Source organism: Hylobates moloch, unplaced genomic scaffold (assembly GCF_009828535.3).
Source record: "Hylobates moloch isolate HMO894 unplaced genomic scaffold, HMol_V3 SCAFFOLD_2, whole genome shotgun sequence".
Taxonomy (NCBI): domain Eukaryota; kingdom Metazoa; phylum Chordata; class Mammalia; order Primates; family Hylobatidae; genus Hylobates; species Hylobates moloch.
The window spans coordinates 151,315,517-151,387,605 of record NW_026652277.1 but is presented as its reverse complement, the minus strand read 5'-3'; the positions used below and the strand labels follow the sequence as shown (position 1 = coordinate 151,387,605).

Sequence of the window (72,089 nt, the reverse complement as noted above, 5' to 3'; positions counted from 1 at the left end):
ATGTGAAATCTAACATGATGTATTAGACCTATAAGTAATCAGGGAAGAATTTAGTTAAGCTGATGGATTCTTTGGAAATATGCATAAATATTTACGAATTATAGAGTTAAATCCAACTTTTTTTTTTTGCTAAATGAAATATATCCCATTTTTTTTGTAAATGAGAAACATCAAACTCTGGAAGGCAGTAAGAAAGCAAAGAATAGAACACTGGGAAAATTGATTCATAATCCCAGTTACAAGATAATTGCATGTAATTTTCATAACTCTGTCTAACAGCTTTATAGGTTTACATATCTAAAATGTGTATGTGTGTGTTTTTTACAGTTGTGAGTAATTTTGGTAGGAATTTTGATGATTAGCTCTGCATCTGGACAAGGAGATTTAAAGTCAATTCTTTCTTAAATGTTTAAGACACTATTCATCGTATTTCTGGCTTTTTGCATTTGCGATTCATGGCTCATAATACAAAATTTTCAAACAGTTGAATTCATAACCTATTTTCTTTCTCATCCGAGAGTTTGCCTCAATGCAAAGAAATGAAATCAGAGACTATATGTTGGCAGTATGAGCAGTGACTAACCAGTAGAAGTGATCACCTTTAGACTAGTCCACAGACCAGAACGCTCATTATTCAGTGCTTGTGTGGTTTGGTTAAACAGCAAATTCTACTTGGAAGAGATACTTTTAATTTAGAAGAGATTATTTCAAATAGTTATCTTTGTTTACTATATAAGCTTTAGCTAGTGTTTTACATTCACTGATCAAGCATCAAAACACTAGAGAAAATGACACAAAAGGTGAGTCAGTTAAGTTTGGAGAATGTTGGAAGAAGAAACATTATTTCAAGAGTATGGAGGATGACCTAAACAAGTGATAAAAAATGATTTTCTGGAATTATTTCTAGAAGTTAAAGGTGAAGCATCATTGATAATGGTGTTTTTCATTTTATCAGTGGAAATACAGTAATTATTTGGGGGGATTCATCTCTACTCCTGAGTGTCGGTTACCTGGGAGTACACATGGAGCATTAAATGGTGTCCTATGTAGTCATCACAAGCCACAGTGCCTGTCCTGTCACACAGAGGGATCTGTAAAGGGGTGAGAACACAGAGGTTTCCCTTGAAGAATGATGAAGAATCCTTTCTAAAGATAGGTACAAATTAGTTGGACCCAATTGATTGAATCAGTTGGTTTTATAAAATTGGGTGGACACTAGGTATCATTCTATTCTCAAAAGCAATTGGCTGGGCACGGTGGCTCACGCCTGTAATCCCAGCACTTTGTGAGGTGGAGGTGGGTGAATCACGAGGTCAAGCGATCGAGATCATCCTGGCCAATATGGTGACACCCCGTCTCTACTAAAAATACAAAAATTACCCGGGAATGGTGGCACACGCCTGTAGACCAAGCTACTCCGGAGGCTGAGGCAGGAGAATCGCTTGAGCCCAGGAGGCGGAGGTTGCGGCGAGCTGAGATCGCGCCACTGCACTCCAGCCTGGCGACGACAGAGTGAGACTCTGACTCAAAAAAACAAAACAAAACAAACAACAACAACAAAAAACACAAATAATTTTTTTGACCTGAAATAACTAATTATTTTAGTCAATATAGGCAAACTATGAGCATTTTCAGATGAAGACTCAGAATTGGGAGGGTGGGTTTTGAAGGGAGCATCTACCGCGGAGATGGATTCCCACGAATTTGGAGCTGCACTGTCTCTTTGCAATGAGGTCCTGTACCTATGTATGGGCCTGGGCTTACTTTCAAGAGTGACATGTTCACATTACAGAGAAAAGGGTCATACAAGAATAATATGTGGAATGAAGAAGAACAAAAAAAGTGTCAATTCTCACTTATTTACCAATCGTGTTAGCCAGAACAAAAGAATTTGGCATACCACACTCCTCCTCTGACCTAGATTAGAGATATCCATCTTAAAAAAATGAGGGGACAGAAAATATATTGAGAAGGGTTAGTGATAACACTTTTCTATTAAAAAAAAATCCCCTGAGTCAGTTTCTGTGACCATACAATGCAATGGAACTCTCCCAAGAATCCCAGGCTCAGAGCCCTTTAAAGAGCTCCAGGCAGGCTGGGCGCGGTGGCTCACGCCTGTGACCCCAGCAAGCTTGGGGTCTTGGAACCAGATTTTGATGCAGGAGAAGAAGGTGACCTAGGCCCTCTGGGGGTGAGAGGCAGGGGAGAAACTGACTTAGGGTTTCTGGAGATTCGGCTGTGTGTGTGTGTGTGTGTGTGTGCACTTGTGCACAGATGTTGACAGTGGAAGGGAGTGAGCCTCCTGTTAATTGCAAAATAATAGATCGTGTTACATGTCTCTCCCTCCCCTTCCCTTCGCTCTCTCCGTGTCACCTTGTAGTCAGCATAGGAACAGCTTGGGTGGTAATTAGGCTGTCTCTGCCCACATTAGGAGTTGCTGCAGGGGGGCCTAGCTATTGTATAACCCTTGTTTAGATTTCTCCACTGTGGGATTTCAGGCTGAAGCCTTCTAATGGACAAGCAATGAACTCTCTTGGGAAGAGATCTTTTTCCTGCCACTACCACAGCTGGGGTGTGGTTTTCATTCCGTTCTCCAAAAATGACTGTCACTCAGACAAACTCTATATCCAAAGCCAAAGCTCACCAGCGTAGGGCTTTTTCATAAAAAGGGTGGAAATTTTTCACTGAAGCACTTTTTTTTTTTACACCCAAAGTCATTGACCCTGTCAGGTTATAGTGTCACCCTCAGCCCCTCTTAGCCTCAGAGGACCTGGGAATGAGCAGGATGTGATTTCTTTGCATTTTCTGGTCCAAATTATTGAATAATAAGTATGTTAGAAAAGACTTTTGCTAGGTGATTAAATTCCCTTACTTGCTTTGCCTGCATTCATTGGCTTGGGAAAATAATGATAGAATTTATTTTAAAAACTTTCAAAAATAGATTGGAAAATTATGCAAGAAAATTCTCCTGTGGTTTTATTTTGTATAAATTGTAAACAGCTGCGTCTGACTCTCAGTGTCATTGTGAACTGGGCACAGATTTTTTTTGGAGTTGCTCAAGAATTTGGTGGCAAGAATCAGTCCAAATATTCATATGACATAGAGTTTAGTTCTTCCAACACCCAGTTCAGACAGATGTTTCTTCACCTGTGTTCTTCTCACCTCTAGGTCCTCAGTTTATAGAAACCCTTAACTTCTTATGCTAAAGGAAAGGAATGGAAAAAGTGACAAAGATGCTGATGCTAATCCAGAGGAATGGGTGACTGGCAAATGTTATGCTTCAGATATTAGGGAGAGTTCAGGGAGAAGCATGTTAGGGACAGGGGCTTTCTTGGGCCACTAAATTGGACAGCGTGGATTGCTGCCCATACATGGAGCCTGCCTTGTGTGCAGAAGCAACTGAAAGGAAGGCATTTTCCTTAATGATCATAGCACAAAATTCATGTTGAGTTTTGACTTTTGGTGTACTCTAGCAGTCAGTTTGTTATTATTGCTGTTTTCATTGTAATTGGCATCCTTGATTAGGCTCTGCTACTTTGGATTGAGCTGGGCATGGGGATCATATCTTATAGGAAAAGCACCCTGTGCTGTTGGTAGATGATAGGCTTGGCTCTGGCTCCACACCCAAATCTTATCTTGAATTGTAATCACCACTTGTTGAGAAAGGGACCTGGTGGGAGGTGACTGGATCATGGGGGAGGTTTCCCCCATGCTGCTATCGTGATACCAAGGGAGTTTTCACAAGATTTGATGGTTTAAAAGTGGCAGTTTCCCCTGTGCGCTGTCTCTCTCCTGCGCTAATGTAAGAGGTGCCTTTCTTCCCTTTTGCCTTCCGCCATGATCGTAAGTTTCCTGAGGCCTTCCTAGTCATGTGGAACTGTGAGTCGATTAAATTTCTTTCCTTTATAAATTACCCAGTGTCAGGTAGTATCTTTATAGCAGGGTGAGAACAGACTAATGTAGTAGACGTGGAGTCAGTGCACACCCCCACCCTCTCACCTGCTCGTGCTCACATATCCTCACCTGCTTCCAAAAGCATCAATCCAGAAAGATTTCAGGAAGAACCTGGAAAATGGCCTTTTCCAAATGGCCACGTGAGAGAGCTGGGAGAGCCCCAACCTAAAAGCACAAAACATCATATCTTTTAAAAAGGTGATTTTGAAATCCTTAAAACCTTGACAGATACCCTTAAGCTGCTTTTCTAATGATGTCCTCGCATGGAAGAAAAGTTCTTTAGAAAAGACAAAAATCGATATTTTCTTTTGTTTACAGAGCGAGCATATAAGTTAATCAGACTTATGAAGTGGAATGAAAGCCTCCTGCAAATGTTTGTGGGAAAGCATCAGGGATACTGTGCTTATTTCTTTCCCTTCTTCCTACTTCTTTTACTTACCATTTGGATATTTCATAATATGTAATACCTAAGATCTAAACATTTTAATGCCTACTGATTGAGTCTTAACACTCTTAATCAGACAAATTAAACAAAATAGTCTAATAAAAGTGATTTTTACTCAAGTATACATTAAGATATCACTTTATTAGGCATAGAAATGAGAGGCCCCTTCTCGGCTGGTTTCCCACAGCAAGGAAAGTGTTCAACACGCAGTGCTGGTCATGTGTTCCTCATTCACTGTATACTACCAAGGCCGATCTCTCAGGTTGGGCAGGTTTAGAGATGTTAAACTTAGCAACCAACTTTCAATAATAATAGTAGCTACAATCAGCAACATATGTACCTCTCATTTAGAGCCAGGAGCTGTTCCAGCATTTTTACATCTATCAATCAATCTAATCCTTGCAACTATCCAATGAGGTAGATGTGACAATTACGTCTATTCTATAGAGTGGGAAATTCAGGCACAGAGAGGTTGCATGATTGCTTTGAGATCACACAGCTAGAAATTGGGGAGCTAGACTTTAAACCCAGGCATTCTGGTTCCAGGGTATACATTTTTAACTGCTGTTCTATCCTGCCTCAAAAGTAGAAAGAGCTTTGAATCAGGTCTAAATAACAATAAATTCAGAGAGTTAGTCAAAATACAAATTGTGCTTCATTTCAGAAATCAATTTGTAGCCTTGCATTTTAGTTTTCATGTTCTTTTTATTCATTCAGCAAATATTTACTGATGCTGTCATAAGCCAAGAGTCTTCCAAAGGTGCTGGGAATAGAAGTTTTTTCATGGAAACTGCATTCTCAGGTAAAACGTGAGACAAAGCCAGATTAGGTGTGAAATATGTTTTTTGTTTTGTTTTGTTTTTTAGTTGGAAGGTTTTTGACTGCTGATTCAATCTTATTATTAGTTGTCGGTATGTTCAAAAGTAATTTTTAAAATAAACTTTAGAAAGATATAATTTACATGAAAGAAAATGCACCCAAAGCTCAATGAGTTTCCTGACACTAGTGTTCTAACAGCTCACTATTGTACTTTTGAAACATTTGCTTTATATTTAAAGTGTCTTATTACATGTCACTTCACTAAGAGTCAAATAAAAAAATGAATATAACCTAATGATATAAGCCCCAAAGTAAGTTAAATCCTTACATAGGGCCTCTGATGGAGATAATTTATTTCAGAAATTGAAAAAAATTATAATACTTTCTAATCTTTGTAAAGAACTGAGAACCAAAAGAACACTGATAAGCTTTTTAATCAATTCATTAAATAAATTTAAATTTGACAACTATATGTGAAGTAGTCACCATGTCCAAGGCATGATGTTAGGTGCTGGTAGGATCCAAGTGCAAGAAACTGTTCCTATTTTGAAGAAGCCTAAATACAGAGTGGGAAACAAGCAAGTAAAGAGTCACTTATGATGTAAGAGAGAATATTCACCAAAGAGGATGTATTAGGCAGTAGGCAATGGGATGTAAGAAAACTGTGTGCACGTGTGTGTGTGTGTAAGGAGGTGAGGATTTAGGCAGTAGGCAATGGGATATAAGAAAACTGTGTGTGTGCTTGTATGTATGTGTGTGTGTGTGTGTGTATGTGTGTGTGCGTATAAGGAAGTGAGGATTGGTCTCCTCCTGATATCTGTTTCAGTGATGAGCTGCTAACTATGGTTAAGTCTTTTTCATTGTAGCAAACCTTAGGGAGGTAATTCTTGCAATATAAAAGCAAGGCCCACAGCATACACTTTTAGAATAGTACAAAAGATGAGTTGCAGTAGAAAACAAGAGCAGTGTTCAAACATTGGTCTTTTTTTCTAGATGCTGATGAATTATTCTGATTTTGAGGCTTTGCTTTTCCAAACCTGTACATCTAAGACTCCTTAGTACTGAATCCTCATCATGCTACCTGACTTCAAACTATACTGCAAGGCTACAGTAACCAAAACAGCATGGTACTGGTACCAAAACAGAGACATAGATCAATGGAACAGAACAGAGCCCTCAGAAATAATGCCACATATCTACAACTATCTGATCTTTGACAAACCTGACACAAACAAGCAATGGGGAAAGGATTCCCTATTTAATAAATGGTGCTGGGAAAACTGGATAGCCATATGTAGAAAGCTGAAACTGGATCCCTTCCTTACACCTTATACAAAAATTAATTAAAGATGGATTAAAGACTTACATGTTAGACCTAAAACCATAAAAATCCTACAAGAAAACCTAGGCAATACCATTGAGGACATAGGCATGGGCAAGGACTTCATGTCTAAAACATCAAAAGCAATGGCAACAAAAGCCAAAATTGGCAAATGGGATCTAATTAAACTAAAGAGCTTCTGCACAGCAAAATAAACTACCATCGGAGTGAACAGGCAACCTACAAAATGGGAGAAAATTTTCGCAACCTACTCATCTGACAAAGGGCTAATATCCAGAATCTACAGTGAACTCAAACAAATTTACAAGAAAAAAACAAACAACCCCATCAAAAAGTGGGCAAAGGACATGAACAGACACTTCTCAAAAGAAGACATTTATGCAGCCAAAAAACACATGAAAAAATGCTCATCATCACTGGCCATCAGAGAAATGCAAATCAAAACCACAATGAGATACCATCTCATACCAGTTAGAATGGCCGTCATTAAAAAGTCAGGAAACAACAGGTGCTGGAGAGGATGTGGAGAAATAGGAACACTTTTACACTGTTGGTGGGACTGTAAACTAGTTCAACCATTGTGGAAGTCAGTGTGGTGATTCCTCAGGGATCTAGAATTAGAAATACCATTTGACCCAGCCATCCCATTACTGGGTATATACCCAAAGGACTATAAATCATGCTGCTATAAAGACACATGCACACGTATGTTTGTTGCGCCACTATTCACAATAGCAAAGAGTTGGAACCAACCCAAATGTCCAACAACAATAGACTGGATTAAGAAAATGTGGCACATATATACCATGGAATACTATGCAGCCATAAAAAATGATGAGTTCATGTCCTTTGTAGGGACATGGATGAAACTGGAAACCATCATTCTCAGTAAACTATCGCAAGGACAAAAAACCAAACACCGCATGTTCTCACTCATAGGTGGGAATTGAACAATGAGAACTCATGGACACAGGAAGGGGAACATCACACTCTGGGGACTGTTGTGGGGTCGGGGGAGGGGGGAGGGACAGCATTAGGAGATATACCTAATGCTAAATGACAAGTTAATGGGTGCATCACACCAACATGGCACATGGATACATATGTAACAAACCTGCACATTGTGTACATGTACCCTAAAACTTAAAGTATAATAATAATAAAAAATAAATAAAAAAATAAAAAAAAAGAAAAGCAAGAGAATCAGAGGAAGAGGAAAAGAAGAAAACAGTTGACAAAAGGAGGGATTTCTTTATTTGCTTATTTGTAGCTATTGGTGGGATCATTGTAAACGCCGGATGCTGAGAGGGTGCACATACACTAGCGTTTGTTAACATGTCTGAGAGGCAAGCACACTGAGAGCTGGAGTTTCTGAGCAGACTGAACAATTCCAGACAGCTGGCAGGTCACAGCGAGTCATTGAAAACAGCTTCCTTCCTCTCTATAAAGGAGGAATCCACTGGTCTGCAACACAGGGAAGTTATTATTTGTGTAAATGTCACTAAATTTAATGGATATTTTATAGTCTCCATTTTATTTGTCCTCTCTCAGTGTTTTTGAACACGTCCATGTTCCCACAAGACTCTCCTTGGCTCCCATGATACCACCCTTTCCTGGTTTTCTTTCTCTCTAGATGTTTCTTCTCAGTCTTCTTTGCCAGATCATTGCCCTCTTCCCATCTCTGAAATGTAATTTCTTCCCAACTCCGAAATGTAGTTTCATACCAGTATCTGTTTCTGGCTCTTTTCTTTCTCATGCCATATATTTTCCCATCTCTCTCTCTCTCTCTCTCTCTCTCTTTCAACCATCATTCTATATTCTGTCTTCACAATCTTCACTTGCATGTCCCACAAAAGCCTCAAGTGGGCATGCCTTAAAATGATATTATTATTTCTAGTTCTCTATTCTAAACCTGACCCTCTTTTTTGTTTCCGTATTTAATAACTGGTGCATTGTTCATCTTATAACCCAAAACAGCATTTTCGGCAGTATTCTTCACATTTCCCTCTTCTGAACTCCCAACATTTCATTAATCACCAGATTCTGGTGGTTCTGTGTCCTTGGTACCTCTCAAATCTTTCCACTTTCCTGCATCCTCACTGCTCTTACCCTTGATAAACCCACCAGCCTCTCTCCATGGCTTATCGCAAGAGCTCTCTAAGCACCTTGGCTCAAGTCTTGCCCCACTCCCTTATCTATTCTTCACACTGTGATCTTCCTGCTGTGCAAATCTGATCATGCTTCCTCTGCTCCCCACTGTTCTCAAGGTAAAGAGCAGCCTCCACAGCATAGTGTACAAGACCCTTCACTGACCGAGCTTTGCACTCTCTTCAGCCTCAGCTCTTGCCCCATTATCCTCGTATCTACTCTGTAGGTTTCAGTTCTTTTGTATTCTTCTCTGTGTTTCTAAAACATATTCTATTAAGCCTATTTTGGTGAAGTGTTCCTTCAGTATCCTTCTCAGCTTTGGTTAAGGGTTCTCCCTTTGTGTTTCCATGGAGCAAGGCAGTTCGCCTCTACCTGCCCATCATATGGTATTGAAATTTTGCTTTTGCTTGCCTGTATCTACTACAGAAATCTAAACTTCTAGAAGGCAGAGCCCTCTTGTAGACTATTGTTCTCTAATATATCATATAGTAGGTGCTCAATATAAACTTATTTACTCAATCAATAAATTGCAATGCATTCTAGGAAGGTTAAAAAAATGTTCTGTCTAGAAAGGCCATGGCTGTCAAGCACACAAATGTTTTCTTATGCAATTCTTTCTTATATTCCCTTTCTAATATCTCTTTCTTATATCTCCAAGGTCTCTTAGTATTTTCAAATAATGATGGAATACCTAAGCCTCTTTGACATTCCATCTCTTTCTGTATAGCTCTAGCATGTTTTTGCTTCCAATTATATTTATTCTTTCTTTATTTGTTGAAGCAAAGAAAATGGTGTAGGGATTCCTGCTTCTCATACATTATTTCCAGAATGATTTCACCTGCCTTCCCTTTTCAATGCATCATTATTTCTGGAATAATTTCACTTGCCTTCCTTCTTTTCAATCATTTTTATAAAAGTGGCAGATTACACGTATTACTATATAATCATAATTTGATAATTCAAAATTACCATTTGCCTGCTAAGCCATAATGCTGAGATATTTTACTTTTCCCCCATATTTGTAAGGTTTTAGAGCTTTTAGCTACTTGCACTATTACATCTTTGTGCTGCTATGTAATAATAAGCTGCCTTGGCTTGTCTGAGGGTCCTAGAACTGTTTAGATTTCTAAGGTAGTAAGTTCAAGGAAAACTTACCCGAGGTCTTTATACTCAAACCACTCTGCTTCACTGTTTATACTTTATAGTAAACATGTCTATAAGACTATACATTTTATACTTTTACATTTTTACGAGGTCATGATGACAAGGAATGCCACATCTGTACATCTGAAAGTGGCATTTACTTCCTCACATGTAAGATAAGTAGACTTTTTATGATATCTTTATATGTTTAATTAGTTCTGGCACATCAAAATTCACCCTCATTAATTGAACATGTAAATATTTGGAGACTATGGGTCTAATAGTGATATAACTTCTAATATTTTAATAATAAAACCTTTCCAACAGACAGACATAAAGGGATGTCAAATTCAGTTTATAGGCCAGGTAAATGTTAATTGCTAAAGGTCTGTAATGATTCAAAGCTTTATAGCTGTGTTGGAAAGACCAATACTGCATATTGCATATTAATTTAAATTTGCGGTCCTCCACATTGGCATTAGTTTGTTTCCCATTTAATCTGATTGTCATGTAATTTAAGTAGAGATTACTTCAATATTTCTGGTTTTGTGAATAAAATAGTTCAGCTCATCTACAGGGATACAGCTCCCTTCCTTTGCTTGTACGACCTAAACTAAAATAGAATAAGTTCCACCTGGGCTTATTGTCAGAAGTGGATCCTTGTTAAGGTGTTCTCTAGTTAATATTAGGAATTTATTGAGACACTGCTTCCCAAATTCTCAGGACCAGACCCTTCAAGTTTTTCTCATGGATGGACCCTTCAGGTCCATCCTCCTTGTCATCTGTGGTGCCATCAGCCCCTGGCAAATTTCTTCTTTACTATACGGAACTGTCCTGTACAGGTGGTCAATACTGATACCAACACGGAAGCCTCATGTGGCGGGGAATATGGTGCCTCTCTTAGTACTTTATAGCACATCATCTCAGATTTCCACTTCTAGTATGGTTGAGTAAGCTCCAATTGGACTATGTCTTTTCACAGATAATAACTGTAAACTCTGAAAGAAATACATATTTAACAGCAACAGCAACAATCTGAAGGCACTGATGAGTGAACAAAAGCAGACATGCGGGAGAGTAGTCAGCACTGGGAAGACGGGAGCCACATGGGTGAGCTGCCCATTTTATGTGGCCTTTAGCCTGAGGGCAGACCAAAGATAGTGCTGCACTGGGTGGCTAAAACTGCAATAGAAAACCCACAGTATTTCTGGATTTAAGAATCAGAAGCCAAAGTCTATGGCAACCACAGGTGTTGGAAAATAAAAGAATGAGGAGAAAATCCTGGAAAGAAGAGAGCCAGAGAGTACACCTAATTCTGTGCATAAATTCTTCCCAAATCACTGACTGACTCCTGGACTGTGTATGTGTGAGACAGATTCAAAGATGCTCAACTAAGGATGAAATAACTGAATAGGGTTTTGAGCTGTCATTTGTGGTTTGGATTTAACCAAGCTAATTACCTGTTACACAAACAAACAAAAAAATCCTCTTTAGAGGATTTTTGACATAACCTTGAATCTTTGCGATATAACATTATCCATGCCCAGGACAAAATCCAAAGTTACTTACCATACAAGGAATCAGAAAAATGTGACCCATTCTCAAGAGAAAAGACAATCAATGGAGATAAACCCTGAGGCTTAGTTCAACCATGTTTTGAAATTTGGTGACAAGGATTTTAAAAGAGTTATTTTCAATTATTTGTCAGCCAACTATAAATCTGTATTTCTTTAGGGTAGTTTTTTTCCAGTTTTACATTGTTCCTTTAATCGGGCTATCTTTACCTGTTTCTTTGTCTACTTTGTAATCTTTTGTTGAAATTAGGGCATTAGAAAAAACAACCACCTCTCCCAGTCATTATGGGATGGCTTTATGCAGGGGAAGACCTTCACCTCTCAGCCCTGCTAGAGGTTCTAGGACCTCTGAAACATTTTCCAGAGATGTGTCTTCTCTGAGCTGTGCATATGCTTTTAGCTGTCTTAAATTCCCTAAACAGCTTTCCCCTGCTTCTTCTCAGAAGGCTGTAATCTCTTGTTCCCCAGCATATGCCTACAAAACTGTAGCTGTAACATGCTGCAGTACTCATCTCTGTTTTCAGTGGCTTCCAAACTATGCTGCCAGTCCCATGAGCACTTCAAGTCAGGCAGTCCCTTTGCAGCTCCTAGACAAGCAAGAAGACTGGGTGCACAGTCCATTCTTTTGTTTCTGTCCTTAGGGAGGAGCCCTAGTATGAAATATTTCTTCCAGTTGCACCTCTGTGCTGGGTAGGGGAGGGTCAAATATGGGTGCATAAAAGGCAATGAATTTTCCTACCTCTTTCACTGAGATCACTTCTTGATTTGATGTTGGCTTGAGTATTGTAGCTTTTCAACTGGTCCCTAGAGTTCTCACAAAGGTATCCTTGTGCATATATTGTTACAGTTATGTCAGTGTCTCTGTGGGGAACTGAAGCTTACTAGTCTGTCATCTTGGTGACATCACCCTCTAAGAAGGATTTTAAAGTAGCTATTATAACTATGCTCAGGGACATAAACAAAAGTGTGTTCACAATGAGTGAAAAGATAAGAATTTTCAGTGGATAATTAGACTATTAAGGAACCACATGGAAACTGTAGAGCTAAAGATACAATAACTGAAGGAAAAAAATTACTAATTGAGCTTAACAACAGATTCAAAGCAATAGAGGAAAGATCCAGTACATTTTAAGATAGATCAATAACAAATATCCAAATGTGAAGAATAGAGAGAAAAACATTGACTGACTAGTTTCTCAGGAACCTGTGCAACAATGTTGAAGTTCTAGAATATGTGTAATTGGAGTTACAGAAGGACGTAGAGAGAAAGGATGAGGGCAAAAATATATAATAGCTGAAAAATGTCCCAAATTTACACATTTAAGAAGCTCAACACAATGCACACAGAATAAAAAGCAAATCATCCCTGGGCACATCACACACTGCTCAACACTACATAAAAACTGACAAAGCCAGGGAAAAAAGCCAGTAGAAAAAAATGAAATAGCCAGGGAAAAATAACATATTAAGTATAGGAAGATATTGAGTCCAATGACTGCCAAAATATTTTCCCTATGTTTTCTTCTAATCGTTTTGTAGTTTCAGGTCTTACATTTTAAATCTTTAATCCACTTCAAGTTGGTTTTTGTTTATGGTGAGAGACAGGGGTCCAGTTTCATTCTTCTGTATATGAATATTCAGTTTTCTTAGCACAATGTATTAAAGAGGTGGTCCTTTCTCCCATGTATGTTCTTGGTGCCATTGTCAAAAATCAGTTGACTGTAAATACATGAATTTATTTCTGAGTTCTCTATTCTGTTCCATTGGTCTATGTGTCTGTTTTTATCTCAGCACCATGCTGTTTTGGTTGCTATTGTTTTGTAGTATATTTTGAAGTTAGGTAGTGTGATGATGCTAGTTTTGTTCTTTTTGCTCGGAATTGCTTTAGCTATTTAGGGTTTTTTGTGGTTCCATATGGATTTTTAAGATTGTTTTTTCTACTCCTGTGAAGAATGACATTGGTATTTTGATAAGGATTGCATTAAATCTGTAGATTCCTTTGGGTAGTATGGCCATTTTAACAGTATTAATTCATCCGATCCATTAATATGTGAGGTCTTTCCATTTTTGTGTATGTCTTGGGCAAAGATTGTATGCTTCTATATTGACCTATTCTTAGGATGATGTCAATGAGAATTTTCTTTACCTTGAGGGGAATTTCAACTCTAACTCTTGAAGCATGCATGGCGCTAGGAACCTGACAGAATAGTCACATAATGGCTTCACAATCGTATACTCCCTAAAGTCATGCTTATTTGGGCTTGAATAGCCCTACAATTGTTTATCAACATTCAGCCAAGATTAGTTTACTTGAATTTGAGCCTAGTTTCTTTTCAGTCTTTCCTCATCAAATATTGAAAAACTTTTGTGCCAAGGCTCACTCAGGGTTAACCTGCAACACATACAAAAAAAGTCTAATTGTACTCACAATTGAATATGTTTATTTCCACTTGACAAAAGCATATTCATTTAGATAAACTCATTCACATATAAATTTATGTAAGTGGTTGTTTAGTTATACCTAAAAGGGAAGCTTGGGGTGGTTCCCAAGTAGTCTTTGATACGTAGCCAACTTCTTAGCAAGTTTCTGGGCCTCTCAGGGCAAACAAGTGATCACCCACACTACCATGAACATGGATTGTACATCTTTATTCTGTATTTTTATCCTTTGGCGTACATTTGGTATGAATACATGGGTCTTACTCAAGTTCCATGGTATATCTCAGCCCCAAATAACTGTGTATTCTTAAAAAGAAGGAAATACTTCACACATTCCTTGAATTCCTTTACCATGAGGGAGATGCCTCATCTTCTTAAATGTACTCCAACTGAACAGAGCCACCCTCATCCATTCATCTTTGTATCCTTGGAGAACTGAAAAAAAAAGTACACTCATTGGGAACACTTCATTAATTTTTTTCTTTCAGTTCTCAGAGAGTATATAATTGCATTAACCATCTTTCTCAGTTCATGGCACACTCTCATCCTCAGTCCACAGGGGTTTCTATGTTGTTTTATTTTATATTTCCTTAGACCAACATGTAGTGCATGATCTATATCTTTGGATATATATGTACATTTTTAATAATTTAATTTAATTTTTAATCAACAGATAATTGTATATATTTATGGGGTGCAATATGCTGTTATGATAGATGTATACATTTTAGATTTGTGTATTCTCATAATATATTTATTGCTTTGGTATATATGGGTTTTATATTTACAGTAGCATTGTGCTATAGAACTTGCTTATTCTTGGGCCGGGCACAATGACTCAAACCTGTAATGCCAACACTGTGGGAGGCTGAGGTGGGTGGATCACCTCAGGTCAGGAGTTCGAGACCAGCCTGGCCAACACGGCGAAACACCTTCCACTACTAAAAATACAAAAATTAGCCAGGCCTGGTGGCACAAGCCTGTAATCTCAGCTATGTAGGAGGCTGAGGCAAGACAGTTGCTTGAACCTGGGAGGCAGAGGTTGACTCCGAGATACGCCACTGCACTCCAGCCTGGATGACAGAGCAAGACTCTCTCTCAAAAACAAAAACAAGGCTGGGCGCGGTGGCTCACACCTGTAGTCCCAGCACTTTGAGAGGCAGAGGTGGGCAGATCATGAAGTCAGGAATTAGAGACCAGTCTGGCCAACATGGTGAAACTCCGTCTCTACTGAAAATACAAAAATTAGCCAGGCCTGGTGGCAAGTGCCTGTAATCCCAGCTACTCAGGGAGCTGAGGCAGAAGAATTGCTTGAACCCAGGAGGCAGAGGTTGCAGTGAGCCAAGATTGCACCACTGCACTCCAGCCTTGATGACAGAGCGAGACTCCATCTCAAACAAAAACAAAAACACCCAAACTTGCTTATTTTTTTCAGAATAGTCGGCATAATGCTTTTTAAGAACTATTCATATGTTATGTATACATTTATTGGTTTTATTTCTAATTGATACATAACACTACAAGGTATACATCTACCAAATACCCTTCCACATTTCCTGGTTATGAACACTTAAGATGCTCCCAATTGGTGCCATAATGCATATCTTTGTTCAGTTCTTTCAGGTGTATACCCCTGATTGGGAATCCTGGGTCATCAGATGGACAGAAATTGCTCTGTAGGTAGGCTCCCACCTGCAGTGCATGAAATTTCTGTTTCCACCTTCCTAAATCTTACAATCTCTTGGCATAAAATGGTATCTCATTATTATTTTATTTTTATCTGATGTTGAGTGAGGCTAATATCTCTACATATTGAATGTTTTTACTGCCAATTTATATCATTTGTTTTCTTTTTCATTTCTTGCTTTTTATTTTTCATTTGCAAGAGTTCCTTAAATATTCTGGATACTAATGCTTCATCAGTTTTAGATATTTATAAATATATTCTACTAATCTGTCATTCACATATTAACCTTGTATGTAGTATGTTTTGTTGAACTGAAAAATGTAATTGCAATGAATTAATAAATATGTCTTTCTTTCAAGGTAGAGTTCATGTTTTTAGCATCAAGTTCTAAAGGTTTCAAAGGCATTATTCTTCTTTTTAAACTTTACAGATTTACCTTTCACATTTAAGTACTTAATTTATCTCAAATTCATATTTGCCATATGTTTTAAGATTGAAATCCAACTTTTTTTTCCAAAAAATAAGCTCCAATTTTCCCAACCCCTCAACTATGCAATCCATTTTTCTCAACGATTTATAGTATAATATTTAGCATGTAGAATGTCTCCATAAATACATTGGCCTGTTGGCAAGCATTCTATTCTGTTTCACTGATCTATTTGTCAATTCCTCTATTGATATCATACTGTTTTTATTATTACGGCTTTGTAGTGAAGCTTAACATCTCATAGGCTTGGCTGGAGTCCCTCCTATTTGTTCTTCCTTATCAAAATTGACTCAGCTCTTTTTTGAATAGTTATTTCCACAGTTGTTGGTAAATGTATGTCAGGGTCTTTAAAATATTCATTTTGAATTTTGATTGGGAGTTGATGTGGTTTTGCTCTGTGTCCTCACCCAAATCTCATGTTAAATTGTGATCTTCAGTGTTGGAGGATACACCTGATGTGAGGTAATTGGATCATGGGGGCACATTTCCCCCTTACTGTTCTCATGATAGAGAGTGAGTTCTCATGAGATCTGGTTGTTTAAAAGTGTGTAGTACTTTCCCCTTTGCTCTGTTCCCCTTTCTGACATGTGAACACATGCTTGCTTTCCCTTTGCCTTTCTGCCATGACTGTAAGTTTCCTGAGGCCTCCCAGCCATGCTGCCTGTACAGCCTGAGGAACTGTTAGTCAATTAAACCTCTTTTCTTCATAAATTATCCAGTCTCAGTTAGTTATTTATAACAATGTGAGAAAGGGCTAATACAGGAGTGTAAAGAATTTGTAGATAAATTTGGAGCAAGATCATTATCTTTATTTGGTTAAGTTACTCCATCCATGAACATAGTAATCTTTTCTTCATTTATTGAGATTTTATTCTTATTTTATCTTTTTTTTATGTTCTAAAATTAAACTTTAACCATTATCCATGAAGTCCTTGTGCATTCTTTTTAGATTCATTCCTAAATTTCATTTGTTTCTTTGTTTCTGTTACTATAATGAATGGTGTCTGTAGTACTTTGCACTGTGTCAGCTTGGTCAGATTGGAACTATGTTTCTCAGAATTCCTTTCCCTGTATGTTTCCATATTGTCTAGAGTTGGTCAAAAGAGGAGTTTGTGTGAGATTTGGAAAGCTGAAGTGAGGAGTGGTCATTATGATCTGACAGTTGTTGTGCTTAGTTGCAGTGACAAAGAGACACAGAGGTGGCATCGGGTTCCAGCTTATCTTCAGTATTGTCTGCTTCACGTCCAGCTCTTCCAAACTGCTGACCCTATTGACTAATAGCAATCCCAGATCCATCACCAGATTCTTAGGAGCAAAACCAGAGAGGTGTTAGCAACATAAAAGGACAGCTTCTCATAGACCTTTTCAGGAGTCTTCCCGTTCCAGTCTGATTTAGATGGCAAAATATGCTAGGCTTCTCAGAGTGATTGACTGGGGGCTCCTCTGGTCTCCAAACTTTCCTCTTGGAAATTTGCTTCCCCACTTCCTCCTACAATGAGGCTTAATTTCTATAATAAATCGTCATTCTATAACTCAGTGTGTTTCTGCATCCTGTATTGAATCTTTACTCATAAAGTACATTGTTTTCTTGTGTATTTTTTCTGATTTTTTTTTTTTTACTGTTAATGGTTTTTATTTATTTTTTAATTGTATTATGATTAGAGAATTTAGTTTCTTTGAGTTTGAATTCCTGGGATTATTTGTGGCCCAGAGCATGAAATTTTTATAAATATTTCAGGAAATCTTTTTATTACTATGAGCTTTGTAATCATGGTACTCATATTTACATTTTCATTTATTTTTTATTTGCTTTAATAATCAAGATAAATATTCATTAATATTGGTAATTCTATTGTTGTTCTGCCTATATCTCTCCATAGTTATTTCAGTTTTTCCTTTTTATATTTTGAAGTTACATGGTTACATGCATATTTATTCAGGATAATTAAAACTTTTTGATCAGTTACTTATTTTACTTGTAAGAGTATCCATCTCAGTGCTTTATAATGTTTACCATCTTAAATTGAAGCCAAGTTTTCTTTTGATGCATATTTTTATGATATATCTTTTTTATTCCTTTAAGTATTCTATATTAGTTTTTAGTGTGTGTTTGTTGAAAATATCTCTGAATCTTTTAAATTCCAATTTTGAATATCTCTGCTTTTAGGCAAAGTCATTCATATATTCAGTAAATACTTACTGAATGCCTACTGTGTGTCAGTCATTGATCACAGATAAGAATCCTTGCTCTGTGGAATGTGTGTGGTAGGTGGGGCATACAGCCCCACCAAAATGCTTAAGTAAAATATATAGTAATATGATAAATGTTATAAAGAAAAATAAAGTAGGAAAGTGAAAGTAGTGAGAGGAGGACACTGATCAGAAAAGTCCTCTTTGATAAGGTGGGATTTGAGCAAAGACCTTAAAGAGGTAATAAAGTGAATCAGGGTCCAGTTGAGGAAAGAGAATTTTAGGGAGAAGAAAAAACTATTGCCCAAACCCAGATGTGAACTAGAGGAACACAGAAGTGGCCAGTGTGCCTGGAATTGAATAACTGAATGATGAGTGGTAAGAGATGAATGCAGAGAAGGCAGGAGAGGCCAGAATGCGTATGGTCTTGTACAACCAAGTAAGGACTTTATTGTGATTGGAAGCCAGTGCAGAATTTAGAGAAGAGGATTGCTGTGATCTCACTTACATTTTAGCAGATTCTATTTTTTTTGTTGTTGTTGAGAATGAATTCTAGAGGGTAGAAGTAGTGATGATTGATAAAATAATAATACAGGCGAGGAAAGGTGATGGCTTGGACCAGTGTGCTCACATGAAGGTGCTGAGAAGTGATGAAATTCTGAATATATTTTGAAGGCAGAGCTGGAAAGCTTGGATTGGATGATGGATTGGATGTGGTGTGAGAGGAAGCAGAGGCAAAGATGACTTCAAGGATCTTAGTTTTCCTAAGCAACAGGAGAGAGTTGCCAATATCAGCAAGAGACAGCAAGAAGAGTGGGTCTGAGAGGAGGATAGAGGTCGGGTTTTGGTTTTGCTCAGTATGTGCTAAGTTTGAGATTCTAATTAGACATTCAGAAGAAACTAATGAGCAGGCAGTTTAGACACACAAGTTGAGGGCTCAATGGAAAGTTGCTGAAGATGGACATTTAAGAGTTGTTAGCTTGTAGATGGTATTTAAGCCTTGGGGTAGAATGATATCACAGAATGAATGAGTGCAGTGAAGAGGAAAGGTTCAAGGTTTGAGATCTGGAGTATTAGAATATTCAGAAACTATGGAGATGAGGTGAAATCAGTACAAGTGATTAAGGACAGGTTAATAAAGTAGAAGGAAAATTGGAAGATTGCAGTGTCCTAGAAGGAACTGGTTCAACTATATCAAATTTTCCTCATAAGCCAAGTGAGTTTTGATGAACTCACTTATCACACTGTAGAAATTTATTTCTGTAATTTCATTTCACAGTTTTTATTTACCATACTTTCTTTTCTGTATTTTCTATTCTTTTTCTTTCAGAAACAGAGTTTTGTTCTGTCACCCAGGCTGCAGTACAGTGGCATGATCACAGCTCACTGTAACCTTGAACTCCTGGGCTTAAGTGATCCTCCCACCTCAGCCCAGCAGCTGGAAATAGCCTGCACCTGGCAAATTAAAAAAAAAAACAACAGTTTTTTTAGAGATGAGGTCTCACTATATTGCTCAGACTAGTCTGGAGCTCCTGGACTCAAGCGATCCTCCCACCTCAGCCTCCAAAGAAGCTGGGATTACAGGTGTGCACCACTGTGCTCGAATTTATTTTCTGTATTTTCACCTTTCTCCATTTCTTTGGCTAAATAAAATTTTCTTCTACTGATTTGAAAGATATTTATTTTCCTGGTTATTACAATGACTTATGACATACATCTTTATTTCTTGATCATCTTCATTAAGATATAATTTTTATAGGAAAACAGGCAAATATTTCATTGTACATTTTGATGAGTTTTGACTGATTTGAGCAATTGTGTGACTATCACACAATATGAAGCCATTCCATCACTCCCAAAACTTCCCTTGTGCTCTTTGTGCCTCGATCTCACCTCTGCCTCTCATTCCTACTCTCACTCCCCAACCCAGATAACCATGACTTTGCTTTGCCTCACCTTAGGTTAGATTGTTTTCCTTGTGGGGAAGGAGGGGTCAATATAATTAATATAATGTGACTCTTTTGTGGTTGGCTTTTTTGGCACAGCATATTTTTGAGATTCGTTCCCGTTGTGTACATGAGTAGTAGTTTCTTTTTGTGATAGTCAGTTGTATCAATATGCCACAATTTGTTTATCCACTTACTCACTGACAGACATTTAGGTTGTTTCTAGTTTTTGAAATTTATGAATAAAGTTGGGGTAAACATTGGTCTACTAGTCTTTGTGAATACATATATTTTCATTTCTCTTGGGTAAATTCTTAGGAGTGAAATTACAAAGTCATATGACTAGTATAAGTTTAACTTTATAATAGACTGGTAAATTGTTTCCCAAAGTGGTTTTAGAACTTTTCATCTCCACCACTAACAGCATCTAAGCATATCATTGGCTTCATATCTCCTGCTCAATTTCTGTTGGGTTGCTTGTCTTCTAATCACATCAAGAGTTCTTTATGTATTCTGAATACTAATTGTTTGTAAGCAGGATTGCCAGATAAAGTACAGGATAACCAGTTCCCTTTGACTTTCAGATAAACAACGAATAATGTGTCAGTAAATATATGGTCCAGATATTACATGGGACAAACTTAGGCTCAAAAAATCATTTGTTGTGTATCCAAAATGCGAATGGAACAAACCTGCATGTGTACCCCTGGATGTGTGGATGTTCTTTTTTTTATTTGTTAAACCTGATGTCTTGTCTGTATGACACATTTATTGGAAACGTTTTTTCCCTATTCTGTATCTTGTATTTTATTTTCTTGCATTCTCCAAAGAGCAAATATTTTAAATTTTTATATAAATCCAATTTGTCAACATTTTTAAAGGGTTCATGCTTTTTGTATCCTATTTCAGAAAACTTTGGCTACTTCAAGGTCACAAAGATTTTGGATTTGTTTTCGTCTAAAAGTTTTATAGTTTTGACTTTTACATATAAGTCTGATTCCTTTTGAGTTAATTTTCATGTATAGTGTCAATTAAGGGTCTAGATTCATTTATTTTCTTATGAATATCCAGTGGTTCCAACAGCATTTATTGAAAAGACATTCGTTTTCACATTCGCATGTCCTGTATTCTTTGTTGAAAATTAAGTATATATACATACATATACACACTTTATATATATGTGTACACACATATATATATAATATGTAGAAATTAATGGAAGAGAGTCCAAAGTAGAATATACATATTGAAAATTGATAATTAATAACTAGTAAATACTTATTTTTTTAACTTTCAAGTTCAGGGGTACAAGTGCATGTTTGTTACATAGGCAAACTTATGTCATGGGGGTTTGTTATACAGATTATTTTGTCATACAGATTATTTTGTCACCCAGGTATTAAGCCTAGTACTCATTAGTTATTTTTTCTGATTCTCTCCCTCCTCCCATCCTCCACCCTCCAAAAGCCCCCAGTGTGTGTTGTTCCCCTCTATGTTTCCATGTGTTCTTATCATTTAGCTCCCACTTATAAATAAGAACAAGCAGTCTTTGATTTTCTGTTTCTGTGTTAGTTTGCTAAAGATAATGGCCTCCAGGTCCATCTATGCCTCTGCAAAGGATATGATCTTATTCTTTTTTATGGCTGTATAGTATTCCATGGTATAAATACTTAAATTTAAACTATATATGTATATTTTATTCTGAAATCTTCTTTTAAAATTTGTATGCCTGTTCTTTATCTATGCCCTTATACCACTGCCATACTTTATTGATTATTAGAGCTTTATATTAATACTAAATATAATATTAACACTAGAGCTTTATATTTGTAACATGTCTTAAAATCTGATAGTTTAAGTCCTCCAACTTTATTCTTCTTTTTAAAAATAGCTTTGGCTATTCTAGGTAATTTACATGCTTTTATGATAGGTAGTTTAGACTTCATCTGTAATGAACTTGGTAGTCTCCAGTAGCTAAAATCACATGAATTTGGTAAGGTTTTTAATTCAGTCAATCAAAGGGTAAAGAATTTCTTTAGGTCATTAAGAATGAACCCCCAAAATAGGCATTTAGAGATATAAACTATTTGATTTCTGATTTTATATTTAGTATTTCCTTCCTACTACTTATTTTGAATTTAATTTCCCCCCTTTTATTGTTCTTTAGGTGAAATGCAGATTATTGATCTTTAGACCTTTCTTCTGTGAAAATTAATTATATACCTTGTGTTATTCTTTTTTTTTGTAATGTTAACGTTAGTGTTTTAATTGTTTCTATTAAACTTTATTTTTATTATTATTATTATACTTTAAGTTTTAGGGTACATGTGCACAATGTGCAGGTTTGTTACATATGTATCCATGTGCCATGTTGGTGTGATGCACCCATTAACTCGTCATTTAGCATTAGGTATATCTCCTAATGTTGTCCCTCCTCCATACCCCCACCCCACAACAGTCCCCTGAGTGTGATGTTCCCCTTCCTGTGTCCATGAGTTCTCATTGTTCAATTCCCACCTATGAGTGAGAACATGCGGTGTTTGGTTTTTTGTCCTTGTGATAGTTTACTGAGAATGATGGTTTCCAGTTTCATCCATGTCCCTACAAAGGACATGAACTCATCAATTTTTATGGCTGCATAGTATTCCATGGTGTATATGTGCCACATTTTCTTAATCCAGTCTATCGTTGTTGGACATTTGGGTTGGTTCCAAGTCTTGGCTATTGTGAATAGTGCCGCAATAAGCATACGTCTGCTTGTGTCTTTATAGCAGCATGATTTATAGTCCTTTGGGTATATACCCAGTAATGGGATGGCTGGGTCAAATGGTATTTCTAGTTCTAGATCCCTGAGGAATCGCCACACTGACTTCCACAATGGTTGAACTAGTTTACAGTCCCACCAACAGTGTAAAAGTGTTTCTATTTCTGCACATCCTCTCCAGCACCTGTTGTTTCCTGACTTTAATGATGGCCATTCTAACTGGTGTGAGATGGTATCTCATTGTGGTTTTGATTTGCATTTCTCTGATGGCCAGTGATGATGAGCATTTTTGCATGTGTTTTTTGGCTGCATAAATGTCTTCTTTTGAGAAGTGTCTGTTCATGTCCTTCGCCCACTTTTTGATGGGTTGTTTGTTTTTTTCTTGTAAATTTGTTTGAGTTCATTGTAGATTCTGGATATTAGCCCTTTGTCAGATGAGTAGGTGGCAAAAATTTTCTCCCATTCTGTAGGTCGCCTGTTCACTCTGATGGTAGTTTCTTTTGCTGTGCAGAAGCTCTTTAGTTTAATTAGATCACATTTGTCAATTTTGGCTTTTGTTGCCATTGCTTTTGATGTTTTAGACATGAAGTCCTTGCCTATGCCTATGTCCTGAATGGTATTGCCCAGCACCATTTATTAAATAGGGAATCCTTTCACCATTGCTTGTTTTTGTCAGGCTTGTCAAAGACCAGATAGTTGTATATATGCGGCATTATTTCTGAGGGCTCTGTTCTGTTCCATTGATCTATGTCTCTGTTGTGGTACCAGTCCCATGCTGTTTTGGTTACTGTAGCCTTGTAGTATAGTTTGAAGTCAGGTAGCATGATGCCTCCAGCTTTGTTCTTTTGGCTTAGGATTGACTTGGCGATGTGGGCTCTTTTTTGGTTCCATATGAGCTTTAAAGTAGTTTTTTCCAATTCTATGAAGAAAGTCATTGGTAGCTTGATGGGGATGGCATTGAATCTATAAATTACCTTGGGCAGTATGGCCATTTTTACAATATTGATTCTTCCAACCCATGAGCATGGAATGTTCTTCCATTTGTTTGTATCCTCTTTTATTTCATTGAGCAGTGGTTTGTAGTTCTCCTTGAAGAGGCCCTTCACATCCATTGTAAGTTGGATTCCTAGGTATTTTATTCTCTTTGAAGCAATTGTAAATGGGAGTTCACTCATGATTTGGCTCTCTGTTTGTCTGTGATTGGTGTACAAGAATTCTTGTGATTTTTGTACATTGATTTTATATCCTGAGACTTTGCTGAAGTTGCTTATCAGCTTGAGATTTTGGGCTGATACAATGTGGTTTTCTAGGTATATAATCATGTCATCTGCAAACGGGGACAGTTTGACTTCCTCTTTTCCTAATTGAATACCCGTTATTTCCTTCTCCTGCCTGATTACCCTGGCCAGAACTTCCAACACTATGTTGAAAAGGAGTGGTGAGAGAGGGCATCCCTGTCTTGTGCCAGTTTTCAAAGGGAATGCTTCCAGTTTTTGCCCATTCAGTATGATATTGGCTGTGGGTTTGTCATAGATAGCTCTTATTATTTTGAGATACGTCCCATCAATACCTAATTTATTGAGAGTTTTTAGCATGAAGGGTTGTTGAATTTTGTCAAGGGCCTTTTCTGCATCTATTGGGATAATCATGTGGTTTTTGTCTTTGGTTCTGTTTATATGCTGGATTACATTTATTGATTTGCGTATGTTGAACCAGCCTTGCATCCCAGGGATGAAGCCCACTCGATCATGGTGGATAAAGTTTTTGATGTGCTGCTGGATTTGGTCTGCCAGTATTTTGTTGAGGATTTTTGAATCAATGTTCATCAAGGATATTGGTCTGAAATTCTCTTTTTTGGTTGTGTCTCTGCCGGGCTTTGGTATTAGGATGATGCTGGCCTCATAAAATGTGTTAGGGAGGATTCCCTCTTCTTCTATTGATTGGAATAGTTTCAGAAGGAATGGTACCAGTTCCTCCTTGTACCTCTGGTAGAATTCAGCTGTGAATCCATGAGGTCCTGGACTCTTTTTGTTTGGTAAGCTATTGATTATTGCCACAATTTCAGAACCTGTTATTGGTCTATTCAGAGATTCAACTTCTTCCTGGTTTAGTCTTGGGAGGGTGTATTTGTCGAGGAATTTATCCATTTCTTCTAGATTTTCTATTTGCATAGAGGTGTTTGTAGTATTCTCTGATGGTAGACTGTATTTCTGTGGAATCGGTGGTGATATCCCCTTTTTCATTTTTTATTGCATCTATTTGATTCTTCTCTCTTTTCTTCTTTATTAGTCTTGCTAGTGGTCTATCAATTTTGTTGATCTTTTCAAAAAACCAGCTCCTGGATTCATTAATATTTTGAAGGGTTTTTTGTGTCTCTATTTCCTTCAGTTCTGCTCTGATTTTAGTTATTTCTTGCCTTCTGCTAGCTTTTGAATGTGTTTGCTCTTGCTTTTCTAGTTCTTTTAATTGTGATGTTAGGGTGTCAATTTTGGATCTTTCCTGCTTTCTTTTGTGGGCATTTAGTGCTATAAATTTCCCTCTACACACTGCTTTGAATGTGTCCCAGAGATTCTGGTATGTTGTGTCTTTGTTCTCATTGGTTTCAAAGAACATCTTTATTTCTGCCTTCATTTCGTTATGAACCCAGTAGTCATTCAGGAGCAGGTTGTTCAGTTTCCATGTAGTTGAGCGGTTTTGAGTGAGTTTCTTAATCCTGAGTTCTAGTTTGATTGCACTGTGGTCTGAGAGACAGTTTGTTATAATTTCTGTTCTTTTACATTTGCTGAGGAGAGCTTTACTTCCAACTATGTGGTCAATTTTGGAATAGGTGTGGTGTGGTGCTGAAAAAAATGTATATTCTGTTGATTTGGGGTGGAGAGTTCTGTAGATGTCTATTAGGTCTGTTTGGTGCAGAGCTGAGTTCAATTCCTGGATATCCTTGTTAACTTTCTGTCTTGTTGATCTGTCTAATGTTGACAGTGGGGTGTTAAAATGTCCCATTATTATTGTGTGGGAGTCTAAGTCCCTTTGTAGGTTACTCAGGACTTGCTTTATGAATCTGGGTGCTCCTGTGTTGGGTGCATATATATTTAGGATAGTTAGCTCTTCTTGTTGAATTGATCCCTTTACCATTATGTAATGGCCTTCTTTGTCTCTTTTGATCTTTGTTGGTTTAAAGTCTATTTTATCAGAGACTAGGATTGCAACTCCTGCCTTTTTTTGTTTTCCATTTGCTTGATAGATCTTCCTCCATCCCTTTATTTTGAGTCTATGTGTGTCTCTGCACCTGAGATGGGTTTCCTGAATACATCACACTGATGGATCTTGACTCCTTATCCAATTTGCCAGCCTGTGTCTTTCAGTTGGAGCATTTAGTCCATTTACATTTAAAGTTAATATTGCTATGTGTGAATTTGATCCTGTCATTATGATATTAGCTGGTTATTTTGCTTGTTAGTTGATGGAGTTTCTTCCTAGCCTTGATGGTCTTTACAATTTGGCATGTTTTTGCAGTGGCTGGTACCGGTTGTTCCTTTTCATGTTTAGTGCTTCCTTCAGGAGTTCTTTTAGGGCAGGCCTGGTGGTGACAAAATCACTCAGCATTTGCTTGTCTGTAAAGTATTTTATTTCTCCTTCACTTATGAAGCTTAGTTTGGCTGGATATGAAATTCTGGATTGAAAATTCTTTTCTTTAAGAATGTTGAATATTGGCCCCCACTCTCTTCTGGCTTGTAGAGTTTCTGCCAAGAGATCAGCTGTTAGTCTGATGGGCTTCCCTTTGTGGGTAACCCGACCTTTCTCTCTGGCCGCCCTTAACATTTTTTCCTTCATTTCAACTTTGGTGAATCTGACAATTATGTGTCTTGGAGTTGCTCTTCTCAACGAGTATCTTTGTGGCATTCTCTGTATTTCCTGAATCTGAATGTTATCCTGCCTTGCTAGATTGGGGAAGTTCTCCTGGATAATATCTTGCAGAGTGTTTTCCAACCTGGTTCCATTCTCCCCGTCACTTTCAGGTACACCAATCAGACGTAGGTTTGGTCGTTTCACGTAGTCCCATATTTCTTGGAGGCTTTGTTTGTTTCTTTTTATTCTTTTTCTCTAAACTTCCCTTCTCACTTCCTTTAATTCATTTCATCTTCCATCACTGATACTCTTTCTTCCAGTTGATCGCATTGGCTAATGAGGCTTCTGCAGTCTTCACGTAGTTCTTGAAACTTGGCTTTCAGCTCCATCAGCTCCTTTAAGCACTTCTCTGCATTGGTTATTTTAGTTAAACATTCGTCTAATTTTTTTTCAAAGTTTTTAACTTCTTTACCATTGGTTTGAATTTCCTCCTGTAGCTCAGAGTAGTTTGATCATCTGAAGCCTTCTTCTCTCAACTCGTCAAAGTCATTCTCCGTCCTGCTTTGTTCCGTTGCTGGTGAGGAACTGCGTTCCTTTGGAGGAGGAGAGGCATTCTGCTTTTTAGAGTTTCCAGTTTTTCTGCTCTGTTTTCTCCCCATCTTTGTAGTTTTTTCTACTTTTGGTCTTTGATGATGGTGACGTACAGATGGGTTTTTGGTGTGAGTGTCCTTTCTGTTTGTTAGTTTTCCTTCTAACAGACAGGACCCTCAGCTGCAGGTCTGTTGGAGCTTGCTAGAGGTCCACTCCAGACCCTGTCTGGCTGGGTGTCAGCAGCGGTGGCTGCTGAACAGCGGATTTTCGTGAACCACAAATTCAGCTGTCTGATTTTTCCTCTGGAAGTTTTGTCTCAGAGGCATACCCCGCTGTGTGAGGTGTCAGTCTGTCCCTACTAGGGGGTGCCTCCCAGTTAGGCTGCTCGGGGGTCAGGGTCCCACTTTAGGAGGCAGTCTGCCCATTCTGAGATCTCCAGCTGTGTGCTGGGAGAACCACTACTCTCTTCAAAGCTGTCAGACAGGGACATTTAAGTCTGCAGAGGTTCCTGCTGACTTTTTGTTTGTCTGTGCCCTGCCCCCAGAGGTGGAGCCTACAGAGGCAGACAGGCCTCCTTGAGCTGTGGTGGGCTCCACCCAGTTCGAGCTTCCTGGCTGCTTTGTTTACCTAAGCAAGCCTGAGCAATGGTGGGCGCCCCTCCCCCAGCCTTGCTTCCGCCTTGCAGTTTGATCTCAGACTGCTGTGCTAGCAATCAGCGAGAGTCTGTGGGCCTAGGACCCTCCGAGCCAGGTGCAGGACACAATACACAATCTCCTGGTGTGCCGTTTTCCAAGCCCATTGGAAAAGCGCAGTAGTAGGGTGGGACTGACCCGATTTTCCAGTTGCTGTCTGTCACACCTTTCTTTGTCTAGGAGAGGGAACTCCCTGACCCCTTGCGCTTCCCAAGTGAGGCAATGCCTCGCCCTGCTTCAGCTCATGCACGGTTCGTTGCACCGACTGTCCTGCACCCACAGTTTAGCACTCCCTAGTGAGATGAACCCCTTACCTCAGATGGAAATGCAGAAATCGCCCGTCTTCTGCATCGCTCACACTGGGAGCTGTAGACTGGAGCTGTTCCTATTCAGCCATCTTGGCTTCACCCCCTACCTTGTGTTATTCTTGTCATACCAAACTAAATCAGAGTTAAGGGCCAGGAGGAAAAATCACTCAGGGATTGTAGCACCAATTCCAAGAATTATCTGCAAGCCTGACTATTGAAACAGTCTGCTATAGCCCCAGTACCAGTTTACCTAGTAGCTGCTAAACAACGTACTGTGCCTCTAAGATTGGTTTTACTTATGGCCATCATTCACCAATCAGAGCTTGCCAACTCCCCAAACTTTGCTAGTGCCAAACTTTCTTGGCCCTAGCTTTCTTTCAAAACAATATGTAACATTTCTCTTTCTAATAAAACTCTCAACCTTTTCTTCTTTGAATGTACCAAAGACTACCCTGGTCTGTGTGTATGACCCGAATTGCAATTCTGTTTTTATGTATGTGCATTCCCAAAAAAAGTTTTGCCTAGAGATTTGTATCGGTATTTTTATTTGACTTTGATACTTTTAATGTAATATAAGCATTTAATGCAGTTCTTCGGTAACATCCCAAAATTTTTTTCGATGTTATGTTTTCATTTTCTTTAGTTAAAAATATTTCTTAATGTTCCTTGTGACTTATTTTTTGATCTTGGAATGATTTAGCACTATATAACTTTTAGTTTTTGGAGGATTTTTTGTCAGATATGTTTCTCATATTGATTTCTGGTTTAATTTCCCTCTTGTCAGAAAAGATAGTTTGTTATTTCATATTTTAAAAAAGATATTGAGACTAGGTTTATGGACCAGAATGTGGTCTGTTTAAATAAATGTTTCATGTACACTTAAAAAGAATGTTTATTCTGCTGGCAGGAGGCTGAATGATAGCCCCAAATATATCAGGTCCTAATCCCTGAGATCTGCAAATGTTACCTTATTTGGAAGATGGGTCTTTGCTAATGTGCTTAAGTTAAGGATCTTGAGATGGAGAGGTTATCCTAGGTTGTCTGAGTAGGCACAATGTTATCACAATGGTTCTTCTACTCCTTTATAAGGACTATAAAATGGAGGCAGGAGAGTCAGAGAAGATGTCCATGGTAGTAGAAATTGGAAAAATATGATTGCTGGCTTTAAGGATGGTAGGGGGCCATAAACCCAAGAATGTGGACAGCCTCTAGAAGCTGGAAAAGCAAAGATTCTTCCCTAGAGCCTCCAGAAGCAATGCAGGCCTGCCAGCACCATCATTTTAGCTTAGTGAGAATTCTGACTTCCTGTCCTATAAGGTAGTAAATTTATATTTGTATTTGTGGTTTGTGGTATTTGTTCTCTGAATTCATTGTACTTTTCAGAGAACAATAGCAATAGGAAGTTAATACAAATGCTCCATGTGTTTGTTTTTTAGAAAGCTATAATTCTGTTTCTTTCTGAATTACTGTAGACAATCTAATTATTATGTATCTTATAGGATAGTTTTCTGAATTACAGGAAATACTGAGTAAAAAAGAACACAACTCAATTCCTTCTATGAAGTAAATGTTCTGCAAATGTTGATCTCGTTTGCTCTCCTCACATGTTAGGAAGTACAGCATCGTTACGGAGTTCTCATCAGAATGAATGAAATAATTGAAACAATGCTTTACAAAGATATATCTTGCAGTAGTTGCAGACGGGTGAGCAACAAGGGGCTGCTGCAATGATCTAGGTATTGGGTGATAAGGTACTGGGCTGGAGTGAAGACAAAGGTAATAGAAAGGAAAGGAAAAGTCCAAGAGATATTTCAGAAGAGTTGGTGAAATATTGAATGTAAGGAACAAAAAGGAGAAAAGAACCAAAGATGACTTTTAGCAAATATTTTTTCCACCAGGGTTAAGTTGAAAAGCACCATCTAAACCTTTAAAACCTAGGAAGTACATGAGCACCAGTCAAGGCCACTGTTATCTCTGACCCTGAGCTAATGTGAGAAGCCTCTATTGCTAGTGTTCCAGACCATCATCCTCTAAGTTGCCCATCTTCTATGATAAATTCTTGACAGCAGCCATAAAAAACATGGTCTAGGACAGTGTTTTTCAAACTCTAGTCCATGACCAATTAAGTGACATGAAATTGGTGGTATGAAAACAGCATTTTAAAAAATGTAATAGAATATGACAAAATAATAGAGAAAATATGTGTATGTCAATTGTAGTAATAGTAGGAATTATTTTATTTTTATTTTGTGTTTGTGTGTGTGTGCCCACACTGGATTGCAATGCAAAACATATTTCTTGTAGATTGCTGTCAAAAGCGTTTGAAAAATCTGATGTAAGAAGCATCAGCCTATGCATACCCTGTTTATATTATGGGGGATTGAGGGGTAGAAGATGAGGTCAGCCTCCAGGGCAGTGCAGAAATCACAAGTTCCTTTCATTCTCTACTGTCAGAGATTAAACTCAGGCTAGCAGAAGCATGATAACCATCTTAATTCTCTATTAATTGACATTTATAAGGCAAATGTATTAAGCCTACTTGTTTATGGGGTACGCCTTTCGATAACCTAGCCTTCTCTTTGTAAATAATAACCATTCATTTAACATCCATTTGAGAGATGCATACTTTCATGGATAATTTGGCTAGTTCATGTTTTATGGTATTCCAAGGCTTTTCATGTACATTTTAAAATCGGTATAATTCCTATATTAACTAATTATATCAGCATCCACATTTCAGACATGGATTTATGATGAGTATCTGGACTTCATTTATAATGAACTATGGTAAAGATCAGTAGCCAAAATCACGTAGATTTTGGTAATGTATTTTAATTCATCTAAAGGCTAAAAAAAAAGTTAGGTCATTAGGAATGGATCTTCCAAATAGGCACTTAGAAATTTAAAATATTTGTAAAATATTTTATATTTTATATCCTGAACTTCAGAGTGCCTATTATCTTTTCATAAATCTTTGCTTTGTGGAAAGGTGGAAAGTTATTTGAAATCAACAACGCAGTATACTAATTACAATTAATTAAGATGAAATTAATGGTAGCATAAAGATTTCTTTTATAGAGGCAAAGTAATATAATAAAGTTGAAATGGAAATGAATACATGATAAAATTTTATTTGAATAAGGATTGGAACACCTCGGGGACTTTCACAAGCAAAATGATTGATGAAGTGTCCAATTCAGTTTTTAAAGCACAAGATAAATCTTAATGAGATAGATTAAGATCTCAATTTTAAAATTAGTCAGTACTTATTCAAATGAACTAGACACTGAAACAATGCTAGGTGATCCCCTGATCAGCTCTTATTTGTTTTACAATTATATTTTTAATAAGGATGCAGGGGATAATTTGTTACTTTATAAATTATGTTTTCCTTCTACCTAGAAAGGAGCTTCCTATGGAAGACACTGCCATGATTCTTGGTCATACATGTTGTAGGAATTTTTTTTCATTTCATGGAATTTAGTGTTACCAGTCTCTAACATTTTAGTTTTGAACAGATTTCAAAACAAATCCACAGACACATTTGGACATTGGTTATTTTGGGCAAGTGTTGGATAAGTGAATATTCTAGAAGTTTCTGACATTGTGCCAAATGTGTTTAAATCTAAGCCATAGAGTCATGTTTTTAATGAAACTTTGAGTTTTGCCAAGAGGTACATTTTTTATATGTTACCCTACTACATTCAAAGGACTTGTCTAAAGAGAGGTTGATAGAGGTCAGTCAAGTCTTTTGCACTGCATAAGTTATGTCATTAGGTGTCTGAATATGGATTGACTTGTTCTGAAGACCTAAAAACTAAACACTGCTGAGAGCTAAATCCTGTGACAAATGAAAGTTCTGTGCAAAGATCACAAACAGCATATAATAAATGGAATTTCTAAAAATTGCACTATACTCTAATATATACCTGATAAATGGTCATCTAAAACTGTAATTTGGGGGAGAAAAAGAATTTAATGTTGCTTCTTCGGGATTGCAAGAATCGTTTAAAAATGTAACATACACATTGGAAGCAGAAAAGATTAATGAATTCAATTTAGGGTTCAATGTAAAGAAATTTGGAGGAGGTGAATTAATGATGAACCAGATTAAATTTAGTGCATTAGTCTGTTCCCTCTGAGACTCTTGTTGAAGAAAACTTTTTGAGAAGGCAGCCTATCAATTGGGAGAAAATATTTGCAAACTATATATCTGACAAAAGGTAAATATCCAAAATATATAAGAAACTCATACAGTTCAATAGCAAAAACAAAAACTAGCAGCTGATTAAAAGATGAGCAAAGGACCTGAAAAGACATTTTTCCAAAGAAGATACAGAAATAGCCAACAAGTGTATGAAAAGGTGTTCAACATCACTAATTATCAGGGAAGTACAAATCAAAACCAAAATGAGGTATCACCTCACACCTGTTCGAATATCTTTTATCAAAAAGACAAGAGATAAGTGTTGACTAGGATGTGGAATAAAGGGAAATCTAGTACACTGCTGGTGGGAATGCAGACTGGTGTGGCCATTGCGGAAAATGGTGTGGAGGTACCTAAAGAAACTAAAAATAGAGTTACCGTATGACCTACACTCCCTCTTCTGGGAGACAAAACCACCACCTTGTGAAGACATCTGCACTCCATGTTCATTGCAGCTTTATTCATACTAGCCAAGATATGGAAACAATCTGAATGGCCATCAATGAATGAATGAATAAAGACAATGTTATATATATATACAATTATATATGCATATATATGTGATCTATATATACACACACACAATTGTTATGGTATATATATATACACACATATACCATATATATATATATACACACACATATACCATATATATATATACACACATATATTCCATTATATAGTAGAATATTATGGGCAGGAATATAATGGCAGGATTAGAGATGCTGCCATTTGCCACAACATGGATGGACCTGGAGGACATTATGCTAAGTGAAATAAACCAGGCACAGAAAGAAAGATACTGTATGTTCTTGCTTATGCGTGGAATCTAAAAAATATATATCAAATGCATAGAAGCAGAGAGTAGAACGGTGGTTACTAGGGATGGGAGCTGAGGGGGGAAATGGGGAGATGTAGGTTGAAGGGTACAAACTCGTAGTTATATAGGATGGATAAGTCTAGAGTTTTAATGTGTAACATGAAAACTATAGTTAATGCATTGTATAGTGGAAATTTACCAAGAGAATAGATTTTACTACTTTACCACAAAAAGAAGAAGGGTACTATATGAGGTGGTGGTTATGTTAATTTGCTTGGCTGTAATAATCACTTCACGATGTGTGTGTATATCAAAACATCATGTTGCACTCTTTAACTATATAAAATAAAACCAAAATAAAGTAGGAAAAAATAAAAGGAAAAATCTTTTGTATTATCTGAGGTAGAATATTTAATGCTGCCTTTAAGGTAAGACAAAATGGCTATAGATGAAATAAGGGAAAGTCCAACTGCAGTGCTCCTAGAGTCCTCCCCTCCACATACACAAAAAAGATTCTTGCAATTATATTTTTAAAATAATTTATCATTAATAACAACATATTTTACTGAATAATAATTCATATTACACAAGTATTAAGTAAGACCTTTTTTGTGAGTAGTGATTTAAGTCAGCCATGTGGGTCAAATTTTAGAGTTATTACTATGACTAATGATATGGTTTGGCTCTGTGTCCCCACCCAAATCTCACCTTGAATTGTAATAATCCCCACGTGCCAAGGGTGGGGCCCAGTTGGAGGTAATTGAATCGTGGGGCAGTTTCCCCCATGCTAGTCTTGTGATAGTAAGTTATAACGAGATTTGATGGTTTTATAAGGGGCTTCCCCCTTTGCTTGGCTCTCATTCTTTCCCTCCCTGCCGCCATATGAAGAAGGACGTGCGTGCTTCCCCTTCCACTGTGATTGTGAGTTTCCTGAGGCTTCCCCAGCCATTTTGAACTGTGAGTCAATTAAACCACTTTTCTTTATAAATTACCCGGTCTTGGGTATGTCTTTATTAGTAACATGAAAATGGACTAATACAACTAATATCTGAAAAATCGATATCAAATCATTTAACCAGCTGAACTGGTATCCATACTAAGTAGTTCATAGTCTATTTGACTATATTTCTTTCTCAGATTTTTCCATTCCTTGGGCATGGCTACTATCACTAGTGGAGAAAACAATTAATTAGGAATCATAATATAAAATGATGGAGTGGAGATTAATAGCCAGTACCCAGGATTTTAATTATACTTTTAATAATCAAGTAAGACTCAGTCTATATAAGTGTAACTTAGTGCACATTCATGCCTTCTCTATATTGATTGATTTATTCAATATTTATTATTATTGTGTATCAGACTTTGTGTAATTCGTTGCATGTACAATAAGGAACAAGAATGAAGAGGTCCCTTCTCTCTTCCTCCATTCAACTATTTTGAATTATCTTACTCCCCTTCCAGAATATAGACTCTTTAAACAGGCTCTATGAATCTTTAAAACAATTTTTATCATAGTACTTAGTACAAACATTTTGCAAAAAAATTTGTAATAGTAGATGTGCAATAAATATGTAAATAAAAAGAAAATTTACAACTGGAAGTAGCTTAGACATAATATGGTGTAATATGCAGAAGATTGAAACTGGACCCCTTTCTTACACCATATACAAAAATCTACTCAAGATGAATTAAACACTTAAATGTAAAACCCTCAATTATAAAAACCCTGGAAGATAACACAGGCAATACCTTTTGGAACATAAGAACGGGCAAAGATTTCATGACAAATATGTCAAAAGCAATTGCAACAAAAGCAAAAATTGACAAGTGGGATCTAATTCAAGTAAAAAGCTTCTTCACAGCAAAAGAAACTATCAATAGAGTAAACAGACAACCTACAAAATGGAAGAAAATATTTGTAAACTGTGCATCTGACAAAGGTCTATTATCCAGCATCTATAAGGCACTTAAATTTACAAGCAAAAAACAAACAATCCCATTAAAAAGTAGGCAAAGGACATGAACAGACACTTTTCAAAAGAAAACATACATGTGACCACCAAGCCTATGGAAAAAGCTCAGTATCATTAGAGAAATGTAAATCGAAACCACAATGAGATACCATCTCACACCATTCAGAAAGGCTATTATTAAAAAATCAAAATATAACAGATTCTGGGGAGGTTGCAGAGAAAAGGGAATGCTTATACACTGTTGGTGGGAGTGTGAATTTGTTCAACCATTGTGGAAAGCAGTATGCCAATCCTCAAAGAGTTAAAAGCGGAACTATCATATGACCTAGCAATCCCATTACTAGGTATATACCCAAAGAAATGTAGATCATTCTACCATAAAGACACATGCATGTGAATGTTCACTGAAGCACTATTAACAACAGCAAAGACATGATGTCAACCTAAATGCCCATCAATGACAGACTGAATGAAGAAAATGTGGTACATATATACCATGGAATACTATGCAGTCATAATAAATAAGAAGATAATGTCTTTTTCAGGAACATGGATGGAGCTGGAGGCCATTATCATTAATAAACTAACACAGGAACAGAAAACCAAATCTCACATATAAGTGGGAACTAAATGATAACTCATGAACACAAAGAGAGGGACAATAGACATTGGGGTCTACTTGAGGATGGAGGGTGGGAGGAGGGAGAGCATCAGAAAAAATAACTATTGAGTATTAAGCTTAGTACCTGGGTGCCAAAATAATCTGTACAACAAATCCCTGTGCAACGAGTTTACCCATATAACCAACCTGTACATGTACCCCTGAATCTAAAATAAAAGTTAAAAAAAAGAAAAAAGAAAGAAATGATATGGTCTAATGACTTAACTTCTACAGATAACAAAACAGTTAGGCAACTTACCAAGGTCCATAGTTGATGACACAGGCAGAACTAGGATTCAGGTTTCTTAACTTAGGTTTAGGGCTTGTTATTGTCATGCTCTTCTATTTCTAGGAAGATGATTTGCATAGAAACTTTGAAGGATGAAATAAAACCAGTGTGTTATATCAGAATATTATATTAATAACTATATTATGTTAAAATATGTACGTTTCACATAATTAATTAGAAATGAATATAGTGAACAGATACAGTGGTGGTGAATTAGGGAAAGTAGGATGATGTTGAAGATAATGAATGAGTCTGACTTATGTATAAAATATCAAAGATGAAGGCAATTACTATGAACCTTATAGAAAGGAAAAAAATACTAGTACAGAAATTTGAGAACATCATTAATAAATAAATGATTAATAAATGAATTATATGCCTCCAATAAATATAGAATAATGAAGAAGAGGGAAGCATCTGAGAATAGACTTTCTGAATTTTATATTTACATTGTGAGATTTAAAGTAGAAGCTTGAGGATATGGTAAAATTTTGTTATAAACAAATATACCACATACTTAAGTCTACAGAATTTTGATTACTATATGCTACATGTAATTGAGTTTTATTAATTCAAGTGATATTAAAGATGCACATTAATTTTATCAGGGGATTGATTGAGTTAGTCTAGGCTATTATTATAATAATTAAACTGAAGGAAAACAATAGAGATATTCTAAACTTATAAATGTGGTAGGTCAATATGACACTTTGAGTTTCCAGTCTTCACAACATTTTCCTCAATGTTATGGTTTTAATCTTCATGTAAGCTCAATGAATTAAGTGAGAATTTTCTAAGTATCTACATTTGACAAATAGGAAAACACATGTGTAGAATGACATTTTTGACTTATGCTTATGTGATTGCAGATTTGTATACAAAACCAGGTTGCCTTATTTTGAGTTCATTGTTAATTTTCTTGGTTCATCCCTGATTAGTGAGTCATCTTGAAGTAACATCATTCAGATACTTTATTAAGCATTTTAAGTCATAGACGGCTCAGCAATACAGAAACAATTTTAAGTATTACCATCAGTAATAAACAGAATACACAGAATTTGTTGCTGAGGAAACCCACAGTAGCTTTCAGAAATCACAGGAAACCACAATCAAGATTTCAGCTGCCCACACCATCAGTGAGTGATTTGAAGGAAATTGCTCATACCACAACAGAACTGCACCATGTGTCAAAGCCACTTGCTACAGGGATAGTAATAGCTCTGCCTTCCCTCAGCCTTTCACACTCCATGTAAATGCCTCTCATTCTCAGGCTCTGAACCAGAATCCTGCTGGCAAGGGATTCTGGAAGAAGTGCTCCTTGATTCCAGCTCCAGCATGGGATACAGGGGAATAGGCAAAGCATGCTTGTTGCCCCTGATAAAAATATATCCAGCCCTTTAGGAAGTATGCTAATTGTCCTCTATATGCCTATTTGTCACTGTCATAGACTGAGGAGGATTCAAGGACGACCAATTCAGAGTCCATACCCAGAGCCCTCAGGTCTGTACACGCTAAGTGACACAAAAGTCTAGTATCAGCTGGTAAATGCCATGATGCTAAGGTATGCTTATGCTCTTTAACAGTCACATGACTAATAAATGCTGTGCACCATCATCTCCTCATAAGAAGTCTCATTCTAAAACACAAGTCTTTTCTGAAAGAAAAGTGACTAGAGTATATTAATCTCTTTCAAATTTCACTCTAACTAGATTTTCTTGTTCAGTTATTGCATTAACTGTCTTCAGGAAAATCTCTTCTGAAACTGTCTTCAATATTAGCATAAGTATTATGAATAATTCTAAACATGGTCATATCATTTTATTACCTATACAAGCCATTAGCAAAATTAAATGAAAATTAGGCTAGATCAAACAATAAAATCCATAGCTCACTTTAATCTTCAAACATTATTACTGAATTTATATGTGACTTGATGCTAATTTAGATTTGGTAGAATGACTATAGTTCCAAAAATTTTCTTTTGACAACATCACAAGATTATATGTATAAACATGTCTACTTTTTCATCCTGAAGAAACCTGTTTAAAAAATATCCACAAGACTGCCTTATTTTAATATGATTATTCTATTATTAGAATAATAAATCAAATTAGAGAATGGCTTTAATAATTTTCATAAGACACTGTGATTTTCTCACCTTCCCTTCACTAGAAAAAGGCACAAAAGAACCATATTGTTAAGTTATATTATTTATACAACTGAGTATTATCAGCAGTTTGATAGATCTTAACAGACTGTTAATATTGGTCAATATTACGTTTTTTGTTTTGCTTCACTGTGGAAAGAGATAAATAATTGATTCAACAAACACTTTTTTTTTTTGAGACAGAGTCTCTCACTGTCACCCAAGCTGGAGTGCAGTGACCTGATCTCAGCTCACTGCAACCTCCGCCTCCCGGTTCAGGAGATTCCTCTGCCTTAGCCTCCCGAGTAGCTGGAATTACAGGTGCCCGCCACCACGCCCAGCTAATTTTTTGTATTTTTGGTAGAGATGGGGTTTCATCATGTTGGCCAGGCTGGTCTTGGACTCCTGACCTCATATTCACCTGCCTGGCCAACAAACACTTTCTTAACATATACTATATGCCAAGAATTACAGCCAAGACTAAGAACATTTCAACTGTATTTTTGTGCAAATATTTACTGCACTTCCTGTCCATATGCTCATAAAAAAGAATTTAAATAATTATTATCATAAGGGTAAAAAGTATCATATAAAATTGTAACTAAAAGAATGACACAAGTTTTAGTAGTTTGTTGTAATAAATAGAAACTAAAATTTCAAATTGTACCTATTGCTAAAATTAATTTTAAGACAGAATATGCCTTTATATATAACAATCCTAATCAATATTAAGTATTCTTCTATATGTATAATATATATATATATGAGATTCTGAAGAAATGTTATCTCAAGAATACTAAATTGAATATTACATTTCACAACACACAGCTTAGTAGGTCCAGTTTTTCCCAGGATCAGAATTTTTCTTGATAATTTTAAATTGCGGAATCTTAAGAAGTTACGGCTCTCACTTTCCACAACTAACACATTGTCCTTCGACATACAGCTTATAAAATTTCTTAAGAACAAGCTATTTGTTTCTAAATTATTATATATTTGAGACCTAGGTGTTTTCTATGGGTAGTGTGAACTAAACATGTTTATTGCTGCTGCTGATAAGAGCATTATGGTGGTTTTCTGTAACTTGCTTTAGTGTCATATTGTTTTTGAATGCACTCCTAGAAAAATTGTCCAATCTACTGTATCCATACTTTAAAATGAGTCTTTTGTTAAATCATCAGCAATAACAATGAATTAGTAATAGTGGCAATAAAAGTAATATGCAAACACTTACTGAGTTTATAGCCTATTTCCAGTGTGGTGCTTAGGGTCCTTTACATCTGTTATTCCAAATCTTACCACAATTCTGCTAGGGAGCTATTTCACATTCCACTTTATAGATGAAGAAGCAAATATCAAGGAATATTAAATACTTTCCCAAGATCACACTTATTCAAACATAAGTCTGCCTGACTTCAAACATGCTTTTCCTACTACATTTGTTAGTTTAGATTATGTGAACACAAGTAAATACAGCATATATATACATTACTGTAAATATATTACATCATTCAATTTTCAATTTGTTCCCATAGTAGAAAATCAGAAGAGAAATTACTTTTCTCTTTTTAGTATTTTAAGTTAACTCCTTGTGAAAGCAGTAACAGAAACTGTGACAGAATGTGAAATTGCATTTAATATAAATATGGTTCTCAAAATTTAAGAAGGTCCATAAGGTCAATTACAAAACAGCTGTCTCCTAAAATGTGATTTTCCAGCAAAACAAAAAAATCCATAAAGGATCTTCTTTGTCTGTTTTCTGCTACTGCCACAGAATACCACAAATCAGGTAATTTATAAAGGAAAGAGATTTATTTGGTTTAAGTTTCTACAGGCTGGGAAATCCAAGATCGAGGATCTCCATCTAGTGAGGGCCTTCTTGCTGCATCATAACATGGCAGAAGGGCAAGTGAGCACACAAGACAGAGAGCAAATGGGGGATGAGCTTATCCTTTTATCAGGAGCCCACTCCCACAATCACAGTCTTAATCCACTCATGAGGGCAGGGCTCTCATGACCTAATCATCTTGTAAAGGCCCTCCTTAATATTGCTACAGTGAGAATTAAATTCCAGCATGAGTTTAGGAGGGGGCAAACATTCTAGCCATAGCAGTCGTCCTTTAGTGCTTTGTTTTGAAAAGCAGTGACAATGAGAAACATCTAAAATACCCTTGCCTCTCGAGATTGGTGTCTCCTGTGTTTCATGTTTTTTCTCCTGCCATTCTACTTTTCCATTTTTTTTCTTTTCCAAAGCACGTTCATTTAGAGCCAGCTAGGGTAACCTGGCAAGCTGTCTGTGTAACAACTGCTTCCACCACTGTCACTACAGGCCTTCTGGATGTTAATTTCATTCCAATTCTCTGACTAAGTTGTGTCAACAATCTCCATATTATTCTGAGAAAATTCCAATAGGTGCAGCTAAACTCCACACAGTTAAAGTATGGTATAAAAATCTTATGAGACCACTGTTGTATATGTGGTCTGTCATGAATGGAAATGTTATGTGGTATGTGACTGTACCAGAATTTATTTTGTGGAGGAAATGAAAAATAACAGTAATGTATAAAACAATAGTTCTCAAACTCTTTGATCTCAGGACTCCTTAAAACATTTTTATAATACTGAGGATCCCAAATAACTTTTGTTTATTTGTGTGATATTGATCAGTATTTACTGTATCAGACAAAAGTGTAAATGCACACAATCCCCCAAAATTTTGCATTCCACTTCAAAGGGCCCGTTGATTCCCTTTGTGGTGCATCCACAGATTATAGATCAAAAAACTAATATATTGGAATTTGAGCTTAGAATACATGTCTGATTTTGCCAGAACAATTTGGATTGGTTCTTAAAAAAAAAAAAAAACTTCACAATTTTGGTTTTCTATTGCTGAGCTAAAATATTCTATGGTATAAATCATGCTGCTGGGCTAGATGGCCTTTAAAATCCCTCCAAACCTAGGATTATATTGCATTATGATTCATCCTTATTGGCTAGTTAGACTGTTCTGATTTCACTGCTCTATTGCACCACCGTTACTTCACTCAAGTCATATCCAACTGGCCTCAAGTTTATTCCCCAGAAACTGTAGTCATAAATTTATCTTCCAATTTCCTTTGCTTAATTTGGAAAACATTTAGTGAATTTAAAAGTCAGGGAATAAAAAGCATGGCAAATAGCTTATTTATTACACAAGTACATATTTCTCATGACAAGGAACAAGAGAGGAAGTATCTTTTGGCCATAGCATTTAATTTTCGCAATGCACAATCTTCTTTAGCTTGTCAATTCCATTGTTTCCTTCTTTTCTACACTGCTTTTTCAACAGAAAAATGTTTCCATTTTTACAAAAGGACATCTTTATCCAAGTGTGCATACCCAATGAGCGAGATCTCTTCTGCTTGAGAAGGGCTACTGTGCCATAAATCAGCAAAGATATTTTCAGAAATCCCAAGAGCAAATTGTGACCTTGAATATATCATGTATTTTCCAGGACTTTTGAAAAACTTTAGAGGCAGAAAACTCACTAAACATCAAAATTTGTGTTTGTGTAATATGAATCAGCCAGTTGGTTACTAGAAATTGCAGCTCTAAATGTGGATTTTCCAAATATAGAAATGTTTGATATTTGAAAGAAAAAGTTCAGACTTTAAATTAAATGCATGTAAGTGAATCAGCAAATCTGAGTCTGCCTAAATTTTCTCAAAATGAGATTTGATTTAGCCTCAAGTGTGAGTCAACTAACTGGCTACTTACTAACTGGTGTTATGGCCTTTCCAGTTGCCTTTCTGCTTTGTCCTCTTTCCTGCCTAACTTGAAATTTTCACTATACAAAATTGCAACATGTAACCTAGACCAGGATGCTAGCCTCTCGCTAGTACAGAGCAGACCAGGGCATTACTGAGTTGATGCCTTGCTTCTGAGGATAACACACATACTTTTAATGCCAGTAAAAGAAGAAAACTGAAGCCTGTGTTCTCAAATCTACACACACACACACACACACACACACACACACACACACACTCCTTCCTGAAAAAAGCAAATCTGAATGTTCTGAATGATGGAATAAGCTTAGGGACATCAGCACAGAGCTATCATCAGCATCAGAGCAGTGAAGATATCTAGAAAACACATCACCTGCTTTACGTTTTTTCTATCATCAGTGCAAGGGTCAGGGAGCCCTAAAATTATCTTTCTTCCAAGATGGGGAGTTCTAGAATGGTCCATGAAAGAAGTATATCTGTGTTTTCTCTCCAACTGAGTCATTCATGTGTTACTTTCTGGCATGTCCCACACCTAAGGAACTGCTGCATTGACAAGTGTAAATAATGCATCTTAAGGCCAGGTATGGTAGCTCATGCCTATAATCCCAGCACCTTGAGGGGCCGAGGTGGGAAGATTGCTTGAGGCCAGGAATTTGAGACCAGCCCAAGCAACATAGGGAGACCCACATCTCCACAAAAAGTAAAAAATTATCTGGGTGTGGGCTGGGCACGGTGGCTCACGCCTGTAATCCCAGCACTTTGGGAGGCCAAGGCAGGTGGATCACAAGGTCAGGAGATGGAGACCATTCTGGCTAACACAGTGAAACCCCATCTCTACTAAAAAAAATACAAAAAATTAGCCTGGCGTGGTGGCGGACGCCTGTGGTCCCAGCTACGTGGGAGGTTGAGGCAGGAGAATGGCATGAACCCAGGAGGCAGAGCTTGCAGTGAGCAGAGATGCACCAGTGCACTTCAGCCTGGGTGACAGAGCGAGACTCCATCTCAAAAACAAACAAACAAACAAAAAATTAGCTGGGTGTGGTGGCACACGCCTCTAGTCCCAGCTACTTGGGAGACTGAGGCAGGAGGATCATTTGAGCCTAGGAGGTCGAGGCTGTAGTGAGTCGTGATTGCCCCACTCCACTCCAGCGTGAGCAACAGAGTGAGACCCTGTCTCTAAAATAAATAAAAAAAATACATATCGAAACAAAAAGGAGTCATGCATCTCAAAGTGCAAGCCTGGTAGCTGGTAGCAGCTTTCTCATCCTGAGTGGCATTAGCTAGTTCATTCGCTCACATTAGAGAAAATTTCTTCCCTCTCACTAAACAATTCTTCTGAGTAATCACATATACCAAATATTGAGAGAACGTGGATCAATGGGACCTCATACATTGCTGGTAAAGTAGAACAATTGCTTTGGAAAAGCAATTTGGTGCTATCTTGTAAAGCAAAACATGCAAATAACCAGTAAGTCCATTCTTAGGTGGACATAGAGTAGCCCAAGTGCACCAGGAGCTAAGGACAAGAATGTTTAGAGCAACTAATATGGTTAGACTCTGTGTCCCCACCCAAATCTCATCTTGAATTGTAATCCCCATAATCCCCATGAGTTGTGAGCGAAACCTGGTGGGAGGTGATTGGATCCTGGGGGCAGTTTCCCCCATGATGTTCTCATGATAGTGAGTGAGTTCTCATGAGATCTGGTTGTTTGATAAGTGTAGGGCTTTTCTCCCTTCATGCACTTCTCTCTCTCACCTGTTGCCATGTAAAAGGTGCCTCTTTCCCTTCTGCCATGATTGTAAGTTTCCTGGGGCCTCCCAAGCCATGCAGAACTGCAAGTCAATTAAACCTCTTCTCTTTATAAATTACCCTCTCTGGTATGTCTTTATAGCACTGTGAAAACAGAATAATACAGCGACTCTGTTCAGACTTCTAAAAAATGAGAAAGTACCCAAATGTCAACAGTGATACAAACAAATAAACCTGGTCTAGTCATACAAAGGCCTAGTACACAACAGTGAAAGCGAATGACCACAGAACAGCATGCATGAAACTTAGAACAAAATGTGAAGTGATGAAAAGGCAAGTCCCGAATAGTATAGATAGTATGATACTACTTTTAGAACACTCAGAAACTAAACACTATATTGTTAAGATATAGACATATGTGATAGAATCATTTTTGAAGGCAAGGAAATTAAAAACATAAAACTTTGGATCCTGGTCAACCTAGGAGGCTAATTTTTGGCGATGTTGTAATTCCTGGATTGTGGACACTTTATGACTCATAAAGAGGTCACACATATTCTTTTGTATATATCAAATATCATATTAAGGACATTAAGGAGAAAGGAAGAAGTTAGTTATCTTCTTTCATTTCTTTCTACTCCTCGTCAAGGAGAAATAAATAACTGAGAGGCTCAGAGAAAGTCCGATTGTTAGAGAAATTGCGGTCATGTCTCTCTTGAACATTTTGCTGCCTTCAATGCAATGCTTTCCTCACAGGAAGTGTCCATGCAAAACCTCACTATCAACTCCAAACATGAAGCTCATGTCCAACAGGACATGGGAAGCTTTCAGTTGCCATACGCTGCCCCCAGAGAATCCACTCATTCTGTGTGCTTGTCGACTGTCATAGCTCAACTTGAGTGTCCACACGATAAGCTCTTCAAGGCAGAACATTTCCAGCTGTTGTGGTCAGACAGCAGCAGGTTCTTATCTGAGGACAGCAGGGCCATGTGGCACACCGCAGCCGGGGCAGTGTCAGGGGAAGCATGTGGTCTCCGTACACAGTAGCAGGGTCCAATAGACAGCAATTAGCACCAGGAGAATGAAGATGAACGGGACATATACATAACCTTCATAAAAATGTCACAGGGAAAAAGACTCACAAACCATATGGATCCATGCTGGGGCTTTCCCAGGCATGGCCTTTTATATTACACTAGTCCCAGGGATGGCTTTTTAAGAGAGGTCTTTTCTCTGCTGTGTCTTCCTGGCCAGTCCTAAAAAGGGAAGTAAAGTAATAGGCTGCCTAGGTGATGTTGGATCAAATGTAAAGGACATTTAAATCTCCACATGTTGTGACTTTCTCCACTCTGAGTTTTCTTGATCAGTTGTCTCATCAGCATCATATGTTGATTGTTAATTAGATGGACCACCTCCTCTTGTAATATTTTCTCTTTCAGTTTTAGTGATATTTTTCTGAACCTATGAATATTTCAGAAATTTCCTCATCCATTTTCAAAAGACCAATACTTGGGTGTTCTTAGTTGTTAGCAAAGAAACAGAAATCCTCACTGGCTGACTTAGAAAAATAATTATTCAAAAGGATTTTGTCTCACTTACAAGATCATTGAGATGGCTGCAGAATCAGTCCCAGGAAACTGACTGTGCCTGACCCCATTGTAGGTACTCGAGAAATATCTCTGAAGGAAATAAACAAATGCCTCCACCCTCTTGAAACTTATACTCTAGGTTAGGGTGGGGGAGAGTGAGGTATTAGGAGACAGACCATATCAATGGATACCATAAAGAAATAAGTTAGGTAAGATGATTGTAGGTGATAAATGTTTTAGAAAAAAGGAAAGCAGAGTAAGCAGAATGTGTTAGGGTTCTTCAGAAAAACAGTCAGGTTGACACATAAAATTAACCATGACAGGAGATAAGAAGGGTGGGTGTAGAGGGGCTTACACGTGCAATTTTTAAATGATGTGGTCAGGAAGGTATCATGAGAAGGCTGACATTCAAGCAAAGATTTGCAGAAGCATAGGAATGAGAGATCTTGTTGTGGCCATTGCAAAACATACAATATGGCACGTGGACCATTTCAGAAGGCACAAGGAAATGATTTCTGGGATTGGGGAGGGTGGGAGGGAGGAAGGAATGAAGCCTTATGGAGAATAAAGAGATAAGGGGGTTAACTGGGAGCATGGGGCTTTTTTTGCTAATTGATATAAACAGAGAAAAGGGGCTAAATGAGAGTATTCCTGGATGGATTCAAGGCAGAGAGTGTGGACTAGGGGAAAATAAATTTGGGGTAGCTGTGTCTTAGGCTCAATTTGCAGGTCCTTTCTGGCCCCTGAAAATGGCAGCAAAGGCCCAGGGAGAGAGTGGCTTCAGACTCAGTGCACTTATTGGACGAGATGTCTGCTTATTTTGGGTTCTTAGGGTCTGTCTGATTTTTTTTTTTTTCTATCTTGTTGCTGTGTACTTTTTTTTTCTTTTTTTCTTTTTTTTCTTTTTATTTTTTTATTATTATACTTTAGGTTTTAGGGTACATGTGCACAATGTGCAGGTTTGTTACATATGTATCCATGTGCCATGTTGGTTTGCTGCACCCATTAACTCGTCATTTAGCATTAGGTATATCTCCTAATGCTGTCCCTCCCCCCTCCCCCCACCCCACAACAGTCCCCGGAGTGTGATGTTCCCCTTCCTGTGTCCATGAGTTCTCATTGTTCAATTCCCATCTATGAGTGAGAACATGCGGTGTTTGGTTTTTTGTCCTTGCAATAGTTTACTGAGAATGATGATTTCCAGTTTCATCCATGTCCCTACAAAGGACATGAACTCATCCTTTTTTATGGCTGCATAGTATTCCATGGTGTATATGTGCCACATTTTCTTAATCCAGTCTATCGTTGTTGGACATTTGAGGGTCTGTCTTAATATGTTAATAGAGTTGAGATTTTTGGAGAAGCTGGTGGTTATTCCCAGTGTGCAGACCTCTCTCGACACTTGACGACAGGGTAGAAAGTCTAGGTGATTTTGGTGGAGTCATCTGACCAGCTGCATCCAGGTCTTGTTCCCATCCCTATTCTCAAAGGAGATTGGTAAATAGAATATGTGACTCAAGATGCAAGGTCCTCAAACATTACACAGGGATTTGGATGCTGGACCACTGAAAAAGAAGGAAGATATTTAATGTATTTTTTAGTCTAGCCTTTTTACAATGTAATGAATTTTGGGTTCTTCATAATACAAACTCCTCTTCTATCATTTTCTTTATAGTTTATTTGTTGAGGAATCTGGGCCCTGTGCCCTGTAGTTTCTACCATCTGGACCTGCTGAGTGCATATTCATGGTGCTGTTCAACATGTTTCTCTGTTCTCTGTATTTTCTGCAAATTGGCAAATGAATTTAGTCTTTTTTTTTTTTTTTTTGAGATAGAGTCTTCCTCTGTTGCCCATGCTGGAGTGCAGTGGTGTGATCAAGGCTTATGACAGCCTCAAACTCTCAAACTCCTGGCCTCAAGGGATCCTTCCAGCTTAGCCTCCTGAGTAGCTGGGACTACAGGCACACACTAACATGCCTGGCTAGTTTTTAATTTTTCTTTTTTTGTAGAGATAGGGTCTCATCATGTTGCCCAAGCTGGTCTGAACTCTGGGAATCAAGTGCTATCCTTCCACCTCAGCCTCCCAAAGTGCTGGGATTACAGCTGTGAGCCACTGTGGCTGGCTTGAATTCAAAGTTTTGATCTGACTTAAATGAAATCTTTTTTTTTTTTTTTGCAAGATATACGAAGTGTTATTTCATTAGGAAGCAAATAATGTCTGGTTATCTTTTTTCGGGAGGTATTTTTAGCTACTATTGATGCCATATGCCTAGATCAATTAGTTTTGGGTTACAAAAGGATAGTTTTTAAAATTCCACATATTATTTTTAATTTATTATATTTCAACTTTAAATACACTTTATTTTTTAGAATAGTTTTACATTTACAGAAAAAGTGAGCCGATAGTACAGTGTGCCTATATTCCCTTCTCTCCGTATAACCAGTTTCCCGTTACTATCTTACGATAGTACAGTATAGTTATTATAATTAATGAACCAATATTGATATAAGATTATTAACTATACCTAATGCCCTTTTTATGTGGCAGGATACCATCTTAGTCTGCTTGGGCCACCATAATACTGTTACCAAAACATTAGGGGTTTGGTCTAGGTCCTGCTCCTTGCTGCACAGAAAGCCAATCACTGAGACAAGTATTGCCAAGGAAGAAGGCTTTAATTGGATGCTGCAGCTGAGGAGATAGGAGGTGAGAGTTCAGTCTCAAATCCATTTCCCTGACTGACTTAAACTATGGATTTATATAGCAGGGGAGAACTGTAACAATGTGTAAGAAAACAAGAACTAGGGAGGGGCAAGGAAGCAATCGTGGTGAATGAGGGGTCGCACATCTGGTGTGGTGATCTGGTGAGTTTCAGTTCTTTAATACTTTGAGGCCTGAAGGTCCTGTCCAAAGGAAGGAACACAAATAGAACAAATATAAGTTTCAAGCCTTAAGACCAGAAGGTCAATTTCTATGTTTATCAAAAGATCAGGCTATAGGACTAGTGGGTTGGTTTCTTCCAGTTCTGGAAGCTGGGAAGTTCAAGATCAAGGTGTTAGCTGATTCAATTCCTGGTGAGGGCCCTCTTCCTGGATTGCATGCAGCTGCCTTTTTCCCATGTCCTCACATGGCAAGGAGAGAGGGCAAGCTCTCTGGTGTCTCTTTTAAGGGCATTAATCCCATCATGGGGGCCGCACCTGCGTGATCTCATCTAACTCTTATTATCACTCAAAGGCCTGCATATCCAAATACCATCACATTGGGGGTTAGGGATTCAACATATATGAATTTAGGAAGAATACACATATTCCATCCATAACAACCATAATACATTTAGTCATCATTTCTATTAGGCTCCTCTTGGCTGTCACAGTTTCTGAGACTCCTTGTTTTTGATAACCTTGAGAGTTTTTAGTATTGTAGAATGTTCCTGCACTGGGGTTAGTCTGATACTTTTCTCATGATTAGACTGGGGTTATGAGTTTTGGGGAGAAGATCACTTTTCCCTTCCCCCTGCCAGAATCTGGAGGGAATATTTCTCATATCTTCACTGTAGAACATGGTGCGGTTCCTGGACATAAGACCCATGAAAGACTGTGGCCTTTAGGACTTTCTAACTCTCATACTAGTCCATATTTATTCAGTCTCCTGCAGTCTGTCAAAATTACCAGGTAAGTATTTTTACCAGTTTGTGGCTCCAGAGGCATCTGCTCCCGGTGAGACCTTGGCTGTGACTCTCTGTATCCATCTGTCTCTCCAGATTTCAGGGTGTCAAATTGCCATGCAGCTTCAGTCCTCTGAGTGTTGATGGAGAGCCAATGATTTTCAGTTTGTTCAGTTTTTTTCTTCTTGTAAATACATGAGTGATGATTTCCAAGCTTCTTACATGCCCAGGCTGAAATCAGAAGGCTCAGTCAATTTCTACTTATTAGCTTTGCTTTTTAAGGAGAGAATTTTTTTAAAAAATCACCTGTTAGATTACCCTGGGGTACAGTTATTAAAAAGGAAATATAAATTCCTGAATCTTTCCCTGTCTTTATCTTTATTCTGGCTAATGAATTGGTTTCCTATTTCCCTTAAAAGTGACCAGTTAGCTCATGGATATCATTATCAACTCATGGATTTAAATACATTTAATAAGTTTCAATCCACTGTAATTATCTTTATTTAAGCTCAAGCTATTCCATCTTTGAACAGTAAGATCCTTTCAAGTTAGCTCCTCAGTCTTTTGGACATGACACTAGTGCTTTGACAGATTTCTAGCTATCTAGCTATAAATCAGATATGACAAGATGGTTCAGTCTCATCTTGAACACTTCCTGAACTAATTTAAGTATTTTAAGAACATAATCTGTATGGGCACTAGGGATTCTCATTCCTAACTGCATTAATCAATGATTCTAAGACTCAATGTACAGAGAAATATAGGTAGACACACATATACTTACATGTACACACATAAATATGATACCTTGTACATGTATACTAATATTTCCAATTTAAATTTAGTATTATAAATATTTTATTTAGCCAATTAATAATATAACCATATCTTCTTTCTTCCATACCGAGTATCCTGGTTCTTAAGCTGTACTTCAAATATCAAGGCTGTAGAAAAACAGTTTTTTTGTTTTTGTTTTTTGGTTTTGTTTTTTGAGATGGAGTTTTGCTCTTATTGGCCAGGCTGGAGTGCAATGGTGAAAAACAGTTTTGACTTACAAGAATCTAGGAAATTCTGGACTAATTAGCCCTTTTTGAGGAATCTACCATTGTAAGGACTATAAATCATGCTGCTATAAAGACACATGCACACGTATGTTTATTGTGGCACTATTCACAATAGCAAAGACTTGGAACCAACCCAAATGTCCAACAATGATAGACTGGATTAAGTTTGAGGGTGAGCATTTTAAAACATAATGATGTACATTGAAGACTTAATGGCAGGAATGATGGTGGAAGACTAATGCACAAATGTTACATACTGTGCCACAGATGATTCACCATAAAAACCGCATGAGAATGGCCCTCAAACACATAAAAAATGTTGAGCCTAATTAAAGAGAAATGGAACATCGAGCTGCTGTTTCTCATCTATCATATTGGCAAAGATTTAAAACATAATGACACTTTCTTTGGTTAGGCTAGGAAAAGCAGACACTCTCATACATTGTTGGTGGGGAACTGTAGAAGATATAACAATAGTTGCTAAATATTGGAAATAAATAAAATACCCAAACATAAAAAAGTGGGTGAATAAATCTGATATACCCACATAATGAAGTACTATGCAGCTATGAAAAGAAAACAAAGCATTAAAGAGGAGCTCTCTATGAACCAATTAGAGTGATTTCCAGATTATTCTGATAAGTGACAAAAGCAAAGTACGAAAGAGTGTCTATATTATGCCACCTTTTTGTTAAAAAATAAAAGGATTTAAGAAAACACAATGGTATCTGCTCATTTGTGGAAAAGAAATTAAAAATAGTAAACCAGAAGCTAAAGATATGGGTTACCTACAGGTGGCGATGAGAAAGGGGTGGAAAGAAAGGAGGAAAGAGAATGTATTACCATGGATAAGAAGGGAGAAACACTTCTCCAAGCACATCTTTTTGTATGTCTTTGCCTCTTAGGAATATAGTGACAGTTTTTATATATCCTCCCTCACTCAAGTAAATAAATAATTTGAATCAACTGAGATGTAAGGAGATCCAAAATGGAATATGAACACTAACAATCTTAAAAATTAACAAAATAATCACACCAAAGGGGGTGCAAAAGAATTCACGTAAGTAACCTTGGCAAAACAGTATTTTTACTGGCTACTGTAAAGCTAAAGACAAAAATAATTATACAAAAACACTGTACTCTGTTTAGTAAATCTGTTTCTCATAGGTGTTTGGATTAGCAATTTTATAGCTCTTTTGTGTGTATACTATGATTGAGTAAATAAGTGAATATATTGTAAATAGATAATGAGAGCCAGATTCTCACTATTGGAGAAAGAATATAAAAATAAGGAAAAAGGGAAATCTAGAATGAATGTTCCAGTGTTGAGTTGGAATCAGAGCTATCCATATGAATTCAGGGTTTCATACAGAGAGTTAAACATAGAAATATAGATGTATGTGCATGAATGTGTCAGTGCACATACATGTATTTCACAGCTCTGTCTGCTGAGAGGACCTAGGAGTAATGACATCCCAGTAGCAATGAGCATGTGTTGCACCCAGTTATTAGTTTCTGAACACCATTCTCCAATAAAATAAATGAGTAATTCTTGGAAAGTGGTTAATTCTAGGAGTGAGCAGCAAAAATACAAGATAAACTTGGTGCCAGGAAATAATGAGGAACTCACAAAAGATGGCACATACCAAAGGCCACAGGACGAAGCACTCAATAGCCAAATGTGGAACAATTTGAGCAACAAAATAAATAATGATTGTATTGTCTTATAGCCTATAGAATAAAACAAAGCATTTGTGAGTTCATACTTACATAAATGAATAATCAAATAAATAAATGGAGGAGAAGCAACAGCTCCACCTTACACCTTACAGTACAAATTTAATTAATAAATGTCAATGGAAGAGGGAAATGTAAACACAAAATTAGGCAAATACCACAATAATAATTGTTGCAGGTAAGATGCACTGATGGATTCATGGGGAAATGTTTGAGAAGAAAAAAGATATTTAAATAGTGTCAAAGTATCTTTCCCAAGATATTTATCAATTAAAAAGGGAGAGATAACTATAGTAGAGAATCCTGGGAGACAACACCTTTATCAAGTGTTCAAAGTTAACATCACCAGTAATACGACACATTGACCTCATGTACTCCCTACTTGTATATTACATTAAGAACTAAACATAACTTTTATGGTATTCTTGACAGAAAATGCAAAACCTCAATATAACTATCAGAAAATATCAAACAAACCGAATTAACAGATATTCTACAAAAACTAATCAATACTCATAAAAACTGTCAAGGTCATGAAAGACAAGGAAAGAATGAGGAACTGCCATAGTTTGGAGGAGACATAACTACCAACTACAACATGGTATCTGAGATTACATCTTGAAATAAACAAATAAAAAATGGCATTAGAAGAAAAATTGATGAAATTAGAATAACATATACAGTTTGGTTAATAGTATTGTACCAATGTTAATTTCCTGGCATTGCTAATTGCACTACAATTATGTAAATGGTTAACATAAGGAGAAGCTGCATATGATTTCTCTATACTATTTTTTGCAAATATTCTATGAGTTTAAAATTATTTCCAAATAAGAAGTTGAAAACACATAGCAAAAAGACATGCCACAGTATGAGAGAAAATAATGGCAACACATATATGAATATGAAAAGACTCATATCCAGAGTACACTATAGATCAAATAGAAAAAGACAAACAATGTAGTAGAAAAATAGGCAAGAGACTTGTGTAGGTACTTTATAAGAGACGATATCAAAAATTCCAATAAATCCTTCAAAAAGTCCTTAATTTTATGAATCATCAAAGCATTGCAAATTAATACCACAATGAATACCATATTCATTCACCAGAATGGCTAATGTAAAAGATGGACAAGATTGTGATGGGTCAAGATGCAGAGCAGCTGATACTTTCATACACTGCTGGCCAGAGTATAAATAGGTACAACCACTTAAAAACTATTTGGCATTATCTACTAGAGTGTTTTATATATATATATATATATATATACACATACACACACACACACACACATATATTTCATATATATTATATAAAATATATAATTCATATATTATATATATATAATTTGACCTAATAATTCCACTTCTAGGTATGTACCCCATTAGAAATGGGAACATATGTTCACCAAAAGATGTGCCATAGCCAAAAACTGGAATCTACTCAAATGACTGTCAACAGTAGAATGGATAAAAAGTGTGGTAATCATACAATGGAATAAAATACAACCATGAAAATTAGTGGTACACAGTACAATATGAATGACTCTCACAATCATAAAATTGAGCTAGAGAAGCCAGACGTACATAAAGTATGTTATGAAATTATTGACATGAAAGTCAAAAAAAGACAAAACTAGTCTGTGGTTTCAAAACTCATGATGGTGATTATGTTGGGAGAGGAGGCAGGAGTAGGGTGGGAACTTCTGGGGATCTGGTAACCATCTCTTTATTGATCTGGGTGGTTTATGGGTATGTTCCACTTTGTGATAATTTATGGAGCTGTACTCTTGGGATTTTTGCACTTTGACATATGTATGGTAGACTTCAGTATAAACACTTTCTTTAAAACTGTTTTTTCTTTAATAAAAACAGTTGTTAGCTGCTTAGGGATACAGGTAAGGTGATACCCAGATATCAGCTGGAGTCACCCTTTACTGGATTCCACCCCCACCATCCTTTTTGTGTGGGATGGGATAATAAACATTTTCCCCCAGTATCTACACACTTCTATCTCTGATTTTCTGCTTCTGAGAAATTCTCTCTTTTATTTCCTTTCTTTTTTTCTATTTTCTTTTGTATACCTTCAGTTGATCCTGATGGGGAAGAAAAGCTCCCTGCCTTAATTTCTTCTCAAAGCACTCACAAAAAGCCAATGTAGGTCATAGACTTTTACTGATGATTTAGAACAAATGGGGCAAGGCAAGAGGCTTATGCAGATTATTTAACTTAAATATAAAGTTCTGAACTTTAAACTCTTTTCCATTATCCTTATCCTCTCTTCCCCCCACAATCTTCTGCTGGAAATTTTTCAGTTTATCTCCTCTTGTTGAATTGCCATTCCCCATCATGTTTGTTTTCTTCACCAATCTTGTGTTTTTCCTTCTCTTCCCTACCTAGCTTGTTGAGATCTCCCAAACATATTTTAAAAATTACCTTATCTCGTGCATCAGCTTTATGGCCTTAACCCTGGAAGCTAACTCCCCATACCAAGCATGTCTCATCAAATTGGCTAAACCAAAACAGTCTTCTTCCCAGGACATGGATAAACTACTGCTTCCCAGGCAGACTTATGCTGATGGCCCTTAAGCTGACAACCTCTTTTCACTTTCCTCGATCCTTAAACTATGTGTGTGTGTGTGTTTGCTTTTTTAGAGACAGGGTCTCCCTCTGTCACCCAGGCATGATTATAGTTCATTGCAGCCTCAAACTCCTGGGCTCAAGTGATCCTTCTGCCTCAACCTCCTGAGTAGCTGTGACTACAGGCATGTGCCACCACCCTTGACTAATTATTATTTTATTTTTGTGGAGACAGGGTCTCTGTAATTTGCCCAACCTGGTCTCAAACTCCTGTCCTCAAGCCATCCTCCCACTTTAGCCTCCATAAGTTCTGGGATTATAGGCATAAGCTTCTGTGCCCAGCCTCTTAAACTGTATTTATTCACACTTATTTTCCAAACATGTAGATCCCAGTGCACTGTCTTCAGTTTAATTTTAAAGAATTAAAAATTATCCTTTAATTAAAAAATGGAGACAGCATAAAGACATGCAAGAGCTTAAAAGGACAGAGTTGGTTTACTGTTCTTTTGTGTCTTTTTTTTCTGAGGATGAATTCATTCCTCGATGACCTTATCACATCTTTACAATCTGTTGGCAAACTAATATCATATTAGTCTGTTTCCATGCTGCTGATAAAGACATACCTGAGACTGGGCAATTTACAAAGATTAATGGATTATACTTCCACACGGCTAGGGAGGCTCACAATCATGGTGGAAGGCAAGGAGGGGCAGGTCACATCTTACGTGGATGGCAGCAGGCAAAGAGAGAGAGCTTGTGCAGGGAAACTCTCTTTGTTAAAACTGTCAGATCTCGTGAGACTTATTCACTATCACGAAAACAGTGCAGGTAAGACTTGCCCCTATGATTCAATTACCTCCCACCGGGTCCCTCCCACAACATATGGGAATTCAAGATGAGATTTGGGTAGGGACACAGCCAAACCATATCAAATGTCTTCATTCATATTCCTCTGTCTTATGTTTTACTTCACAAGAATTACATTTGTAGTTGCCGAATGGACATTATTACACAGAAGTCTGTTGTTACAACCATTTTATCATATCTAAAACCCAATTACCCAATTAATGTTTTGTTTGTCCACAACACTGGTCCACAACACAATTACATCATGCTAACTGTACCGGATAAACAGATAGTGGAAAGTACTTTGGATACTTAGTAAAACTGATGAACAGCAGAGGACATGAAATAAACATTGATTTATTTTAAAGGCTTGTCACATTAATAAGGTTTTTTGTTTGTTTGTTTTGTTTTGTTTTTGAGACAGACTTTTGCTCTGTTGCCCAGGCTGGAGTGCAGTGGCGCGATCTCGGCTCACTGCAAGCTCTGCCTTCCAAGTTCATGCCATTCTCCTGCCTCAGCCTCCTGAATAGCTGGGACCACAGGCGCCTGCCACCACTCCTGGCTAATTTATTTCTATTTTTAGTGGAGACGGGGTTTCACTGTGTTTGGTCTTGATCTCATGACCTGGTGATCTGCCTGCCTTGGCTTCCCAAAGTGATGGGATTACAGGAATGAGCCACTGTGCCTGGCCAATAAGGATTTTATGAGTCCAGTGGTTTGGGGCAAAATGGAACATCCTTTCTAAGATAAGGGACAACTTGCTGTTTCTTGCAGCCATTCTCATTGCAAAAGAAGTGTGATGCTTTTCAGCCCTCTGGATTTTGAGGCTGCTTCTACTGCATGTGGGAATACTGCTCTGGCTCACATGTCACATGGCTCAGAAGGCTACCAGTTTTGAGAAGGACCCAGAATGAGGGAGAATTGTGTACCAGATCCAGACTCAGTGAAAGTTGTTGTGACCCTTGAGCCATTTGTATCAGCAGATCTGAGAGTCCTAAAGGTATCCACAGTGGATGAGGATGCAGGTGGAAGGTCTAGCAAGCTCCATCAGGGGAGTCACAGTTCAGACACCTACCATCAGACACCTAGAGCTGGGGCATACCTGCTGTAGCAGAGAATCAACAACTTGCTGTTTAAAAGCAGTTCCTAGTGTGTTCTCGAGCCCTTATAGAGTCTGAGTGTCTGCTGTTAGGACCTCAGTGACAATGATTTAGAGAAAAGCTGGTTGGGAATCTGAATGTGGAACGATCCTTTGAGATACCAGACATCTGTCTCAGACCCCAGAGGGGGCAGTAATATATCCTGACCAGAAATAACATCCGCACTGGATGTGTTTGCTTTTCTTACCTGCAGTGCCTCAGCCAGCACCATCATGCAAGGAATTACAAAATGCCAATCATTGATATGGTATCCCAACTAGCAATGGCTGAGATCGAGGTCCTTATTTTATGACAAGAGACATCTGGTACCAGACTATAAGTCTTATTGCTCAGAAGCAGCTCAACTGAGGCACCAGCAAAGTGGATTGTCATTATCTAGGATGTGGTATGTTTGCTCGTCCAGTATCGGATGTTTGGGGCAGAGTCATTAGAATACTTGGGTCTGGGAACCAAAGCACAGAAGAAATACAGGATCCTGTTGATGTAGGAGGTGGGACTTGACTCCAGATGCAGGGCTGCGACAATGGACCAGATTAAGGACTAGCTAAAACAGGGCCAAGGTGAAAGCAGCTGTCAATCAGATACACCCATCAGTGTGCTATGCCAATTTACCATTGCCATGGCAACACTCAGGAGTTACCACCCCTTTCTGTGACAATGACCCAGTGACCCAAAAGTTACTACTGCTTCCCTAGAAATCTCTGCATAAACTGCCCCTCGTTTTGATGCAGTTAAAAGTGAGTATAAATATGACTGCAAAACTGCCATGAGCTGCTACTCTCTGCCTATGGGGTAGCCCTAATCTGCAGGAGTAATCACAGACTTGTAACACTGTCAGAGCTCTAACACAGTTTTCCATAAAGTTGTTTTCTTCTACCTCTGGCTTGCCCTTGAATTTTTTCCTGGGAAAAGCCAAGAACCCTCATGAACTAAGTTCCATTTTGGGGCTTACCTGCCCCCATCACCCTCGCCATCACGGTGACCCTCTTTTGGAATTTGTGTTTCCCATTTCTGCTCTGCCAGATCAAGTGTCCCAGTTCTCAGGGAAGGGAACACTTCCACTAAAGCACATAGGAAAGAGTACTCTGAACGTAAAGTTCCAACTAGCAACCGGCCACTTTGGGCTTCCCGTGTCAGCAAGAAAAGGAGTAACCTAAAGTAATCAACTCTAATTGCCCTGAAGATGTAGGTTTGCTGTTACATGATGAGAACAGAGAGAGGTATATCTCGACTACTGGGTATTTCTGGGATGTCTCTTGGTGTTTCTGTGCTCAGTGACAATGGTGAATGGATATGTAACAACCATAGTTTGAAAAGGGAAAGTTACTAAGGCTTAGACTCTTTAAGGAAGAAGAATTAGGTCACCACACTAAGCAAGCTAAGGCGCTGTCAAAGGTTGAAGGATTTCTAGAATGGGTAGTGGAGGAGTGAGATGAGAAATATCAATTTCAGTCTCAGAACCAACTGCAGTAGCTTGTCACAATAAGCCATGTGTATAAAGTCCTTACAGATACTGCTGCTGGTTTTGACCTAGAAGGGAACCCTATGATGGGCTTGACTTAATGGATCATAACTGCATCTAAAAAACACAAAGGATGAGGCCAGGCGCGGTGGCTCACGCTTGTAATCCCAGCACTTTGGGAGGCCGAGGCGGGCAGATCACGAGGTCAGGAGATTGAGACCACGGTGAAACCCCGTCTCTACTAAAAATACAAAAAATTAGCCGGGCGTGGGTGGCGGGTGCCTGTAGTCCCAGCTACTCGGAGAGGCTGAGGCAGGAGAATGGCGTGAACCCGGGAGGCGGAGCTTGTAGTGAGCCGAGATTGTGCCACTGCACTCCAGCCTGGGCGACAGAGCGAGACTCCGTCTCAAAAAACAAAAAACAAACAAAAAAAAAACACAAAGGATGGACTACATCATACCTTTCTTGTGTGTCACTTCATATCTCCCATGTAGATATCCACCAGCTTTCCTCAGGAGCTTCTTGACAACACCTCACTCAGACCTGCTGTCACTTTTTCCCCAGAACATCTCTGATGCTGCAACACAGGATGTTTGCATGAACCCACTTAGCTTTCACGAATGTACAAACCAGAACTGCAGAGATGACAGATCTGTAGGAGCTTTCTTTACTAATGGGGGAAATGGGGCCACGTCATAAATGCTTTTCTCTTTTTTTGTTCCGTGTTCGGACAATTCTGAGACATGTTCCATGAGATTCCTGAGAAGTTCCTGGCTACATGGTGCATCAGCCCTCCATAGTGATGGCCAATTCAACATGCACTCTTGGATTACTTCCCTTTCGCCTGTCTCAATCCTCATGCCCCCTCCCTTTCTCACTTGTATCACTCCCTAAATAAACTATCTGTAGGTAAGGCTTTGTATTAGGGGTTCTTTTTAGAGAAATCTAGACTAAAATAAATTGGAGAAGAGATTAGAGCTGGAGAATGAAATTGATCAAAATTTCATTTCAGTCCCTTCAAAACTGACTGTAATTAATTAGTTTGGCAGGCTTGGCTATCATGCACTTATGTGAACTCTTAGGTATGAAGGTAGAGAAGTTTAGCTGCCTGAAACAGATGGGGTCATTATTATTCTCCAGATTACTCAGGATCCAGTAAAGTTCTAGTGGGCTACCTCAACTCAGTCTACCCTCAGAGAACCCTCAATAAATTGTTTTTGTAATTGCATTGCATAATAAACTGTATCTATAACTAAACTAAATTCTATGCTCACCTTATCAACACTATAAGCTGGTTCCTCCTGTACTTGACAAGTATAATATCAATAAATCAATTTTAGTGTTTTAACATTAAAACCTTGTCTCTTTTTACTATCAGGTCTGAAAGTGATAGTGTATCATTTATAATGCACTCTGAACCAAGAATGCCCTCTTATAAAAGTCCTCAGTTTGTTTTTCCTCTGTAGAACAATATCCCTATAAACTGCAGAGAATCCATTGTTAAAACATGGAAGCTGTCTTTGATGATTTTAACTATACTAAGTAATAAAGTCATTTTGGTCCAAATGCAAGAGAAAGGTCTCTACCTCCCTTTTATTTCTGTGTGTCTCATTAAAGAAAAGGCTGTTAATTTGGGAAATCACCAACTTTAAACGATGAAGGAGATGAGTTTTTTCAGTACCAACAATTTAAAAGTCTATCTTGAATGTTTCAGCATTGGGTAAGAAGAATGATGAAACTATTAATAATTCTGCCTTAGTGTTACCAAAAATTGTTTTAATGAAAGACAGTGTGTCTGGATTTAATGTAAATCAGGCTAAGAGAAAGATAGTGCCTTAAAAATAATTAGACATCCAATTGAAAAATCTTGCTTCTGTAATCTTTCTACCCCACATCTTAGCCTGCTCTCCGAAGTAAAACTATAACAGGGTCTCTCTGGTTCCCTTTTTGTCCCCCATGTTCACCTAGAAAAGATGTTAAGAGCAAAACTATGCAAGGCCTCTGTTTCATTAAAAAAACTCAAGTCCAAGAAGTTGCTTCACTTAAAAATTCAGCTAGCTTAAATGTGATAAGTTCTATTGATATTTTTCTTCAGTCATGAAAATGTTAATCAAATTTTCCACCTGAAGATCCAACTGATAATTTAAAATGATACATTAATTAAAATTAGTTGAAAACATTTTTAGATGAACAGAAAAGAAGTTTTGAAATGATGGGAGGGTGAGAAACATGGAAAATTGCATACTTTATATGAGTACAATTGAATAAATGCTAATATATTATTTAATACATTGTATGGCCTACAATATTTGAATAAGTAAAATACATGACAACTAATAGACCAAAGGTGGGAAAAGAGTATATGCATTGTTGGGGACATAGCAAAAATAATAAATATTAAAAAGTAATAAATCAAAAATGTATGTTTTAATCTTTAGGGTAATCAATAAAAGAATAGTAAAATGAATTATAAAGTAATAGAGACTGTGGAATAGTACTTGATTAATACTTGACTAAAATTGAGGAAAAATAAAAAAATTAATCTGTTCTCACACTGTTAATAAAGACAAGGCTGAGACTGAGTAATGTATAAAGGAAAGAGGTTTAACTGACTTACAGTTCCACATAGCTGAGGAGGTCTCACAATTATGGCAGAAGGTGAATAAGGAGCAAAGTCACATCTTACATGCTGACAGGCAAGAAAGCTTGTTCGGGGGAACTCCCATTTATAAAACCATCAGATCTCATGGGATTTATTCACTACCACTCGAACAGTATGGGGGAAACCTCCCCCATGATTCAGTTGTCTCCACTTGGCCCTGCCCTGACATGTGGGGATTATTACAATTCAAGGTGAGATTTGGATGGGGACACAGCCAAACCATATCAGAACAAAACGAAAGTAAACAGTAGGATAGTCAATTTAAACACAAATATATGAGAGTTTTAATTAAATGTAAGCAGTCTGAATACTGTGATTAAAAGATTTGTCAGTTTTTTTTTTAAAGCCAGACATTTATGACATACATGAGATGCATTTTAAATGTAAGGCTGTAGAAATGTTGAAAGCAAATTTAAAAGAGAAAAAAATTAATAAAAAGATGTATACACAAATATTAACCAAAAGAAAGTTGATATAGTTATATAACATTAGAAAAAGTGGGCTTTTATGCAAGAATAACTGCCCATATATGTTTCAGTTCATTAATTCTCTTTTTAGCAGTGTTCAGTCCTCTGTTAAATCAATCCATTGAGTTCTTTATTTTGGCTATTCTATTTTTCCAAGTAGAATTTCTATCTGATTTTTTCTTTATTTCTTGGCTGAAAAACTCTATTGTGTCATGTATTTTTCCTGAACATATTAATCACATTATTTTAAAGTCTGTGTCTGATAACTAATATTTTGATCTCCTATGGATCTATTTCTATTATCCCAAGTTTTTCTCCTTGTTTTCAGTGATTTGATTCTACGTCTGGTATGACTGATAATTTTTACTGGATGTCAGACACTGTATATGAAAAGATTTAAAGATAACGTGAGGCTCCTGATGTTGCTGATTTTCTATATGGAGGACAAATTTTTGCTTCTGGCAGATAACCAATTAGAAGAGAAATAGGTAAACTTAATTGATCTTACACTGAACTGAATCAAGGTTATTTTGTTTTTTGTTTGTTTGTTTTAATAATAGTGAGAAGTACTCTATTTCCATTTTCCTTAGCCCAAGAGTATAGACTTTCTGGGTTTTAAAGGGAATGTCTGGAGTATTTTACCAGAGTCTTCTATGATGAGGCTTGAGCTCCAGTATTATCCTTCCCAGCTTTTGAGACTGTCAAAATTCTTCACTGTTTTTCATTCTAGTTACCAGTTTTTGTTAGACCTCTAGCCTCTTGGCCAAAAGTTATGGATTGGCAAATATTTCAATGGTCCAGGCAACAGTAAATGTTGATCTCATATCACTGTTCTTCTGTTCTCCTTGCAATATTGCTTCCTAATATCCTAACTATTTTGATTGTTCTCTGATGTCTTAAAACTGATTTTAAAAAATTTCCAGTTATTTTTGTTGTCTTACATTAAAATATTTAGTTTCATGCAAGTTAGTTAGCTATCATTGAAAGTAAAAACTCTATGATTGTTATTTTGTTTGCATAACCATTTATTATAGAGAGGTTGAGAGAACTTTTATATAATTACTGGCCATTGTGTTTTCTTCTCTGTGAGCTCCTTGCCCACTATTTATTGGGTTGTCTTTTGGTTTATAATACATGAGGAACGCCAGATACTATTTGAGAGAAAGGAGATTTTAATATGCCTGCAAATATCTTCTAGTCTGTAACTTGTCTCAATTTTTTTACGTTGTCACTTATCACACAGAAATTTTAAATTTTGATAGTTAAATTTCAAACATCTTTTCCTGTGTAGTTTTGATTTAACAAATTATTCTCTATCCTGATGTCATAAAGATATCCTTCTAATTTTTCTCCTAAAATTTCTGCAGTCTTAATTTTTATATTTAGGTCTTTAATTTACCAGGTTTGTTTTTCTGTGTTGCCTTATTAGGAATTGCCAGTTGTTCTACAGCATGTGTCAAAGTGCCAATAATTTCCCAACCATTTGGTAATGACACTGATTTTTTAAAATTAATTATATTATTTTAAAATTTATTAATAGCACTAATTTCTTCATGTTCACATGAATTTCTTAAAGACAGTGATTGTATCCTGTGGTTCTCCCAAACTCCTCAAATTTCATAAAAACTAAATATAAGAAAATATTTATGAATGGATATATTAATCTAGATTGATTGATTGATAATATGTATCTATAAATAACATAGCATTTTCTACCTATCACAAAATTTACACTCATGATTTCTAACCAAAATTTTCCAACCTATGCAACAAAATATTGACTTTTGGTGCCTCTAAAATAAAGTTCTAAAAAAGTGATAACAGTGCTAGCTAACACTCATTGATTACTGATTGTAAGCCTGGCAATGATCTAAGAACTTTATATGTTTTAATTCATTTATAAGGAAACTATAAGTCAGGTGAATAGCATTATCTTTCATTTTTCAGATGAGATAATAGACCACATTGTAGTGAATTTTTGCTTAAGTTTATGAAGATAGTCAATGCAGAGTCACTTTATTTAAGTGTGCTTTATTTTAATTTATAATATAAATGAAGTATTGCTACTACGCAACTTTCAGGCAAACACTGAATATGAATATATCTCTAAATATAGCTATAATCATTTCTTTGTGGTATGTTCACATTTATATTTCTATATACAAATGCTGTTATCATTATCCTTAATAATTCATTAGAAGCTTACCAGATTTGTGGTGTTAGACAAGGTGTTAAAATTAACTACAATTTGTTTGAATCTACATAAAAAATTTGGTATGTCTGAGTTTCACAATTCTTTCCTTGATCATGGCTGCATTTCAAGGGATAATGCACTTTATCTGCTGCTCTGGTGGTAAAAACAAATTTCACATAAATGGAGTAAAGAGCATTTAATGAACTGAGCTCCGTGCATGTGAAAGCCAACAGCAATATTAGAAATGGTGTTTATTTTATAGCCCAGAAACTGCATTTTAAATGCTAGTATATGTTTATATGACAGTTCTATTAAATATAAAAGAGTCCCATTACAAGGGAAATCCTTTGCATGGGCTTTTTATATGGTCTAAATAGCATACCCAGCTCTGCAACTACTCACGTGAGACATTTTTAGAACCTTATTTATGTTAAAGCCATAACAAACTAGCAACTAGAAAACTATAATGGGCACAAACGGCTAATAAAAATGAGATTGTTGAAAATACTTCTCAATAGCAACTTAGGAAGTATCCTGATGAAACAAAATTAAGGCTTGGTGTCTCTGGAAGCCTGCCACCGCAGTAATCACAGACATTTGGCCACAGGTACTCCCCTTTTCTATCTTTGCTTTTCTGGCTGAAAACTAAATAGCCAATGCAGTTTAAGGTTGGTATTTGCCCCACTTTTCATTGTAATGCCTACTGAACCAGAGGTGCTCTAGAAAAAAATCCTAGGATCATTCTTCCTCCCTGCACTGATTATTCACTGAGTGATCCCTCTGCAGAAGCCAGATGCTCCCAAGATGATTAGAGGAGGAAGAATGCCAGGATGCGTTCTGGCTCCATTTGTGCATGTGTGTGTACACAAGCTGCTTATGTGTTCAAATGTGTGCAATATATGTAAGTCCTCAACACTGGAAATCTGGATCACTTCTCTACTAAACTGCCATGTTTAGACAAGCTGGCTAAAATGAACAGGTCAACCATTTATTTATAGAGTGAAAACTATTTGATCTGGGGTAGATAGCTCCACAGGCATACATGTTGAGCCAAAGTCATTTTTATTGCTGCATCTTGCAGAATTCCAAAATAGTTCACATGGCCCTTCATGTGAGCAAAAGAAAAATTCCCACAGAAGGGTGGGCTGGTCAACGGTGAAACGTGGCTTGAATCACCCCAAACCAATATCTGTTTATATGAGCAAGAGTGTAAAAGAATGGAGAAAGAATACCTTTGAGTTTTAAACTAATGCTAACCTCCTAATGAATTTTGTTCATCCAGTCCCTGGTGGTACTCTGCTAGGGCAGAACTGAGTAAAGAAACAGAATATATAATGCTGTCTCTTTGCACACAGGGATGTTGGAACATTGTTAAATAGAGTGTGAAAATTACTCACCTATTGTAATTATGCCATGACGACTGGTCCAAAAATCATCCATTTTTGGCATAGGAATACCTTCCAGGTCAGCAGCATTCACTACTCACTCAGTGTGGAATTTCCTCCACAACACCCAGGATGATGGTCCTCCAGTCTATTTTTGAATTCTTCATGTTGGGAAGCACATGACCTTAAAACTTGTCTAGTGGGCTGGGCTCGGTGGCTCACGTCTGTAATCCTAGCACTTTGGGAGGCCAAGGCGGGTGGATCACCTGAGGTCAGGAGTTTGAGACCAGCCTGGCCAACATGGTGAAACCCCATCTCTACTAAAAATATAAAAATTAGCTGGGCATGGTGGCACGTGCCTGTAATCCCAGCTACTTAGGAGGCTTAGGCAGGAGAATCACTTGAACCTGGGAGGCAGAGGTTGCAATGAGCTGAGATCACGCCATTACACTCCAGCATGGGCAACGAGAACAAAACTCCATCTCAAAAAAAAATTAAAAAAACAAAAAAGTCTAGCTTCACTTCAAACCACATATGCTTAATTTATGTTAGCATGTCACTTAACTGAAAATGGCCACCCAAGAACAGCTGGCTCATCTTATAAGCTTCCCACTGCCATTCTGGGAATTTCTCTCTGGGACAGAGAAGAGTATTAATGTATAGTTATGAATATTAATATCTTTTTCAGCCTGTGTTGTCCTGCTCAGGTCCTGAGCCTTTGTTGTGCTAACGGAAGAAGAGAACTGGAAGGCAGGAGGCTGTAGACTGGTTTACATTAGAAAGACAAGGAGCTCTTTGCAGAGAGCCAGAAAGGGCCTAGAAAGCAGGATACTGAGGGAAGAGTTTGAGCTCACATAAGCAGTTTGTGGGGTGAGTTTTATGAGAAGAGAAAGATATGAGGACAATTGCCTGGGATTGTAGACTCTGAGAGACACAAGTACAGGGGATTTTAGGAATTTTGACATATGTTATACTCTATTACTCTCTCTTTGGTTTGTTTTGGAGACATCAGTGAAGATCAATTGCTTTTCGAGGTATTTGAAGTTTGATTTCTGGATGAAACAGCTTACTTGTTCTATGCTTCTCTCAGGCCACTTAAGATGTGATCTTGCTCTAGATTTCCACCTCATTAGCATCTTTGTAACTGAGTAGTTGCTGTTAAGGGCACATGGAGACACTATTATCAATATTTTGTCATTTGGGAAAATATGAGTTAGTCTATCTGAGTCTGATTAACTCTAAAATGCAAACGGTAAGTTTCTGGACCTGCAAAACTGAGGGTCTGCCTTTGAGATATGTGGGTGGTAGTGGGAGAGGAACTGGTGCTGTAGACTGGCGGCTGCCTAGACATCACCTGACACTGGGCTGTGATCTTAGAAAAGTCATCAACAAGGCTGGGAGCCGTGGCTTACACCTGTAATCCCAACATTTTGGGAGGCCGAGGTGGTAGGATTGCTTGAGCCCAGGAATTTGAGGCCAGCATGGGCAACATGGTGAAATCCTGTCTCTAGTAAAAAGACAAAAAATTAGCTGGGCATGGTGGCATCTGCCTGTAGTCCTAGCTACAGGGAGGCTGAGGTGGGAGGGTTACCTGAGCCTAGGGAGGCCAAAGCTGCTGAGAATCATGATCGTGCCACTGCACTCCAGCCTGGGCGACAGAGTGAGACCTTGCTTCAAAAAATTTTTTTAAAAAGTTACTAAGGCTTGGAGATTGGTACTCAGTTTCACAGATTCAAAAATTTGTTGCTGTTTAAGCCTTGGAGTTGATCAGATTCTGAGAGACTGAGTCATATTTTTCAAATTTATGAGATATTGACATGCAAATTAAAATATCAAATATCCTGGTATATAATATCAGTTGGCTTTCAACCCAATAGGAAAGCATATGGAAAAACCACTTAGAATTTAGGTTATTTTGTAAGTGTGGGATTAGAGCAAGTAGAAGGGGCTAGGATAAACTTGTCTTAAAAATTCACTTCTGCAAGAGACATAGACTCGCTGAGAGTAAGCTGGGAGCTTGATTGAGCTGAGCTTCCATTGCCTAAGTTTGGTTCAATAAACACCATTGTTCTGTGGTCCTTTGCCAATCACTAATCCATCCTCCACTCCTGTTGATACAACTTTTCTTTTGCTATATTATTATCACAGATATGTACATAGTCAAATGCACCATTCTAATTTCAGTCCGGGAGACATGTTGTCTATTTCTTACTGTGCTTTTCAATATTTTCTTCTCTATTCAATTTTCAAAGCATTTGTTTGACTTTGTAATGATTCCAAAGAACAAATATTTTTGTTTTGACTCTGTAGTTGGTATTATGTAGTATGTTAGACAGAAAACAGATCTAAGAAGAATGCCATTTACGATCTCACCCCTCCCTCCATCTTTTTCCAAACCCACCTCCAGTAGATAACTAATGTATCACTCCTCTGCATTCACACGAACATATATAAACAGATGTAAACATGTTGTAAAATGAGAGCATGTTTATTCATGAATCTGTAACCTGTCTTTTTCCACTTAATGTATTATAGACAGCTCTCTGGATTTCCCCTCCAACTCATTTTTTGGAGTGCCCAATATTCTATCTTATTAATTTTCTATAATTTATTTAATTAGCTTTTATTTGTAAACATTCTAATTATTTCCAATATTTTGCCCCTATAAACAGTGCTTCAATAAACTCAAACTTTGTATAATAATCTTTTTTCTTTTCCCTGTAGGAGAAAATCTCAAATGTGGGATCACTGGGTCAAAGGCAACATACAGTTTATATTTTAATAATATTTCTAGACTCCTTTCTTAAAATATTTCCTAAACCAGTACATGAGAGTACTAACTTCCTCTCATTCTCATTTGTACTGGATATTATCAATCTTTTAAATTTTTGTCATCCTGACACTTTAAGTTGCATTTCCCTCATTAGTGGTAAATTTGAGTTTTTCTTAAAAAATCTATTCGCTTATATATACCTCTTTGACAGTGTTTGCCTATTAATATTATTTGCCTGTTTTTCTGTTGGGTAATTTTAATTTTTTCAATCAATTTGTAGATGTTCTTTCTTTCACCTCTATTGTTTTCTTCTTCTTGTCCTTCTTCCCTTCCTCCTTCCATCTCTGTCTTCATCTCTGTTCCCTCCCTCCTTCCCTCCCTCTCTTCCTTCCTTCTCTCCCTCCGCCCTTTGTCTTATTCTCTGTCCCTCCTTCTCTCTCTTCTCTCTTATCTATGTCTCTCTTTTTCTTTTTTTCTAAACACCAGTCAGACTTTTTTCCATTAGAGCTTCTTTATGGTCTCTTTTATTGTACATTTCAAGTTTTTACATGACAAAGCAAATATGTCTGCCTTTCTCACAGGTTTTCTGAGTCTCCATCTTGTTTATTAAAGTCTTCTCACTTTATTACTATTATGTATTTCATTAGGCAGATGTTCTCAGTTCCAGTATTCTACCATACACTGATGTGATTTACACCAGAATAAGGATATACAGCAGAAAGCCTGCTGAGTCCCCTTTGGTTTATTATTACTCCAACGCAACATGAGCAGAAAGTTATTTTTTAAAAGTACACAATTTAAAAAATTTTTTAAATACAAAGAATTATTTAATGTTACATTGTAGAATATTTCCAGCAATTGACTAATTGTTCTAGCCTGTGGTGTCGTTCTCTTCTTGTAAAGTAAGAGTTTGGGCTAATCTCTGTTGTTCTAGTTTCTTCCTAAAACATAAACAATTTTTAAGCTGTATTACCAGTGCCTTAAAGATAACATCTCCAGGTTATTTCAGGGCCCCGAATATAGTGTCTTTGGAATTGGAATATGAATAAAGATAATCAAATGTGCTCTCATTTTCTTATTTTCCATCTTAAGTTTTAACACCCTCTAACCCAAGTTGGTTCTTCCTGTTTGGAGACTATTCTCCGTAACAGGACTCTCCTAATAATACAGCTTCTGGGTATGGGATAACAAGACTGCTAAATGGATAACATAAATTTATATGCATCTTGTTCTCACTCATAGGTGGGAATTGAACAATGAGAACTCATGGACACAGGAAGGGGAACATCACACTCCGGGGACTGTTGTGGGGTGGGGGCAGCGGGGAGGGACAGCATTAGGAGATACACCTAATGCTAAATGACGAGCTAATGGGTGCAGGAAATCAACATGGCACATGGATACATATGTAACAAACCTGCACATTGTGCACATGTACCCTAAAACCCTAAAGTATAATAAAAAAAAAGAAAAAAAAAATTTATATGCATCTAGTTATACCTAAATTCAATTCCTAATTAAAGGTGCTAGCATCATAAGAGTTGGGAGGAAATGCAAGGTTTTGATTTTTGTAGGTTTTAATAACTCCAAGTCTATTCGAATGGTTAAAACAACTTTGAAAACAAAAAATAGAGTTAGAGCACAAATACCTTATTATTATTATTATTATTATTTTTTTTTTTTTTTGAGGGGGAGTCTTGCCCTGTCACCCAGGCTAGAGTGCAGTGGCGCGATCTCGGCTCACTGCAAGCTCTGCCTTCTCGAATAGCTGGGACTACAGGCACCCGCCTCAGCCTCCCGAGTAGGTGCTCCTCAGCCTCCTGAGTAGCTGGGACTACAGGCTCCTGCCACCACGCCTGGCTAGTTTTTTATGTATTTTTAGTAGAGACGGGGTTTCACCGTGTTAGCCAGAATGGTCTTGATCTCCTGACCTCATGATCCGCCCTCCTCGGCCTCCCAAAGTGCTGGGAATACAGGCGTGAGCCACCGCGCCCTGCCAAATACCATATTATTTTAAGATTTATTATAAAGCAATAGTAATTAACGTAGTGTGGTATTGGTACAAATATAGAGAATAGAACAATGAAATAAAATAGTCTAGAAAATGGCAATTGATTTTCAACCAAGATGCAAAGGTAATTCAACGGTGAAAGGACAGTCTTTTCAATAGAAAGTGCTGAAACAATTGGATATCCACGTGCAATAAATAAAGAAAAACCCTGTAATCCGTATGTTACGCTATATGCAAAAATTAATGCAAAATGGGTCATGAATCCAAATGTGAAACCTATAACTCTACAGCTTCTAGAATATAACATAGGAGAAACCTTTGTAATTTTGGATTAGGCAAAGATTTCTTAGATGCAACACCAAAAGCACAATTCATAGAACAAATTAATAACGTAGACTTCATAAAAATTTAAAAAATTCTTTAAAAATCATTGTTAAATAATAAAAAGACAAACCGAGACTGAGAGAAAATCTTTGCCTAGCATACATTTGATAAAAGACTAGTATCTAGAACACATAAAGAACTCTTAAACATCAATAATAAGGAAAAAGTACCCATTTTTTTCCAATGGTCAAAAGTTTTAAACCAACACCATATCTAAGAAGATACATAAATGGCAAATAAGCACAAGAGAGATATTTAATATATCTAAGGAAATACAAGTAAATCTACAATGAGATGGAGCAGAGGTGCTTCTCAGAGGTCAGAGTGTCTTCCTACTTCAAAAGTGCTTCCATGGAACCTGGTCCACCTCTCAATTCATTCCCCACCCAGATGGCTGGCTGCTTAGAACTTTCTCATGGATCCCTTGGACAGCGCCAAGTTCCCTGTCACCTGCTATGGTGACTGGTCCCCCAAGCAGGTGCACAAGAATTGCCACCAGAACTTGGAGGTCACCATCAACCACCAGATCAACTTTGAGCTCAACACTTCCCCATCTACCTGTCAATGTCTTGTTACTTTAACTGCGATTATGTGGCTTTGAAAAACTTTGACAATTTCCTCACCAATCTCATGAGGAGAGGGGACATGCTGAGAAAATGTTGAAGCTGCAGAACCAACAAAGTGGCCAAATCTTCCTTCAGGATCTCAAGAAACCAGGCCATGGCCACTGGGAGAATGGGCCGAATGCAACGGAATATGTTGCATTTGAATAAAAGCATGAATCAGCTACAAATGATCACTGAAAAAAACAGACCCATTTGTGTGGCTTCATTGATATTCATTACCTGAATGAGTAGGTAAAATCCAGTAAAGATGAGTGACCACTGAAACCAGCTTGCATGAGATAGGGGCCCTGGAATCTGGCACGGCCAAATATGTCTTCGACAAGCTCACCCTGAGAGACAGTGATGCTGACAGCTTAACCTTAGGTTGGTTCCCTCATAGCCAAGGGAGTGACTTCCACCAAGGCAGTGCATGCATTTGGGTTTATCTTTATCTTTTTCTATAAGTTGTACCAAGACATCCATTTAAGTTCTTTCATGTGTACTATGTTTACAAATAAAGTTATTTGGTAACCCTCCTCCCCCAGTGAGATGCCACTGCAGACCTATTAAAATGGCTAAAATTTTAAAAGCTGACCATGCCACATGTTGGCAGCAAAGTGGATCTCTTACCCACTGCTGGTGGAAATGTAAAATAGCACAACCACTTTGGAAACCAGTCTGTTTTGTAAAAAGTTAAACATATAACTATTACATGATCTATCCCTTCTCCTAGTTACTTACCCAAGAGAAAAATGAAAGCACAAGTCCTTATAAAGATTTGCACACAAATGCACGTTCAAGCTTTATTTATAATAGACAAAATGTGGAACCAACTCCAATTGCCATCAATAGATGAATGCATAAACTAATTGTGGTATATGGTATATCTATCCAATGGAAAGCTACTCATTAATAAATATGAACTACTGATATATGCTACAATATGAATGAATCTAAGTAATTAGTCTGAGTGAAAGAAGTCCGTAAAAAAAAGGGAGATTAAATCCTATTTAATTCCAATTTTATGAAGTTCTAAGAAATGCAAGCATGTGTAAACTGACAGAAAACAGATCAGCATTACCAGAAGAGAGGTGAGGAGGTATTAGAGGAAGGGATTATGAAGTGGTGCAAAGAAACCTTTGGGAGTGATGAGTATGTTCCCTATTTTGTAGGAATAGCTCAAGTTCTACACTTTGAATATGTGCACTTTATGTATGTCAATGACAGCTCAATAAAGCTGTTTTAAAAATCTCTAAATGGTGTAAACTTATATCAGCTTCATCTTTAAATGCATCATTTCAAGGCAGGACACGGTGGCTCACGCTTGTAGTCCCAGCACTTTGGGAGGCCCAGGCGGGCGGATCACGAGGTCAGGAGATCGAGACCACCCTGGTTAACACGGTGAAACCCCGTCTCTACTAAAAATACAAAAAAATTAGCCAGGCGTGGTGGTGGGCGCCTGTAGTCCCAGCTACTCGGGAGGCTGAGGCAGGAGAATGGCGTGAACCCAGGAGG

The 72,089-nt window shown here is 37.4% G+C and overlaps 1 long non-coding RNA gene across 1 annotated transcript; it reads right to left on the bottom strand.

Annotated features, from left to right (window-relative positions):
• Positions 1-48,346: 48,346 nt before the first annotated feature.
• On the bottom strand, positions 48,347-58,742 carry LOC131381835 (uncharacterized). Its single transcript, XR_009210799.1, has 3 exons — positions 58,554-58,742; positions 49,266-49,475; positions 48,347-48,483 (listed from the first exon to the last, which is right to left on the bottom strand). It is a non-coding gene; the product is annotated as an uncharacterized LOC131381835 (long non-coding RNA).
• Between the last annotated feature and the right edge of the window lie 13,347 nt (positions 58,743-72,089).